Source organism: Lygodium microphyllum, chromosome 29 (assembly GCF_053477565.2).
Source record: "Lygodium microphyllum isolate KBCC chromosome 29, Lygodium_microphyllum_v1.1.10, whole genome shotgun sequence".
Taxonomy (NCBI): Eukaryota; Viridiplantae; Streptophyta; class Polypodiopsida; order Schizaeales; family Lygodiaceae; genus Lygodium; species Lygodium microphyllum.
Window position 1 is genome coordinate 15,187,475 of NC_141163.1, and position 72,089 is coordinate 15,259,563.

General features: G+C 40.9%; 1 protein-coding gene across 1 annotated transcript; it reads right to left on the bottom strand.

The window, feature by feature from the left end:
• Window positions 1-26,188: 26,188 nt before the first annotated feature.
• Window positions 26,189-46,817, bottom strand: LOC148010406 (vacuolar protein sorting-associated protein 55 homolog). Its single transcript, XM_087671499.1, has 4 exons — window positions 46,476-46,817; window positions 26,961-27,000; window positions 26,790-26,874; window positions 26,189-26,694 (listed from the first exon to the last, which is right to left on the bottom strand). The coding sequence occupies exons 1-4, from the start codon at window positions 46,605-46,607 to the stop codon at window positions 26,508-26,510; spliced, it is 444 nt and encodes a 147-aa protein (XP_087527625.1). The 5' UTR covers window positions 46,608-46,817; the 3' UTR covers window positions 26,189-26,507.
• Window positions 46,818-72,089: the final 25,272 nt, after the last annotated feature.

The window sequence follows — 72,089 nt, forward strand, 5'->3', positions numbered from 1 at the left end:
CAAGGAGGTTTGCAATATCTCAAGTGTATCTCCCCCTTTCACCAACTGCTTCTCTAACAACGAGGCTAGGGCACAATCATCATTGTACTATCCATTTTCTGAGCCTTCGAAGCTAACATTTTCCAACCCAGTGAAAGGCTGATAGCCTCAACATATTGTAATGGTTGTACTCAGGCAGGTCAAAAAAAAAAGAGGCAAAGAAAAGAAAAGAAAGAAAGAAAGAAAGACAGAAAAGAAATGAATGAAAAGATAACAAGCACCCACAATCACAGCACAGCACCTAGGGGTCCTCAAATTAGGTACATCCAATGACCTTGATCGACTGGCTCCGTCCCTAGTCCCCTAGCCCTTTAGCATCACTCACAATTGTTCAGGGCACATCAAGGGCAGGACATACCTAGGGAGCTTGTCTCGCCTATGGTTAGACCTGTCACCCTGACCCACTTGCACAATTCTCTCTTGCACTCTGCCTTAATACCATTGCAATCAATGGTGGTAAGCACTGCACGATTGGCCATGACATGTACACCGTCCTCATCAAGCAAGTCCAATAGCTTACAGCTACTGAAAGTGCGGTGTCCCTGTATTCAATTATGCTCCGTCGTGCAGTCACAATGCAAAGGATGTCTCATGTACCTTCACGTGAACTTCTCAACATGGACAACTTTGCTACATCAACACATTGTTATGAGAAACTAGCCCGCGGTCTTCTAACTATGTAATATCTAAATATGCATGAGCACTCACATAATATCTGCACCGAAGTATATACACGGTTTGGGTCCTCAAGTGCAGGATAATACTCTCAGCTTGCTTAGAGTTCGATCTGTCTCCCAAACTAATCAAAATATGTCTTGTACACAATAGAGAAGACTAGCACTACCCTTAGGGAGAGACCACATGGGAGGTTTTCAATTGCAGGTATTGAAGACTCCAACAAAAGTGTCATTCTCTCTTCATCAACACCCAACTCTGAATGCTTATCCCTTACCATCCGACAAGCCCGCACAGAATCGTCGTGTGCAAAATCCCCAACAAACCAACACTTGTGCTGGCCATCAATGCAATCCCCAACACAGAATAGCCCTACCACCAACTCCAACAACCTTCCACCAACCACCTTGGCCACCAACAGGCCCCTAGAACCTTCTGCCACACTACCACCAACACTCCTCCACGGAAACCATAGGTGTCCTTGTCACCCACGTCTTCGGTGCATGCTACAGCTTGCTACCTCTACGACGGTGAGTACCATGGGACTGGCACTCGTCTAGGAGGGGGTAATGTTAACTCTCAAACGAATGAAGGTGGAAAATCTGGAAAAGCTAAAGCAGAAGACAAAGAGAAACGGAAGACAAAGACGCACAAGGAGAAGAGTCCTAAATAAGGGAGAAAGGCGCACAAGGAAAAGCGCAAGTCAAAACTTTTGTAAAAGAGCGCAAACGCATCATGGTTTAATTCAAGGAGCGCCGGGCTCTCACCCGTGCAGTTTGTAAATGTAGACGGGCGGTGGAAAGGAAGCTAGGAATATAGAAGGACAATGGAAAAAAGGGCCTACGCTACGGCCGGTCATGTAAAAAAGGGGTAAAGGGGATGACCGCCCAAAAGGGATTTAGGGTTTTGTATATAAAGTTGAAAAGTGAATGAGAAGCTCATTCTTGTGTGTGGCCAAAAGTAGCTCTCATATTCTTCTTCTTCTTCTTGTTCTTGCTTGCTTGAGCTTGTGCTTGAGAGAGGGAGTGTGAGTGTGTGAGTGTGTGAGGGTGAGGGACCGAGGAGGAGAAGCTCTCCATCTTCTCCTCTCTTCTTCTCTTCTCTTCTCTTCTCTTGTCTTGCTCGCGGCAATGGAGCTTGGAGTGTGGAGCTTGAGGATGGAGCTTGCTTGAAGCTTGCACTTGGATTGTGGAGCTACCGGAGTGCGCAGGAGAGGAGGTAACTCGAGCGGCATCAAGGTAAGCTCACTACACCCGTAAGGTATGCATTGCGTGTCGGCTATGTGAGAGGTAGCCATTAGTGCTCGGCTTGGAATGCTTGAATCAATAAGCAGTCCATGGGTCTTGGCGGTCGAGCGAAAGCTCCCACAATATGGCTGATGCTAAGCCTCTTGGTGTGCCTTTACCGCCACATACAAAGCTTAGCAAAGTTGATTGCTCTAAGGATGATGCATTTGCTAGTGCCATGAAGGGTATGCCTTATGCATCAGATTGTGGATCTTTGATGTATGCCATGGTTGCAACTCACCTGGCATTACTCATGTAGTGGGAGTTGTTGGTAGATTCATGTCTAACCATGGCAAGCCACATTGGGAAGCAGTGAAATGTATCTTTAGATACTTGAAAGGTACACAAAAAAAGTGTATATGCTATGGAAAGGGTACACTAGAGCTTCATGGATTTTGTGATTCGGACATGGCAGCAGATCTTGACACTAGGAAATCTTCCAGTGGGTATGTTTTTACTTTGGCTGGTGGGGCTATCCTTGGTGTTCAAGATTGCAAAAAATTGTGGCACTGAGTACTACAGAAGCTGAATATATTTAAGCCACAAAAGCTTCTAAAGAAGCTATTTGGCTTGGCCGTATGGTCAAGGATTTTGGTCTTTATGCACGTACTCTAGTGCTTGGATGTGATAGCCAGAGTGCATTATGTCTGGCTAAGAATGCCATGTTCCATGCATATACCAAACACATAGATGTTCAATATCACTTTATTCAACACGTCTTGGATGATGGTCTTATCACACTGACTAAGGTCAAAACCCAAGATAACCCTGTAGATGTTCTCAGTAAGTGTCTTGCAAAGGCTCAACATGAGCATTGCATTCGTAATGGGAGATGGTTAACTTAAAGGTACCACTTTCGGCCTTTAAGTGGGAGGTTGTTGGGTGTAAAGTCCCTTTGTCTATGTGTAAATAGTCTTACGGGTGTGAACACACCCTTATTGTACCCTAACATATAAATACATTCTTTTATTCTTTGTGTACCATCACGATTTGGTACACCTCTCTCTGCATTCACTCTATATAGCTCTCAGCTTTGTAGCTCGCGCCTCTCTCTCGCACTCCATTGCGCACTCTCTCCCCTTCAAAAAGTAGTGCACACTGGGCACAAAAATAAAATTTATATTGCTACAAAGTCAAATGCTAGTGGATTCTTGGAATGGTATCTCATACATTTTGATGTCTTTTTTTGGACATATGTTATGCATCAAAAGGCTACAAACATTCTTATGTGGTGCTTTCTAGAATAAAGTTGAGTTGGCACAAGAGAAATGTAGCAAAGAAGACCTCTTCACTATTGGCAAAGACAAACCTGTCTTTTATGAGAACTTGGAGGATTTCTAGAATGCATTCCCTAAGCTTCTCTATAACTCCAAGTAAGCTTGGAGGATCTCTGCAACTCCAAGTAAGCTTCGAAACTTTTGAAGCTTCTCTGTATCCAATGCCTTCGTGAAGGTGTCAGCTATCTGATCCTGTGTGTTGACATACACCAAGTCAATCTCACCTACTAGTACCTTCTCTCTCACAAAGTGATAGTGTACCTCAATATGTTTTGTCCTGGCATGGAACACAGGGTTCCTAGCCAACTATATACTACTCATGTTGTCACAATAAATGACAACTGGACCATCCACCTGCACATCTAAATCAGCCAATAACTTTTGCAACCATACTACCTCACATGCTACAACAACAGCACCTCTATACTCAGCCTTTGTACTAGACAAAGCAACTGTAGATTGCTTTTTGCTGCTCCAAGTAACTGCTGCACTACCAAGAGAGAACATGTATCTGCTGGTAGATCTTCTATCAAACATACTACCAGCTGCATCTATGTATCCAAATATTTGTACATCTGTACCTGCCTCATAGAAAAGTCCATAATGTAATGTGGACTTCACATATCTCAATATGCGCCTGACTGCATCCAAATGTGGCTTTCTAGGTACTTGCATAAACTGACTCACAAGACCAACAACGTAGCTCAAGTCTGGCCTTGTAATGGTCATGTAGATCAAACTCCCCACTATCCTCCTGAACATAGTAGGGTCTTCTATCTCATCCCCAACATCAGCACTCAACTTTACATTCTGCTCCAACGGGACTGAAAGTGGTTTGCATGCTGTCATACCATACTTGGACAACATATCCAAGCCATATTGTCTTTGGGACAGCCATATACCATCATCACATTTGATCACCTCAATGCCAAGGAAGTACCTTAGCTCACCTAAATCCTTCATCTCAAACTTCTTATTCAAAAAGTCCTTGACTTCAGCAATCCCACTATCACTATCACCTGTAATAATCAAGTCATCCACATAGATGACTATGATGACCAAACCTGCATCTCCCTTTCTTACATAAAGTGAGTGATCAACATTAGAAACATAAAAGCCAATATTGACAAGATACTCTCTAATCTTGTCAGACCATGCTCTAGGTGCTTGCTTGAGCCCACACAGTGCCTTCTTCAACCTGCACACATACGTGGGATGCTCTAAATCTTCATAACCTGCTGGCTGATCCATATACACTTCTTCCTGCAAATCACCATGCAAGAAGGCATTCTTCACATCCATTTGCTACAACCTCCAACCTTTGGCTGCTGCCAAAGAAATCACACATCTGACAGTTGTCATCCTAGCAACTGGACTGAAGGTTTCTTCATAATCTATGCCATATGTCTGGGCATAGCCTTTTGCAACCAACCTAGCTTTGTACCTACTAATAGAACAATTTGCATTGTGCTTAATCTTATAAACCCACTTATATCCAATAGCTTTCTTGCCCTTCGGCAATGATACTAGATCCCAAGTCTTATTGGCCTCTAATGCAGCCATCTCCTCATCCATTGCTACATCCCAATGAGTATGACCAACAGCATCCTCAAAACAAGTGGGCTCAACATCCTCAACTAGTTTCACCATATAAGCATAATGGTGAGCTGCATAACCTTCAAAACCAAATCTTTTAACAGGGTATCTGACCCTGCTGGATCTGTGTACCACCAGATCACTCAATGGAGCCTTTCCATTACTATGAGCTCTCTGTACACCTAGTGTCCTGACAGAAGGAATACCAAGCTCATTATCCAAGCTCTCTAAACCACTGGAGTCTCCATCAAGAACTGCATCAATGCTGTCTGACACTTTATTCTTTGCTTTGTCTTTACCTATAGTGCTACTAGATGCACCTAAAGATGTAGAGCTACTCCTTAGTCTCCCAGACCAAGGACTACCAGATGATGCCTCTGGTCCACTAAGAGTCTGTGATTCTTGCTTTTCAGCCTGCACATGGGTGTCATGATCATCATCATCATCCTATGCATCACCACTAGATGCATACCAACTGCTCATTTCATCAAAGATGAAATCCTTGCTCACTCTGAACTTACATGTGACAGGGTTATAACAGCGATACCCTTTCTGCTCTAAAGAGTATCCAATAAAGACACATTTTTCTGCCTTTGGATCAAGCTTCTTCTGTAGCTCATCTGGCACATGAACATATGCAATACAGCCAAATACTTTCAAGTGTGAGACATCAAGCTTCTTACCTGTAAAACATTCTTCGAGGGTCATACCATGAACTGCAGCTGTGGGAGTTCTGTTCATAATATAAACAGCAGTATGAACAGCCTCAGACCAAAAATGCTTAGGCATATTCTTTTCAGCCATCAAGGCGCATGCAACTTCTACAATATGCTTGTTTTTCCTTTTTGCAACATCATTTTGCTGTGGGGTATACCTACATGTAAACTGTCTCTTTATCCCATGAGACCTCAGAAAATCACTGAACTCATTCGAGAGGCACTCTCCCCCTCCATCTGACCTCAAGCACTTTACTTTCAAGCATGTTTCTCTTTCAACTGCAGCCTTGAAAGTTCTAAAGTGCTCAAACGCTTCACTCTTTTCCTTCATAAAATATACCCATAGTTTTCTAGAACAATCATCAATGAATGTGACAAAGTATGAACTGCCTCCAAGAGATACATTTTGTGTAGGCCCCCAAATATCTGAATGCACAACATCAAGGATATTTCTGCTTACATCTCTATCATGTGAAAAGGGTTGTCTTGCCTGCTTACCAAACTGACATGCTTCGCATACCTTATGAAATTTTGCAACTCTAAATGTAGGCAAACCTGTAACCAACCCTTTGGACTGCATTAATTTCAGCCTTTGTACATTTGCATGTCCAATGCATTTGTGCCAAATTTTAATATCTGCAATAATACCTTTTTCTTTAGCATATATAGCAGCATTCATAGTAGGAACTCCAACATTCATAATAAACATACGTCCAACTCTACTTCCCTTTGCAACCAACCTGCACTTGTCATTGAAGTCTTCTACAAAGCAGCCCTTTGCAATAAATCTAACTTGCATCCCTTGCTCTACCATCTGATCGACTGACACCAAGTTCTTTGTAATAGATGGCATACGTAATACATCTGAAAGACTCTTTGTCTTACCATCATGCAAGGACAAGGGAACTTTTCCAATGTGTGAGATTGGGTGGCATGAATCATCACCCATCTGCACATAACCTGTATTTTGCAAATCATACATCTCTCCAAACCATTCTGCATGGTTGGTCATATGATTGGATGCACCTGAATCAACATACCAAACATCATCATGTGTTCCCTTTCCTGTAACAGCATTCAGCATATGCTGCATAACAAATAGACATTCATTTTTGTCTTCATTCTGTCGTGAAGACGATGCATAGTTTCCTTGCTGCAACTTACCACTGCAAATATCATCTTTCTTAGCATAACATTGGGCTGCAATATGACCTATTTTTCCATAGTAGTGACACACAATACCAAAGTTGTTAGAACATCTGTTCTACCATCCACCTCTTCCTCTAAAGATCACCTTGCCTCTAAAGTTACCAGGACCTCCTGAAACTTGCATATCGCCAAATTGCTGATTCAATATGTTTTGCTGGTTGTCACTACCACGTCCTGTACCACTGCTCCTTGAAGAGAACCTGCCACATCCCCTTCCTGAATTGGAGTAGAAATCTTGGACCTGTTCACCACTTTTTTCAAATGTCTCACTCTGCATGTTGATCTCTTCAGTGATCATAAGGGAGACCAACTCATTGAAATCTGGAAATGGCTTCCTGACATATACGAAAGTTACAAAAGACTTCCAAGCCTTTTCATTGTTAAGTCCACCCAAGGTAGACGACACCAAATCATCATCATCGGGCATTGCATCAATCATTGCCAAGGCATCTGCAATGCTCCTTACCTTCACTGCATACTCATTGATAGACATCTTCCCTTTCTTCAATGTATTCAACTCTTTCTTGAGTTGAATCTTTCGTGCCTTTGTATTTACGAAAAACATACTTTCAAGTATGGTCCAAGCTGCATATGAATTCTCTGCATTTCTAATATGTCCCAACATATTATTGTCAATTATTGTAGACAGCCAATACATGACCTTTTTGTCTTTTGCATTCCATTCCTTCCGTGTCTTTGTCTCTTCTGTAGTTGGAGGATCACTCACCTCCGTCTCCTTTTCTTCACCTCAAACAAACTCGTAGAGGCCTTTTCTAATAAGGAAGTTCGTAACATGGAACTTCCATGAAGGCTAGTTGTTCTTGTCGAACTTCTCAATGATGGGGTTTCCACTGTTCTCTGCCATTATCACAAAACTAATATCAAACACCAAGCAAATCTTCTGCAATCTTTCACAACACGTGCACAGCACTACATTAAGCAACCTTTTTCACTGATTGCTCAATAGCACATGTAATCTGCAACCTGTTTGCAGATAAAGCTTATGTTTGCTTCCTGCAAACACCTCAAAAATTACAGATTCACAATCTGTAACCTGCGCATCCACTTTCAGTCAATACAACCGAAATCATAGTGTACCCTGAAACTATTGTCCGCAACCTTATGGCTCTAAAACGGGGCCTGAAATGACCTCGAATGGCCAAAATAGCAACGGGAAAGCCTTAAAGGGCGAAATCTACAGAATACACAGTGCTCTTCGTGCACACCAAATCTCACTGCAATCTGAGATTTTTTGCTCTGCCCTGCTTTTGGTGCCTCCACAGGCACTGTCCAAGAGAAAGAGTGGAAGAATGGGAGAGCTTCTTACCCATGGCTTGCTTGCTCAAACCTTGCTTCTTCTCCTTCACTTCAGCATTCAAAATCAGCCTCTCTCAGTGGTGCGGCTCTGATACCATGTCAAGAATCGCGTGGTGGGAGGACTTGCTCAAGATGTTGCGCTGAACACACACAGAATGCACAAGGAGAAGCTCACTCAAGAGACAAGAAGAGAGATGGAGGCCAAAACGTTTTCTTGCTGGTTTCTTCTTCTTCTTCCACACACTTTACAATGTATACAAATTATAGATAAGATACAACATAAAGGAAAGTGGCCTACTAAGTCAAAAAATGCATAACCGACTACACTAGTCGACTGGCGCTGTAACTATGCCAGCTGTAAATAGGTGTAACAACCTGAATATAATAAGTAATGAGTCAGTGGCCATGTGAGAGTCATAATGACCACCGACGTGCTAAGTGTAGACGTGTGGACCCATCTAACTAGGCGGTCCATCATTAATGTCCGCATGTGTTGAGCTTGTCATCTCAACATTGGGCACCATGTTGCAAGTGAAGGAAATTGCACATCAAAAGTGAGAGGAGATGAAGGATTATCTTATCTCCACTATGGTAGATTGGTTATCTCAATGAATCAAACTTGTGGATCATTTGGGTATATAACCACTTGTCAATCATAGACTAAAAGTGATGAAGAGAGCACAAAGTCATAGTTAAGTGAGCTTTTCCATGGCTATACCTAGGAGCTTCAAGAAAAAAATTTAAGTCCTGTACTGAATTTACCAAAATATACAAGTGAGAACTTTATAAGCCTTGTATCTTTAATGAGTACATGTTTCTATCGATCCTCTCTCTCTCTCTCTCTCTCTCTCTCTCTCTCTCTCTCTCTCTCTCTCTCTCTCTCTCTCTCTCTCTCTCTCTCTCTCTCTCTCTCTCTCTCTCTCTCTCTCTCTCTCTCTCTCTCTCTCTCTCTCTCTCTCTCTCTCAAAACTTCAAACAAGATCTATGTCTTAATATCAAAAGATATGTGTTGGTTCCTTGAAAAAGGTTATTGTGAAATAAGCTTTATGTTTAGTATCAAAAGATTTATACAATTTGAGAAGGATAGTGTGTTCAGTGGCTACCAACTTACATGTGGTGCTTCTCGCAAATGTTAAGGTGGATGCTAGAATAGGGTTTTGAGTAGTGTGTGGAGCAATATTTAGTTGGTAGCTATGAGCTTAATTATTGTGGTAGGTACAAACTTATGGTTTTTAGTTTTCACAAATGGCATGCACTTTTTTTTGAGTATTATGTGGTAGTAGCATTCAATTTGGTAGATATCACCTTATGTAGGGTAACTACCACTTGAGTATTGTTGTGTTCTCACAAATAATATGTAGCATGTTTGTATTGTGTGGTAGTAGCATTCATTTGGTAGCTACCACCTTACGTAGGTAGTTACTACCTTACTTGTGATGGCAATTTACAATTTTTACTTTTCACACATAATGTCCTTTCTAATCCAAGTTTTTGCTAGCCTCATGTAGCTATTGGTAGCAACCATCTTGCACCTGCTAGCTACCAATGAAATAGGCACAAGAAGGCACCCATTTTGTTGTCTATTTTGAGTTGTGTTGATGCCAGGAGGCATATTCCATGGTAGATTCTGTGAGGTTTTACAGTGGATTCCGTAAAATTATATTTATTTATCGGGGCTCGTACACAATGTGGATTCCTTGTGTAAAAAGTCGATGGGGACGCCTATCATTTTCGAGTGTCTCGTTAAGTTTAATGTGCAAGTGAGTGATTCCGTAGCATGTGATTCCGCAAAATACATATTTAAATTAATGGACATTTATGAGTTTAGAGTGCGCACTCGTATTAAATTAAGGTTAAGATAGAGTTCTAACCTATTTATTTATTTTGTAGCTGAAGACTGCTAGGTATTCACATTTGTCGGTTTAATTTTATTATTTTCTAACAATTGTGAATGCTTCAATTGATGTGTAGAGCAGGCGATAGTGGCACTAGGAAGCAGTAGACGATAGCATGTATTCAAGTTATTTAGAAGAAATTATCATTTTTTATGGGCACGTATCTTAGGCGTGGCGCCAATATTTATTTTGATGCGCTTATTCATTAAAGCGCTTGATATATATTTATTATTTTGTATGTGCATGGACGCACGATTTAAATATTCATTATTGGTCATTGTATTTGGGCATAGCCTGACTCTTGGAGCACCCAACCGCTTTATTCTTTATTTGGAAAAAAGCAAACACAAAAGTTAAAGCATGCTAATTGTAAATTTGGGCTATTTTTGAGCTTGGAGATGAATAATATACTAAATACATGCTTTGTGGAGCACTCACACAAGGCATGGGGGGAGATTGTACCCAATTGGTCTTCTTGCTTCATGTCGTGCAAGTCTATTCTCTTGGATTTTGAGCAAAAAGTAGAGTTCTTTGTTCTTAGGGACCTTCCGATGCTCGCTACATATGCATACGGCATCCAATTTGCGCACTAGTGGTATCAGAGCGAAGCTGAGATCGAGGGCTTCCAATCACTTACCATCTCGTGCGAAGGCGAAGCTCATGGAATGAACGGGCTCTATAGTTAGTCTCATGACAATTCGTCAATACCAGCACATTCCTGGCGGTGAAGAACCCCCCGCTATGTAGTTAGAATGTGAGGGACTACTCTCTGGAGGCGGAGGACCACCTGGGAAGCTCCCTTATCAACATGTTTTTTTTTTTTGAGTTAGCAGACAGAAAGAAGATTTTTCAATAAGTTTAAAATTCATTAAGCTGAAAAAGCTTAAAAGAAAGCTTTGGCCACTAAAAATTCGTCGACTGCGACAGCATATTCTAATCACCGTTGAATCCGTCAAAGACATGCTCTTGTCCTGGTCGACAGCAATTGATTAGTTAAATCTTTTAAATCTTAACTCTTTTCTAATCTACTAAGGTTTCAAACCTTTAAGTTTCTATCTTCTCTTAAGCCGACGTTCACATTGGACAATCCCGAATTCGTTTCAACCCCTCAGCAAGTTCATGTTCACACCTGTGTTGTGATAGAGACAAATTCCAGCAAGCAAAGAATCACACGCAGATTATATAGAAGATGTATCCGTTTGGCCGACATCAATTTCTGTAACTATGAAAAAAAAAGATTGCTAAAAAGCCACTTTTTTTATAAAAAAAAGAAGTAAGCCTTGTAAACTCGACTTGAGCTACTCTCATCTCGCTAACAGGATTTCAAGTGTGTGAGGTTGTTTTGAAATTTTGCAAGATGACCGATCAAAATATGGAAGATTTTATGGCCAAGGGTGATCTGTAACTATGAAAAAAAAAGATTGCTAAAAAGCTACTTTTTTAAAAAGAAAGAAGTAAGCCTTGTAAACTCGACTTGAGCTACGCTCATCTCGCTAACAGGATTTCGAGTGTGTGAGGTTGTTTTGAAATTTTGCAGGATGACCGATCAAAATATGGAAGATTTTATGGCCAAGGGTGATCTATCGGAACCAACAATGGAACAAAAATTGGACCTAATTATGATGCAGCTTCAAGAGGAACAAAGAGCACATCAAACTTTGCAAGCTCAATTGGCCAGTCTTCAACAATCTACTGCCAATCAAGATGGACCGCAACGTGAAGCTATTATACGACGTACGATCGATGCGACACTTGAAGCACAATCTATTCGGAAAGAAACCAAGATAAGTAAAAGAAATTTCAAATTTTGTACTTTCAATGGGTTATGCGATGGAAAGACTATACTTGCTTTTATCAGTCAGTTTGATTATTATTTCCATGAAGAACAGTATGCCGAAAAAGACAAAATTAAGTGTGTCACTAATCATTTAGTGGATAGAGCATCCCTATGGTGGACTATTGTCTGCAAAAGCATTGATTGTCCTACTACTTGGGAGACTTTCCAAAAGAAATTTTTGCAGAATTTTCTTCCACCCCGATTCCACGAAAAAGCAATCAAACAGTGGGATCTTCTGCAACAAAGAGATCGCAAGCCTATTTCACAATATACCAAGCGTTTTTGGAATGCTCTATTGCAACTTCGAATGCTCGAAGATATACTTGAGGCAACCCATAAGCACAAGTTTATGTCTGGTTTGCTTAGTCGCTTCTATGCGGAAGTGAACATGTTCAAGCCAACGACTCTCGAAGATGCAATTTCCTTGGCCCATGATGCTGAAGACAAAATTCGAGGACGAGAGAAGTGACCACAATAATTCTCAAACAATGGTAACTTCGGTACAAACCAATTCAATTCTGATTTTTGAAGATTCAATCAAAACCGCTTTCTTCAATCTTCATTCCGTAAATCTTGGACACAACCCCTGCAATAATGTTTCTTAAACCAAATCCATAGTTTGTTATAAATGCCATCAACCTAGACATCTAGCAGCAAATTGTCAATCCAAAAAGCCAATTGTTCACATCAACTATTTGGGAGTGACTGAAGATGAAGACCATGAAGAAATGCCAGATTTCATAGAAGATGATGACGATAACGGCACTACTTTACCAAGTATACCAAATCCCCATTCTTTATTAACGATGAAATGTCTTGTGCATGGTAAAGAAAAGACCATTTTACATGATGATGGAAGTACACACAATTTTATTTCTGTAAAATTGGTCAAAGAATTGAGACTGTTTTGCTACTGACTTACCACCTGGTTTACAACCCACATGTCCTGAAGATCATAAAATAGACTTAATTCCAGGTTCTCAATCACCATGTAAAGCACCTTATCGACATAATCAAATTAAACAGAAAGAAATTCAAACTGAAGTTGAAGAATTATTAACCCAAGGACTCATTAGGCCCAATAGTTCTCCATTTGGTGCACATGTCCTATTAGTTAAAAATAAAAACGACACCTATAGGATGTGCATTGATTATCGTATCCTAAATAAAATCACTGTCAAAAATAGATATCCGATTCCTAGGGTAGATGATCTTATGGATAAACTACAAGGGGCTGCAATATTTAGCAAAATAGATCTTAAATCTGGATACCATCAACTACGACTTGACACATCTGACATTTTCAAAACTGCATTTAAAACTCAATTTGGACATTATGAATTCCTTGTTATGCCTTTTCGTTTAACTAATGCACCAACCACATTCAGTCGTATGATGAATCGCATATTTTTGAAGCATCAGTATTGTGTCATTGTTTTCTTTGATGACATATTGGTTTTCAGTAAGAATGAGAATGAGCTTTATGGACATTTATCTTTGATTTTCAAATTACTGAAAGAGAATCAATCATATGCTAATCCTGAAAAGAGTGAATTTTTCCAAAAACAAATTGAATACTTAGGATATATTGTTTCATCTAAAGGTATTAAAGTTGATCCTAAAAAGATAGAAGCAATTTTGAATTGGCCGATACCTAAAAATGTGATGAATTACATTATTTCTTAGGTCTTGCTAGCTTTTACAAAAAAAAATTGAGAATTTTTTCATTGCTTGAATTACCTTTGACAAAATTATTAAAGAAAGGTATTGTATATCATTGGTCTGAAAATCAATAAAAGTCTTTTGATTTACTGAAACATGCTTTAACCCATGCTCCTGTATTGCAACTCCCTGACTTTAAGACCATTTTTCTTAGTAATCACTGACGCTAGTGGATCTAGAATAGAAGCTATTCTTATGCAAGATTCCCATCCCATAGCCTACTCCAGTTGCAAGCTTAAACCCTCTGAACTCAAGCATTCTACCTACGATAAAGAATTGCTAGCTATAGTACAAGCTTTACATCAATGGAAACACTATTCAATGGGATATGAATTCATGATTAAAAATTGACCACTGACCAACAAAGTATCAAACATCTCCTTAGTTAGCCACAAATATCTGACCAACACATTAAATGGGCTGCTTCTATTCAAAGTTTTCATCCACTTATCCAATATCAACCCGAAAAAGAAAATGTTGTTGCAAATGCCTTGAGTAGAAGACCAATTATTTATAATATCTCTGTGATATCTTTTGATTCTCTTATCCCTGTGAAAGATACCTATGATCAAGACCCCAGTTTTCAAGCTGATTGGAATAAATTAATTGACAATAACTGGATTCCAATTGATTCATTGTCTTATGTTGATGGATTTATGTTTTATGAGAAAAGGTTATGTGTAATCGTTTCATTTAGATCATTTGTGTTGCACGAAATTCATTGTCCCCCATATCAAGGCCATAGAGGTATTATTTTCACTTTACGTACTTTGATTGAAGATTTTTATTGGCCACAGATGGAATCTGATGTTTCTAACTTTGTATCTGAGTGTTTAATTTGTCAAAGAGTTAAGCAACACCATGGTAAGCAGTATGGTTTGTTAATGCCTTTACCAATTCCTGAAAGACCATGGGAACATATTTCAATGGATTTTATTACTAGTTTACCTAACACTCAAGCTAATCACGATATGATTTGGACTATTATAGACCGGTTTAGCAAACAGGCATATTTCATTCCATACAAGAAACCATTACCTATATCTCAAGGTACTCAATTGTTTCTAAAAATTGTTTTCACTAACCATAGTTTACCAAAAGTTACTATTTTTTATCGTGATTCTAGATTCTGCAATAATTTTTTGACTACTTTGTTTGCTAATTTAGACACAAAGATTGATTTTTTATTTGTATTTCATCCTGAAACAAATGGGCAAACAGAAGCTATAAACAATACAATCTTGGATCTTTTACGTGCATATACAATTTCAAAACGACAAATATGGAGTACACACTTACATTTACTTTAGTTTGCATACAATAACACTCCACATACAGCTACATGAAAAGCAACTTTTAAAATCATTTATGGATATAGATTGCCTATACCTCTTACTTCATTGTCAAACAAAGTTAAAGTTGCTGATGATATTGCCAATATGCATGCTACTATTTTTTATGGAGTTAAAGATATGATTGTGAAAGCCCAGCAATCATATACTAAACAAGAAAACAAGAAAAGAAAATCTATGAATTTCACAGTTGATGATTATGTTTGGTTACTATTTGAAAAACAAAGACTACAAAGTGTTGAGAAACACCTTGTTGTAAAGCTAGCTCCTAGATTTTATGGACCTTTCAAAATCATTCACAAAATCAATGACAATGCCTTTAAATTAGAACTACCCCAACATTGGAAAATCCACAACACTTTTCATATCAGTTTGTTACGATCTTTCAAAGGCCAATTACTTGTCCATCTTGTCTATGAAAATCCTCCTTTGTTAGAAGAAGAAACTGAAATCCTTGAACCTGAGACTATTTTAGATACCGACTTTATGACCACTAGAACTGGCCATAGATATTCTAGATATTTGGTGAAATTTAAAAATCATCCTATTGAAGAAACCCAATGGATGCACGCTCATGACCTAAGTGCTTACCCCTCACTGCTCCCTCCACATTGAGCTAATAGCAATTGAGGACAATTGCTATCCCACCCCGGGGGTATGATTCCAAGAGGCATATTCCATGGTGGATTCCGTGAGGTTTTGCGGTGGATTCTATAAAATTATATTTATTTGTCGAGCTCGTGCACAAGGTGGATTCCTTGTGCAAAAAGTCAATGGGGATGCCTATCCTTTTCGAGCGTCTCCTTAATTTAATGTTCAAGTGGGTGATTCCATAGCGGGTGTTTGTGCAAAATACATATTTAAATTAATGGACGTTTATGAGTTTAGAGTACGCACACGTATTAAATTAAGGTTAGGACAGAGTTCCAACCTATTTATTTATTTTATAGCTAAAGACTGCCAGGTATTCACTTTTATTGGTTTAATTTTATTATTTTCTAGCAATTGTGAATGCTTCAGTTGATGTGTAGTGCACGCGACGGTGGCACTGGGAAGCACTGGGCGATAGTGTGTATTCAAGTTATTTAGAAGAAATTATCATTTTTTATGGATGCGCGTCTTAGACATGGTGCCAATATTTATTTTGATGTGCTTATTTATTAAAGTGCTTGATATATATTTATTATTTTTTATGCGCATGGGTGCACGATTTAAATATTCATTATTGGTCATTGTATTTGGGCACAGCCCGACTCTTGGGGTGCCCAACTGCTTTATTCTTTATTTGGACAAAAGCAAACAGGAAAGCTAAAGCATGCTAATTGTAAATTTGGGCTATTTTTTAGCTTGGAGATGAATAATATATTAAATACATGCTTTGTGGAGCGCTCACACAAGGTGTGGGGGGAGATTGTACCCAATTGGTCTTCTTGCTTCATGTCATGCAAGTCTATTCTCTTGGATTTTGAGCAAAAAGTAGAGTTCTTTGTTCTTGCGGACCTTCTGACGCTCGCTACATACGCATACAGCATCCGAATTTGGGCACCAAGTGTCTATCAGAATTCTATCAGTAGAGCTACCATGTATCTTGTGATAGTAGCCTAATAAAAGTGGGTCAACAATTAATAAACAACTAAGAGTGGGTGAGTATGTCAAATGAGGTTTGTGTGCTAACATAAAATGATATGTATCGATTCCTTTAAAAAATTTACCATGAAATAAGATTTATGTTTAATATCATAAGACATACATAGTTTGAGAAGGCTACTATGTTCGAAATAACATGAATTTGATAACTACCAACTTAATGATGGCACCTCTAACAAATGTTAAGTTTGATTCTGGAGCATAGTTTTCAATAGTTTGTAGTAGTAGCATTCATTTGGTAGCTACCATCTTACTAAGTGGTGTGTTATGTGTGGTAGCAACTTTCAATTGGTATCTACCGACTTCCTTATGGTAGCTACCATCTTGAATGGTGTGTTGTGTGTGGTAACATCTTTTAGTTGGTATCTACAAACTTCCTTGTGGTAGCTACCACCTTACTTGTGCTAACTACAAATTTATTATTTGTAGTTTTCATAAATAGTATGCATTTTGTTCTAAGTACTATGTATAGCAGGATTTAGTTGGTAGCTACCACCTTACATATAGTAGCTACTACCTTACTTATGGTAGCTACCAACTTATAGCTTCTTGTACTTTTCACAAATAATGTGCTATCAAATATAAGTTGTGTAGTAGCCTCATGCAACTATGGTAGCAACCATCTTATATGTGTTGGCTACCAACTGAGATAGACACTACAAGGCATGGGTTTTCTAGTGTTGTTTGTTCTTAGAAGTGTCTATTGTAATTTCATTGGTAGCTACCACCTATCTTGTGGTAGCAACCAAAGAAAAGTGGGTCAAGAGTCAGTAAACAACTAAAAGTAGGTGAGTATGTCAAATAAGATTTGTGTACTAACATCAAAAGATATGTACAATTTTCTATTGTGAAATAAGTTTTATATTTAAGATCATAAGATATATAGAGTTTGAGAAGGATAGTGAGTTCAAAATAGCACAAATTTGGTAGCTATCAACTTATGGTGGTACCTCTCACAAATATTAAGGTTGGTTCTAGAACATTGTTTTGAGTGGTGTGTAGTAGGAATATTCAATTGGCAGCTACCATCTTATTGAGTGGTGTGATGTGTGCAGTAGCAACTTTTAGTTGGTAGCAATCAACTTCCATGTGGTAGCTACTACAACCTTACTTGTGGTAGCTACAAAATTATTCTTTGTAGGTTTCATAAATAATGTGCAGTCTATTTTGAGGAGTGTGTAGTAGCAAGATTTAGTTGGTAACTACCACCTTACATACAATAGCTACTACCTTACTTGTGGTAGCTACCAGCTTATAGTTTGTACTTTTCACAAATAATGTGCTATCAAATTTGGGTTGTGGCTAGCCTCATGTAGCTATTGGTAGCAACCATCTTGTACGTGTTGGCTACCAACTATGATAGACACTAGAAGGTATGGGTTTTGAAGTGTGGTTTGTTCTGATTAGTGTCTACTAGAATTCCTTTGGTAGCTACCACATATCTTGTGGTGGGTTGTGTCAATGAACAACTAAAAGTGGGTGAGTATTTCAAATAAGATTTGTGTACTAACATCAAAAGATATGTACAATCCTTTTAAAAAGTCATTGTGATATAATTATGTTTAATATCATGAGATCCAGATATTTTGAGAAGGGTAGTGAGTTCAAAATAGCATGAATTTGGTAGCTACCAACTTATTGGTGGTACTTCTTACAAATGTTGAGGTTGATTCTCGAACATTGTTTTGAATAGTGTATAGTTGCAATAATTAGTTGGTAGCTACCACCTTATTAATTTTTGTGGTAGCACCAACTTATGTTTTGCACTTTTCAGAAATAATGCATTTTCTATTATGAGTAGTGTGTAGCAACAACATTTCATTGGTAGCTACTACCTTATTGAGTAGTGGTTACCAACTTATTATTTGTACTCTTCACAAATAATGTGTTATCTATTCTTTAAAGTGTAGTAGGAGCATTCAATTGGTAGCTACCAACATACAATTTATGTCATGTGTTCTAAGTAAGTGTCTAGCAAAATTCAATTGGTAGCTACCACCTTACTTGTGGTAGCTCCCATCCGACTTGTAGTATCTACCAACTTACTCATGGTAGCAACCAACTTGTGGCATGAGTTTTGGGTGATAGGTATTCCCTATTTCAAGCAATGTCTAGTGGCACAAAGTTGGTAGTTACCAAGTTACTGGTGGTAGTTCTCACAAATGATCAAGTAATGAGCAAGATTTACTATGAGAACTCTACAACAACATGGGTAAAAAAAATTTACATGTTAAAGGGAATGCTATTGTAAATGGCTTCATATACATCATGGGCCATTAAAAATGCCCTTAACTTTTCTCTTTCCATTTTGAACTTAATCACCCACACAAGATGGGATGCAAGGTATATTTTAAGACTAGAACTTATAAGATTTTACAAATAAGGACTTCCAACCATTTACTTGTACCAAAATCCCTTCACCATAAATGAACCCCAAGCAATGGCATTCCCACGTCCTCAACTAGAGAAACAATGCGAGTTTTTTCCTACACATATTTACAACATAGAAATCCACTAGTTCATCATTATCATGCTCTGCTACTAGGAGAGCAAAGTTATCCCCAGCATGGAGTGCATCACTTAAAGCATCCGATGTCCTTCATAAGTCAAGTCATATACATACTCACAAGAGGTCACATATACAGAGTTGGAGCACCTCCTCCATTGACCTTGAATACAAGCACCACAAAACATGATAATGTCTTGCACCTTAGAGTTTTTCCATTACTTATTTAGTAACTAGGCACACAATGTAGACTCATGCATTAGGCACAACTTTATAGTCCCATCTCTTGCTTCTATCCACTTCATCTACCTAGATTTCCCAAAACAATTGTGACATTGTTCTAGCCTTTGATGGATATGTAGCTTCAACCCCTGTAGACATGGTATCCCTGAAAAATGAGACCACATCATTTGTATATTGCACCTTTACCCCATTGGGCTTTAGATTCTCATGAATGAGATTCCTTTTAATGATAACCCCGGCCCCATCATGCTCACCTTTCCCATGACCTGAACATGAAAATGATGGGACATTGCAATGCCTATAAGTGAGCCATATCAAACAACAAAGCAAAAAAATTTCTTTGAACTCTAAAGCTACCTCATATGACCATACACAATGTTCCCCTAGTGGTACACCAAGCTCTTTCAACCATCCATGGTCTAGCATAAAACAATGTAGAACAAAAAGGGTATCACAAGTTTTGTCATCAAATATATAGAAGTGATAGTATTTTTTTCACCACCCCAACAAGTCCCACATAAGTACAGTGAACAAAGATTGTAACATGATCAAAGTACCAATGCATGGTTTGGATCTCATTCTACTCTTTGAATGTGTAGTTCTCAGTGAAATCCACTATAGATAGCACCATATCCTCAGGAAAACGAAGTATAGACTCTTGGAACTGTCTACTTGCCATATGTAAATGAAAGTATGTTGTATAAACTTCCTCAAGTGATCTTTAAAACATAATTAACAATTCGTTGTATTTCATCTCCTTGAATGAAAGAACTTTTTTCCTTATACTTTTCCCATTATTGGGGCTTCCAAATTTTTCATCCTCAAATATCTTTACTGTAATTAATTTTTTGGTAAATGATTTCTCCCTTTGGTATTGAGGCATTTTTGCAAGTCCACAAGAAGTGCATTCTCCCATCAAATACTTTAGTGAATAGTAGGAGGCATCAATATGCTTAGAACTTACAATTGATTCCCATAGCAAAGTTATGCTTAAGAAAGAGTGTGCACATGCATTGCAACTATCATTTGGGCCACAAATATTACACTTGCAACCACATCTTTCTATATGCAAACCAAAGCTCACAACACCCCTCAAGTATGACATTTGCACGTGTTATGTAGCAACATATGTATTTATCGTGAAGCTTGATGACAAAATAAGGCTTCAACTTCTCAAAGGCTTGTTAGATATGATCAATGCCCCACCCTCATTAGGTTTCACCAATGATCCATGGTGCTCAAAGTTGTAAGGCCCTCATTATGAGGAGAAGCCAAATGTGAGCCCGAACATTGGTTGAGTCTTGACTTGTATATCAAATGAGGTCTATGTGACCGGATGGCAAAAAGGTGACCGTTGTGGGTCTAATCTTTGGGTTAGATGGAGTGGTTAAGCTGGTAGCAACTCGAGGCGTCGATGGTAAAGGGAATATTCCTTGGAATATTCCCTGGCTGACTATAGTGGAGGCTCATATGGTAGGTCGGTATGGCCTTCACGGGCTATAAAAGCTAAACCCCTTCACAGCCATCCATCATTCATCTTTCACCCAGTTAGAGTTGTTGTTCCAGCTAGCCTTAAGCTCTTCACCTATCTTCTGTCTAGATCGCCATCTAAGCTTCACACATTGGAAGCGCACGGGTGGATAGAGCCATCTCTATATCAATTGTTTGGAGCTAAAGAATTTACTGATTCTCCTCTTATCTATTGTGTACTCTCTATCTCTTTCTCAGATTCTGTTCGCTGCGCCGTGTAATTTTTACAAGGCTCATTAGTGAATCTTCACATTTAAGTGACTGAAAGGAAGAAAGAGTTCCACTTGTATTCAACACAATATTAAACAAATAACATAGGTTGTTCACCTACATTTTAGCAATTTTGATTCACAAATTGATAGAATGGTAGCTCCCACAATGGTTGTAACCATCCAAGTTAATGAGAAAGTTAGTTACCAAGAGAGAGAGAGAGGGGTTGGGATCTCAAACTTAGAGAGAAAGTACCCAAGCTCAAAGAGAAACTAAGCAAGAGAAAGTCATTATTTTGAAGAACATGTTGTGATGGTTCCAAGAAAGCACAAAAAAAACCACCTTGTTTTGGCACTCCATCCCAATGAGCTACTAGGTTGCTACCAGTGTCAAGGACACATGTATTAAGTCCACCTTTTCATGCACATACCCCAATACCAAGTATGCATGCAATAACCCATTTATATTGTATTCCATACTAAATGTCATTTTTATCACATAGTTCATGGTGATATATGAACTACTTAACTCTAGAAATATATACATGCCCGCCACATGTTCTAGAACTCAAAGGAGAACCTATGTCTCTTCCATAGACTATGTTAGCTACAAAATGTATTTTGATCCCAAGGTGAAAGATAAGAAATAGAGTCAAGATTTGCTTCTTCAAAAGCATAGGTTCAAGAGGTAGTATCAAGACTACTTGAGCAAACTAGATATGTCCCCAACTTGGTCTCACTGCATTAATGCAAGTGTCATCAAACTTATTCATAAGCATGATGACAAATCCATGCTCAACGATTGGCCACCCTCTTGCTAAAAACATCTGGGCAGCATGGCTTAAGCATAAAAATAAAGCAAACTCTAAAATAACATAGCATCACTCTCCCTTGGTCAGCCTTTGACTCTCAGTCTAGTTTAGTTTTTGGTGTGGTCCTACTGCCCTTGACCTTATTAGGATAGCCTTCAAAGCCTATTAAAAAAGGGGTCCGTGTGTGGAAAAACCTATGAGATTGCACAAAATAAAAATGGCTTAACCCCCTCCAAACTAAGAAAAAGTTGAATCTTAAAAAACGATGAAATAACACTCGTACAACTTCAAATAAGCCAATGGAGGGCCACATCTTTCCAAGGCTATCCAAAAACACCAAAACTTGAGATACTTGTCATCATGCTTATGAATAAGTTTGATGACACTTGCATTAATGCAATGAGAGAGGGCAGGCACCAAATCTGTCCAAGCAATGGTTTGTTGGGATAATGACAAGCCACTCCTCCCTCTCCCAAACCTTGAGCCATCCAATCATAAACGTATTACTTAAACTAAACGAGAGGTAGCACATTAATTGGGATAAATATCAATGGAAATTTAGATTCTGGTCACCCATCATACCAACCAAAAAATCCATGCTAATGTGGTTAATCCTAGCTAAAGAGCTTTGGAAGAGGGAGAAAGCTCTATGAGTAGGCTTAGGAAATGGCATGTGTCCAAGATGCAAAGTTGAGATTGAATCCATTTCTCAAATTTTTCTTGAATTGCAGGTGCAACCGAGAAGCATTGCTCTTTCTACACACTACCATCAGGGACTTTCACCCACAATCGATCTCTTGGAATTCTCCTTGGGGACTCTAATGGATTGCCCACTTTTTTGGACTTTCTTCTGAGCCATCTATCTTTAGAACAACACGTGATTTCAGCATAATGATGCAATATTCAAAGGTAGTAGGGATTGATCATACGCTCAGAGGCCTAGTTTCAACAAAGGAATGAAAGGCCAAAAAGACAGAGTGTGACTGCTCAAGCCATGGCCAATGCTCAAAGTTAAGCCCAATAGCTTAATGGCATCCTTAACATAATCAAGGATGCAACGTGAAGATGTTAAAATCTCCTTTATAATCATACATGCCATCCTCTTTTTGTAATATCATAACGCTCCCATATCTTACTACCCACAGCATGATTACTACTATATTGTACCCCGCCCTATGGGGATTTTCAGGCCACTACACAATCACCGCAATCACCATAGCCCTCCCTCTAATTATGTACAAATATTCTCTCCTTCATATCTATGCAAATGTTAGATCTACTAACATCTAATTGGCTTATCCTTCAAGCCAACTGTTGGATACACTTGTAAATATTTCTTCTTCTTCTTTTAATACAATATCATCGCCCCCCAAAAAAAATAGTTTTTCATAGTAATACAATTCTTCCCTTGTTTATTAAAAAAAGATATATAAAGAGCATTGTGAATTATTAGGCAAAGCGTTTAAAATCTTAAAATTAATGGGAGGATTGTGAAGAATAATGACACAAAACAAACAAAGAAATTAAGGAGAATACAAGGCCTTGGTATTTGGGGTCCCCCTAATCACTAGTATAGCATGTCTTAAACGCATGTCAATAAGTAACAGATATTTTTGACTTTTTTGTAATGGGCCTTCTATTAGCATTGCTCGTTAATAGAGAAATGGTCCTTGCTTTTGAGAATTAAAGTACCTTTAGAATCTTAGTCTTAGGTTAAACAACAAATGGGACGCCACCCTTTGGATTTAATGTATCTTCACTTAATAATGCTAAGCTTGTGTGTGCCCTTATAGAGACATGGTGCAGAGCGAGAGATCAGTCTGTATCTCCTGACTTTATGCGGCCCAAGTGCAGGATGCCCACTGCCGAAACATGGCAGGTCTCAGGGCAAAAAGACGTCTTAACTCCAAAGCGCAATGCCAAGAAGGCTTGCTTGGAGCTTCTAGGGCTTGCCCTCATAATACTCACGTTATTGGATGCATCAGAAGTCCGATTGCGCCTTAACAACCAAGAGGAGCTTGTTGTACACGCCACCAAAGTCCAATTGAAAGCTAACTGGAAGATTATGGGCGATGCACCTGCGGCATTCTTGTTTAATGCTCGGAAGATTAAGCCACTCGCTATGTTGAACTGTTAGTAAAAATTCTCGCAAAAGGCTCTTACAATAAGAGCAATGTTTCTATTTGCCAAAATCATGCACCCCCATCAATATGGATTTTTACGTGCACTCGATTCTCTCCATGGACTATGCTCTCTACTTGCAAACTGACTTTGTACTGTCAACATGGGCTAGGTTAAGGCTTACCATAGAGTTGTTTGGTCATTTATCATGGGGACTCTTAAAGCATTGAGCAGCTTGGGGCTGTCTTTTTGAAGATAGTTGGAGCCTTACTTTGCAATGCTTTTGCTAGTGTCCACATTAATGGATTAACCTCCACTCCCTTTGCTTTGAGAAGGTCAATTGGGCAAGGATACTCCTTTGCTTTTTGACCTCATCACAAATCCTTTGCTCAGGAAAATTGACAAAAGGATCCAAGGAGTGACCAAAGGGTTACAACCGCGGAACCGTAGTGGTCAATCCTTTGGAACCCAATATTTTGCAAATGATAACGTTGCCTTGTGGCTGGTCATAAGAATTCTATGGATGCCTTACTAAAGGTTTATGAAGACTTTGCGGAGATCTCAGCTTCAAAAATCAATCCAAAATGGTGCTATTCTTGCTAAGTTGGCAAGACTGCAACAATGGGTATTGCAATATGGTTTTAGAGTGGTGAAACTTGGGGAGAGATTCAAGTATTTGGGATGCCCAGTTGGTGTTGGAATACCAATGAGTCAAAGGGTTCAAATGGTTTCTAGGCAAGGTGATAAACAAGATTGGCAATTCAGTCCACCCCACCCTGTCATCTGGTAAGTTGATGGATTTGAAAAATATGCTTACAACTGCAACAACAGTTATTAGTACAGTGCTTAGTTTCAGTAGAAGAGCTTGGCCATATTGTGGAGAAATATTTTAGGGACTTCCTATTGTCATTCAATGGAAGATAGAGGCTTCACCTAATAGGATGGGAGACGGTGGTAGTTGACAAGAAGGATGGTGGTCTTGGTATTGAGCACCTCAATGAGATGGCTAACAGACTTGGTCTTTCACTGTCTAAGTAACTTAATGAGTAGCTGTGGGTCCTTGGCAATGGTAGATTTCTGGTGAGAATTTTCGCAGTCTAAATTGGCCCAAGCATTGATCAAGTCTTGGGGTGGAACTCTCAAAGAGACTAGGATGTGAAAGGGGATCCATCTCTCCTCTTGAATATATGAGTTTCTTCTTATGCATATGACCCACCCAATACACCTATTGTGGAGGAAGCTCCAAGGGCCTCAAGAAATGGTTTGATGTTTGGGGTTCTCACACTATGGACCAAGGTGTTTCGTAGTTTGGAGTGAATTATTCCAAAATTTTGGCTCCCTCCAAGAGCTTATTGAAGTTTTTCAATGGCTAAAGGAGAATTGGCCTTCGGTGGTGGTGATTCAGGATAGCCACTCTGCTAAATACCTCACCATGGCGAAACAGATATAAGATAGATGTATGTGGACCAACTAACAAGATTTTCCTGCAAGCTTGGGTGAATCATAAGAGGAAGTTCCCCTCATGATTAACAGAATGTGGAAGGCTTGTGGAGGCGTGGGTAGATCAGGCCTGCTGTCTGCAACTGTGTTGAGAAATGGCTGAGAGAAGCTAATTTTAGTGACGACTTTGACTTCAAAACGGCGTCTTTTGGAGATAAAAGGGCATCTTCACGATGAAAGCTTGAAGGCTGATCAACCTACTTAGGGCCTTGGTCCCGAAATTGATATAGTCATTTAGGGACCTAGTGGATTTTATGGGTGGACAAAAGGTTCTGCTGGATGAAGTTTGGCAATTGTCAGGAATTTGAGCTTGAAGGCAGTCATCTTCAAGGTCTTCTATAGGAAGATGGTTAAGAGAAACGAAGCCTTCCTGTGGACCTGGGACTCCCGCATTTCTTTCATTTGCGCCCCTCAAGATGGTCTGGCACTTTAGCCCACCAGATTGGCTGTTCACACTATGGGCTTAGACTCACTCTACAGAGTTCATGTACTTACCTCAGGGGAACTTCTCCGAGGTGTTACTAATAGAAAATTTCTTTTCTTGAAAGGAAAGTCCAATATGTAGGTTGTATGCCTTGGTGCATTTTACAATGCTGTGTAATTAATTACCTTACTATTTTGGTTAATGTAAGACCAACGGCATTATTTTAAAAATACAGACAATAGATAGACAAGAGTTCACGATTTTCAAAATCCCTTTTCCTCGAATATATTCATAACCATCATTAGAATGTCTCCACAGTAGAGCTGATTGCAGTGTTGCATATTAACTCAACAGATTCTCAAAACCTCACTTATAAACAGTCATCCTCTTGATAAGCCCCATGTATCAGATCCTATAAAAATCCGTATATGAAGGCTACAATGAACTGCTCCAGAAATGGGGAGCAATTCAAATAATCAACTCTTGGTGAAATACATTCAGTACTCACGGTGTCATGTATAGAAGAACACCTGTTCTGTGCTCAAAGGGCATATGCTGGCAGAAAATAAGATAAAAGTTTGCCTTCCTATACATTTACCAGTCATCATCCCCTTTAAGCATTCTAGCAAAAAGAAGTACAGTCACCACAAGGACCACAAATGACCCAAAAGCCATGCACATAGCAGGAGCTCCAATGAGGTGAGCATGGCACAGAATTGAAGGAATGGCAAAGCTCCCAATGGCAGAAAAGCCAGTAAGAAACTTTGCTAAATCTGCCCAGCTGTACAAATTCAATAATAAAGCAACATTAGTTTAACCCCTGGCAAATCCAAAATACATCATGTAAGAGAATACCAAGTGTGGAAAATCACATACTCTCCAGAATCAGACGAGCTCAACATGTCAATTGAACCACCTCCAAAGAACATCAAAGGAATGGGAATCAGAATATACATGATCACTGCAAGAAAAATCATGCAAGAGGAAGAATATTCAGTAGGTTTTCCAGAAATGAACTTGAATGTTAATGTCTGTTCAGCTCCTTACCTGTTAGCATAGGCCACCAGTTATTATACAGCACACATGCCTGCAAACCATGTAACCCAATGCATTATTAACTATCCCAAAAGTTTGAGTATTTAAGCAAAAACTCTGGAAAGAAATGTTCATTTGAGAATTCTAAACCTAATGGTTAAGTCAAACAGACAGATCTGCTTATATAGAATCAAATTTGTCTTCATTTTTCATGGCATATATTCGTAGACAGTTAAGAGCTCAGATTCTTTGAGGACAAGATCTTGTCAGCCCAAGCAAGATGAATCCATAAGCATTGAGGGTGACAACTAAAAGGTGGATGCCATGTTGACAAAAGAGGATGAAGCTGTCTCCACGATTTGACTCCTAGCTTCGAAGCTGAGTTTTCCTTGTGGCAATATGGTCCATTTGCTTGTACGTGAAATACTTGTTTTCTTCTTGAAGCTCACAGGCAGCTGCCTTCTGGGATGCATCTCCCCCACTACTCATGAACTTTCCCTTCTCTTTGTCATTGTATTTACCCTTGGCCTTCGTAGTAGAGACTCATTGTATTTACTACCCTTCTCCCATGTCTTTGTCTTCTGGTTGCCAACCCTCTGACCTACTGCAAGGAAGCCAATAAATGGACCTCTACATCTGCTAAAATGATTCCTACCCCATTTAGGTATGGACTAACACTGTAGGGCTACATCGATTCTGACTGGGCTAGAGACCTAGATTCTCGACGTTTTTATGGTGCCTACATGTTTTCCCTTGCTTCAAGTCGGTTCTCCTGGACCAGCAAGAAGCAATAGATTATTTTTTCTTCCTTTGCTGATGCCAAGCATCATGCAGTCTGTGATGCTCTACTACAAAAACCGGTTTCTAACTGAGGTAAACTTTCCTATTTCTGTGATCCACACTGACAGTCAGACTGCCATTGCCCTTGCAGGCAGTCCTATATTCTCCGATCAAATGAAGCATGTTAGGGTCCACTACCACTTCTCCAAAGATTAGGTTGAATTGATGCTATTCGACTCTTCTAATGATAGAACATCATGCTGATCTCAACACCAAGCAGGTCAACCAGCCAATATTCAAGCGCCTCAACAAGAGCATTGGCCTTGCCCCTTTGCCATCAACACAATGAGAAGGGGTCACTCCCCTCCTTGTGCATACAGGCTGTATTTTTTTCAGTCTTCAGCATTGACTCCCTTCCCTTTTGTACTTGGAATTTTTACTCCTTGCAATCTAGTAAAGAGAGATATGAACCCATGGAAAACCCAATGGGAGTGCTGTTCTTGTGAAAACCCATTGCACAGCATATGCCATTTGCATTTCTCTTGCATTGCACTGTATTTTGTAGTTTGGACGCTTTGGCTGGTCAAAAAGCTAATTGGGCAACCTTCTAAGTGAAAACCCTTCCATGCATGTAAGCATTCTGCATCTTCATGGGTGGTATTATGTGTTGAGAAACCCTTCACCCGCAGTTTGCGTTTTTCGTGTTTCTACGTTTTACGTTTAGAGTTTGCAGCCCAAAAAAGGGGTGCCATCCTAGACTGACTGTGCCTATTTATAGGCCACTCTCTCACTCATTCTACATGGTTGATTCATTCAGTCCGTCACCTCTTCCCTCCAACCTCTCCACTACCCTCACACCCCTTCAAGAGGACATTGCGGTTTGTGATTTGTGCCTGTCTTCATCATCTTCCTTGTGCTACAGCACCCTTGTTCCCTTGTATTACATTCACTCCATGATTTTCATCATTCCATTCATCAGAGTTTTTTTTCTCTCTTCTCTTCTCTTCTCCATGTTTGCCGAGTTCACTCCGTGTTCCTCCCCATAAACCCTACTATCTCGCTGGTACGTCATCTTCTGACATGGTATCAGAGCTGGATCTGCTCACCTAGCAACAAAGATCCTCCACTCCAGTGTAGGCAAAGACCGGTGGCAGGTTCAGCATCCACTTCTCTTCTTCTTCCGCTGCATCAACACTTTTTTTGTAGCTGTTCTAAACGGTGTTTGCAGCCTGCAGCTCAGCCAAACCAGCCCAAGGCTCAGCCCAGCTTGCGTTTGCAGCTGGCTGACCTCCACCTTCTCTACCCAGCTCCTAGCAACTATTTTTCTGCCGTTGGCCGGCTCCACCCAGCTCTTGGCAGCTGTCTTCTGCTGCTGGCTTGCTCCGCCCTGCATCCTGGCAGCCGTTTCCTGTCAGACCCAGCGGTTCAGCTCCTGCTGCCGGCGGCTATACCTAATCTACCTGCGTTTTTCAGGCGGCTGCTACTACTGGCGGCACTGGCTGTAGACTGGCAATTCCACCCAGCCAACTGGCGGCGCTGGCTGCAGAGTGGCGGTTTTGCCCAGCCAGCTAGCGGTTCTTCCTTCTGCTGATCTGTGTTTACAGCTGGCGGTTCCTCCCTATCTCCTTGCATTTGCACAGCCTGCTGCTGGTGGCTCAGCCAGTTAGCTGGCGGAACAACCAGCACGGTTGTTTCTTAGCTGGCGGTTTTTTTTCCCACAACTGGCGCCTGCACCTTAACTACTGGTGGTTCTTCCTGACCACTAGTGGTTCAGCCCATTTCCAACCCTTCCCCTACCCTCCCACGCCTTGAGCAGCAGACATTACGGCTTGTGGTTTGTGGCTGACCTCTTCCTTCTTTAGCAAGGCACACTGGTATCTATGGCTTCTTTGCCAACAGATGACCAAACTACTGGGTGCTCCTACTGTGGCATCACCGGACACACCACCGATGCTTGCCTACTTCGACCTTTGCTCCCCATTGTGGGAGCTTTCACTCAACCGCCAAGACCCACGGACCGCTTATTGATTCAAGCGTTCCAAGCCGAGCACTAATGGCCACCTCTCACATAGCCGACGCGCCATCCATATCTACGGGTGTAGTGAGCTTACCTTGATGCCGTTCGAGTTACCTCCTCTCCCGCGCACTCCGGTAGCTCCACGATCCAAGTGCAAGCTTCAAGCAAGCTCCATCCTCAAGCTCCACGCTCCAAGCTCCATTGCCGCGAGCAAGACAAAAGAAGAGAAGAGAAGAGAAGAAGAGAGGAGACGATGGAAAGCTTCTCCTCCTCGGTCCCTCACCCTCACACACTCACTCCCTCACACTCTCACACTCCCTCTCTCAAGCACAAGCTCAAGCAAGCAAGAACAAGAAGAAGAAGAAGAAGAGGAGAGCTACTTTTGGCCACACACAAGAATGAGCTTCTCATTCACTTTTCAACTTTATATACAAAACCCTAAATCCCTTTTGGGCGGTCATCCCCTTTTTCCCTTTTTACATGGCCGGCCATAGTCTAGGCCCTTTTTCCCATTGTCCTTCTATCTTCCTAGCTTCCTTTCCACCGCCCATCTACATTTACAAATTGCACGGGTGAGAGCCCGGCGCTCTTTTACAAGATTTCAGGGTGCGCCTTTTTATTTTAAAATGTGCCTTTCCCCTTTTGCCTTTGCCTTGGACTTTTAAGGTTGCCCTTGCGCTTTTGGCCTTTTCTCCTTTTCTTTTTTTAGTTGGGCTACCTTTTTTCCGCCTTTGCCCTGTGTCTTTTCCACTTCTTTTTGCTTTCTTCGTGTTGGGGTTAACATTACCCCCCTCCTAAACGAGTGCCAGTCCCATGGCACTCACCGTCGTAGGTAGCAGACTGTAGCATGCACCGAAGACATGGGTGACAAGGACGCCTGTAGTTTTTGTGGAGGAGTGTTGGTGGTAGTATGGCAGAAGGTCCTAGGGGCCTGATGGTAGCCCAGGGGGCTGGTGGAAGGTTGTTAGAGTTGGTGGTAGGTCCATGCTATGTTGGGGATTGCATTGATGGCCAGCACAAGTGTTGGGTTGTTGGGGATTCTGCTCATGACGAGTCTTTGCGGGCTTGTCGGATGGTAAGGGACCAGCATTCAAAGTTGAGTGTTGATGAAGAGCGAACAACACCTTATACCTGCAATTGGAAAACCTCACATGTGGTCTCTCCCTAAGGGCAGTGCTAGTCTTCGCTATTGTGCACCAGAGATAGTGCAATTAGTTTGGTAGATAGGTCGAACTCTAAGCAAGCTGAGAGTATTGTCCTGCACTTGAGGACCCAAACTGTGTATATACTTCGGTGCAAATATTATGTGAGTGCCTGTGTATACTTAGATATTACTTAGTTAGAAGACCGTGGGCTAGTTTCTCATAACAATTTGTGGATGAAGCAAAGTTGTCCATGTGAAGAAGGAGTACGCGTGAAGGCATATGAGACATCCTTTGCATTGCGACGGCACGATATAGCATAATGGAATACAAGGACACCGCACTTTTAGTAGCTGGAAACTTTTGGACTTGCTTGATGAGTATGGTGTGCTTTTCATGGCCAATCGTGCGGTGCTTATCACCACTGATTGCAATGGTACAAAGGCAGAGTGCAAAAGAAATTTGTGCAAGTGGGTCAGGGTGACAGGTCTAACCCTAGGCGAGACAAGCTCCCCAGGTATGTCCTGCCCTTGATGTGCCCTGAGCAATTGTGGGTGAGTGTAAGGGGCTAGGGGACTAGGGACGAAGCCAGTCGACCAAGGTCACCAGACGTACCTAATTTGAGGACCCCTAGGTGCTGTGCTGTGATCGTGGGTGCTTTTTATTTTTCCATTCTTTTCTTTTTCTTTCCTTTTCTTTTTCTTCTCTCTCTTTTTTTTTTTTTTTTTTTTTGCCTGAGTACAACCATTACAATATGTTGAGGCTATCAGCCTTTCAATGGGTTGGAAAGTGTCAAGCTTCAAAGGCTCAGAAAATGAATAGTACAATGGTGATGGTGCCCTAGCCTCGTTGTTAGAGAAGCAGTTGACGAAAGGGGGAGATACACTTGAGATATTGCAACCCTCCCTGCGACACATGCGATGTGGGTACAATTGAGGTAACGACTGCCGTGAGCCAACTATAGAGCCTGACCCAGAAAGGGGACGTGGCAATGTGGGCGATTGGCGAGGGTGCTTTCGGCAGCGTGGCTTTGCCGCGGCTCGCTGTGGAGTTGTGGGTGTTGCGATGATTGGCATTGAGCATTTTCGCACAGGGACCTGTATTATCCTGCATTCACTTGTCGCTTCATGAGAGCATATGCATTGTGTATGCCGCAACTATAATAAACCAGTGCAATGTAAGGAGACATCACTTATTTGAATTCTATGGTGTTGACTAGATATTTCTCACTGAGCTTGATTAGCTTTTTCTTTTGCTAAAGGCGTAGCATATATTAAACGCAGATATGATAAGTTCATACAAATCAGGAACATGTCAACACTTAACAAGTCAGGAACACTCAACCATTTAAAACAAAAAGTCCTGGCCAGTTATCATTTGATAAGCCCCTTATCCATTATGGACTACTCGATTTGTACGAGGCGGGGCGAGTCTGGATGGCCGGGTGATTGGGGCTCTGCTGGTGTGGGACTCCCGTGGGGGTGAGCAAGGAACATGTCGGCCGGGACATGAATAGTGTAATCCCGGCTCGCTACTGTCTCTAGAATTTCTTTAAATAATTCATTAAATTATGCCCTATCCCTGGCCGCTTTGTCACTTCTGAGCACCTGATGCCCGTGCATGCGTTGGGGGTCTGTGCAACTGGCGTTGCCACATTTTGTGTGCCTCCCTGAGCGTCCGCTCCCCTGGCCCGCAGATTCTTCGGCCTTCGTCCAGGGCGGTGTCGCTTGGGGCCGCGTTTCTTGGCATACCTTTTAAGAGTGGGCACATAGTGCACTGGCGGAGGGGTGTGTGCTGCATGTTTCCGTCGGATGCGGAGAGCGTCCTTGCAAGCTAGCTGCCCTTGGTTCTCCATGCTTTCCTCGCAAGGGGACCTGTAAGATGCGAATCAAGGATTAGGATTTGTTACATGATAAGACCATTCATATGTAAAGGATTATAGAGCAGATTATCAAGCGCATAGGATGAGGAGGGGAGGGGTAGGGCATGCAATGCTTGTTGTAGGGGGATGGCCCCCGTGATGTATATTTAGCCTCCTGCCATTAGCAGATCTTTTTTCACGCCAAGTTACCTCGGCTGGCGGTCATGGATTTAGGCAGGGCTACTCCTCGGAAGGATAGACCGGAAAGGGAAGAAGGTGTATAGAAAGGGACTATACCCTGCCTACACCATCAGAGTTGTTGGTCAAGGCTTCCTATGGAGGTAATGTGGGTTGCATGCCCTTCACTTGGAGGTGGGGATGGTCACACAGCTTAGCTTAGCCTGTCAAACCCAACTTTTCTCCCTGCGCTTGACTATCATTGCTTGTGTGTGTTGATAGTATCTATGCAGGGTAATACAAAAATCATTGTTTATATATACATCTATACACATACGAATCCATGTCACCTCACGAGGATAGAAACCAATTGTAGAACTCAGGATTGTACTGGAGCGTGGCACACGCATCTAGTATTCGTGGCAACTTACTCAATACAGATAGATATTTTGCCACATCGAGTAGCATGGAACCTTGTCCGAGTCTACTCGCTATATGTAACTCCTCCTCAGTGAGAACCTTATCAAACAGAGCGTTCTCTTGGCTAGTTCCAACTAAGTCCATACCCCGAATAGCAGTTAGCACTCGTAGGGAAGTTGGTGCCACATAGGTTGGGTCCCTTTGGGATCGCCATTTGACCAATCGCTCCTCAGAGACTGTCATGATCTGAGCCCCTAGTTCGGCCATTACAACGCGGTTTTCGCACCAACGCTGCTCAAATTGACTCTGGCCTGCTGACAGTCGCTTTAGTTGCTCTATGTCTACGAGATTCGGTCGGCAGAGCATTTCATTGAACGTGACGGTTAAGCGCAGTTCGTCAACCTCCTCGTCAGGGATGAGTCGCATGCATTCATACAGGAACCTATCGTAGTGCCTGTCAAGATGTTCTTGTTCTTTCCATGTTAGAGGAAAGGTCAAGTAATCTCCGAGCTGCTCTTTGGGGATTGTGCCCATGTCCGCAAGGACGTAGACTCGTGCGACCACTTTGAGCTTAGCCTCCAACTCAGTTAAGCATTCTGTGACACTTCTATGTTCAACGAGGGCTTGCTCGGTTGCTATCTCATGCAAAGTTCTAAGAGTTTCCTTAGGCTTCAGCATGGCTGGGGGCTCAGGCCTAGATGAGCAAGATTGGTCAACGCTAGAATTCCTTGTGCTCTTGGGGTTCTCACGTTTCTCCTGAGGTTTTGTTGTTATTTCGTCATGGTTCTTCTCGGATGTGACTGGTATAGATTTGTCACCCTGTTGTGACAGCGTTGTATCCACTCTTAATTGATCAATGTGAGTTCTATTGTCAGTGGATAGAGTGTTGCAAGCAACTGTTGATGGCAACGGTTGCTTTGGTTTCTCAGAACACACGAATGTGTCTAGGGTTTCACCGCTATTCGGAGAGGCATCAATGAGTTCATTGGTGGATGGACTTGAGGCTTTATTCATTGGCTCTTCGGCGCTCTTCGACTCAATGTTCTTGGGGTCCACAACCACCTGCAACTGTTGCTGTTTTCTTTGCTTTCTCCTCTTTTTCTTGGTCAATGAAGGTGCCTCTCTCAACAACTCAGGACCCTGGGCTATATTGACCGTTGATGTGCTTGGTTGGGCCTCAGCATTTTCCTTCTCTAGTGTGTCCTTATGGGACATAGCCGTGGTTTGCTGAATAGCCTTGCCCGGTTGTGAGGGCACAACTGCCGCTCTTTTCGGAGAGTCTAGCTTTTCAACCAACTCCCTTGCGTTTAACTCCTCCGTCCTAGGCTTTAGGCACTTTGAAAGTGCTAGAGTTGCCGAGGGATTTGGTTGCGACACCTCCTCCACAGGTGAACTTCTAAGGACACGTTCCACATAGGGTATTGTCACGGCTGAGGGCTGTGACTGCTGTGATCCCTGATTGGAAGTAGTAGCAGCTAGTTTAGTGGGCTGGCTACCCTTGGTGGATTGCGGTGTCAAGTCCCTAGGGCGATCAGAAGTGGTCATGTCTTTTGTTGGCCTTTGAGCACTCATCTGTGTAGATCAAGCATGAGTTGATTTAGTCACATTAGGTTACTCATGCATATCCTTGAGTCGAGAGCTACAGATGGCGTCATGTCCCACCTCTTGGACATTTGGAAACTTAGATGGAGATAGAGATTGGAATTGAGCCGTTTCCCTTGACAACCGCTGTTGTGCTTCCTGTGTCCTTTTGGAAAAAGAGGATGTAGGAGATCTAGGACTCTTAGGTGGACTAGGCACTGGCTGAATGATTTGCTCGAGGCTTTTAGACGATTGTGCCATTTGCTTTGTTGAGCGAGTAGCCTTGCCATGAGCAATGTTGTGCCTATGATGTTTGTTCTCCCCTTGGGAAATCAAAGGCTCATTGGGCGCTAATGGCTTTTGTGCACACTCAATGGTTACATATGACATCTTCTTATTAAGCATGCTAGGTTGAGGCTCTTTCTTTCGAACACTCATGTCTGGTTTCTTACCTCGAGACCTAGGGTTTCTCTTAGATCTCCTCCTGTGCTTCGTAGCTTTTGATGCACTCTGGCCTTCAGTCGACCAAGGAGGTTTAGCAAGGGGTTTTGGCACCCAAATCCATCGGTTGCCTGCATAATACCCTTGAGCCCGGAGCAACGCCTTGGATATCCATCGTGGCGTTGTGCTGGCTCTCCATCGATGCCTCCGTCTATAAGGCTTGGGCTTCTTTTGGGGTCTTCTACGATATTTGTAAGTCCAAAGCCCGTCCTTGGCATTGTCTCTTGACCTTTTTGTTTCAAGCCTAGCTTCACTCACTGGTTCTTGTTGTTCGACCTGTGCTTGTATCAACTCTTCCAACAAGTCCTTGCCCTCGTTTGTAGGCTTGACTGTTATGTCATCACCTCCCTTGCCTTTCCCTTGAGGTTCAATGAGGTCACCCTTACTAAAGGTGGTGACTATCCTCACACCCGGTAGTGTCAAGTGTATCCTCTATGCTACATAGTCCGCCTCACATTTGGTCGCCCTTTTGAAGGGTCTTCCTAGGAGGGTTTCTTTCCTGCAGCTAGCACTTTTTGGAGGAACATGAAATAGGATAGGCAAGCTTTCCGTTTCAATTGTCGCAAGGATTTTGCACTTCCCTATGAGTGCTTGTGGGTGTCCCCCATAAGGGCTAAGAGTTGCACTAGTCGGTGTGAGCTCTGGTTGGTCTAGTAGGGTCCATGATTCATAGGTCAAGATGTTAAAATCTGCTCCTTCATCAATCAGAGCATCGATAGTATGCTCTCTTTTCGCGGTGAGTTTGACCCTAAGATAAGCAGGTGGTACTATATCTTCATCTTCCGGATCCTGGCTTGTAAATTTAAGCCTTCTGACAGATGCCCTTGAATTCTCGACTGCACGACCAGATGTGGATTCTCCACTGCTGTCTTGGATCGTCAGTGCAGCGCTATTCAAGGTACATCTCTCGTCAAGAGTGTCATGTCTAGTCATCTTCGCATTTGTAGCTTGCTGAAGTTGCATTTTGCTTTGACTAGACACGGGTTGAACACAATGTACATGTGTTCTTGTGGTGTGGCCTTTTTGCCCTTGATGGCTAGATTGGCCCATTGATGTTCTAGGGTCTCTGTTTCTCTCTGTTCAGGTATGGGCTTTTGGTTGCTCTATTGCAAGTGAGACTCCATGCTGGTATAGAGCCATTACTTCACTAGGGTCCAATTTGGAAGGCCTGTCGCGGCGCGCGTTCTCTCTCCAACCTACTCGGGGGAAGTGCGGAGGGAGCAGAGCCTCCTCTACGGGGGTCCGGGGGAGGCAGTCCCCCCCGGCCCGCAGGGCCGTTACGGTAGACGCCATATGCAATTTGGAGGACCGGTTATAGTCAAATTTTGAACTACATGCTCTAAATTTTAGCCCGGTTATGGATCTGTGATGTGCCTTCAGCTCTACGTAGCCTTAGAGGTCAATCTCGGGGTTTAGATGATCAGAATTTGTGTTCTAGGCACGTGTCCGATTTTGACAGTTTTTTTGTCCGATTCTCAGATGTCTGATTTTCAGGAGTCCAATTATTAGAATCGGACGTCCGATTTTGGGCGGGTCCGATTTTACTCACGTCCGATTCTAGGAGTCGGATCGAAAAGTGGTCCGATTTTCAAGTGGTCCGATTCTGGGAATCAGATCGGACAGGGTGGTCCGAATCTGAGCTGGTCCGATTCTGGGACTCGGACGGCCTGGTCCGATTCTAAGTGGTCCAATTATGGACTGGTCCGAGTGTCCGAGTGTCCAAGTCGGACGGGTTGGTCCGAGTGTCCGATTCTCAAAATCGGACGAGTTGGTCCGAGTGCCACGTGGCACGTCCGATCGGACCTGTCCGATTCTGGAACTGGTCCGATTCTGAACTGGTCCAATTCTGGGACTCGGACAGCCTGGTCCGATTCTGGGACTCGGATAGCCTGGTTTGACGACGCGGCCGACGGCCTGCGAGTTGCACGCGATGCCTCTAGACTGACGTCTACTATAGTGAATCGGCCAACGCCTTCCAGGTAGGTACAAAACACTACCAGCAAGTGCCAGACATGCCTGAAATAACTATGGTGCTCGAATCGAATGGCACTCCAAGGATCTGTGCCCCTATTTCCCTGTTTTAGCCTGTTATACAGCAACAGAGGACCCTACTGTTTGTTTCTTTTTTCTTCTTTTTCTTTGTTTTTTTCCTACCCTATATGCATCCAAATCACAAAATAAATACCTATACTACTCCATTCCACAACATAAATCGCAGAAAGCAAAAAACGTACTTGCCAAGGAGATCAAATACCATCTTCAACCCCCTCCCTTCCTACCTATCTCAAGCACCAGTTCAGGAAAACCCTTACTTTGATGCTCGATTCGAAGCGCGCAAGCGCTCAAGGCTTGAATCCGTAGGTCCCGGCAACGGAACCAAAATGTGGGAGCTTTCACTCAACCGCCAAGACCCACGGACCGCTTATTGATTCAAGCGTTCCAAGCCGAGCATTAATGGCCACCTCTCACATAGCCGACGCGCCATCCATATCTACGGGTGTAGTGAGCTTACCTTGATGCCGTTCGAGTTACCTCCTCTCCCGCGCACTCCGGTAGCTCCACGATCCAAGTGCAAGCTTCAAGCAAGCTCCATCCTCAAGCTCCACGCTCCAAGCTCCATTGCCGCGAGCAAGACAAGACAAGAGAAGAGAAGAGAAGAAGAGAGGAGACGATGGAGAGCTTCTCCTCCTCGGTCCCTCACCCTCACAGACTCACTCCCTCACACTCTCACACTCCCTCTCTCAAGCACAAGCTCAAGCAAGCAAGAACAAGAAGAAGAAGAAGAAGAAGAGAGCTACTTTTGGCCACACACAAGAATGAGCTTCTCATTCACTTTTCAACTTTATATACAAAACCCTAAATCCCTTTTGGGCGGTTATCCCCTTTTTCCCTTTTTACATGGCCGGCCATAGTCTAGGCCCTTTTTCCCATTGTCATTCTATCTTCCTAGCTTCCTTTCCACCGCCCGTCTACATTTACAAATTGCACGGGTGAGAGCCCGGCGCTCTTTTATAAGATTTCAGGGTGCGCCTTTTTATTTTAAAATGCGCCTTTCCCCATTTGCCTTTACCTTGGACTTTTAAGGTTGCCCTTGCGCTTTTGGCCTTTTCTCCTTTTCTTTCTTTAGTTGGGCTACCTTTTTTCCGCCTTTGCCCTATGTCTTTTCCACTTCTTTTTGCTTTCTTCGTGTTGGGGTTAACACCCACCCCCCCGGAGTATATGCATCTTCCACTAGGCACTCCTTGTGCCACCTCTCCTTTCTGGGCCACAGAGATCGTTCTACATCGGCTATCAAAGTACTATGCTCAAGGCAATAAGACACATCCGATGCGCACTAAGTCCTTTCTAGCACATGGAGGATCAATTGGCGCTACGACCTCCCGGAGATCGTCACAATCCTAGCGGCAGTCTTCTCCCACTTATTTTCAAGTACAGTGGCTTCCACGACCTACGGATCTGCAATCCGCATCGAGAGAGTGATTATTTGATGCCGTCTCCTTAGTCCGCTCCTTCGAGAGACAGTGGCTGCTCGACTCCTTCCTCTTCTTCGGCTACCCAGTCCGCTCCACTGAGAGACAGCGACTGTTGCCCACCTCTTGCTCATTCTGAGCCCTACCCTTCCCCACCCTCGACTACTCAGGTTCGAGAGGCTACCTCTGGGAGCTCTTCGGCACCCTAGATACCTTCTTCAGCACGACTGGCGGCACTTCCTTCGTCATCAAACATTTCGGAGTCCGTGATCCATGAGTTTTTGGATTCCTATCTACTTCAGAGGGGGATGTTATTTCTTTGCCCTCAGAGGGGACATCTACTTCTTCTTCAACTTCAGCGGGGGCCCCTTCAGCTCCCACATCAAAGGGGAAACCTACTCCACATGAAGTTCTTCACCCATCCTCTACTTTCTTAGGGTGGTTGTCTTCGACCAATCATCTCTTCTACTGATACCCAGGATCTTTAGGTACCACCTAGATCGGGACCTCAAAGGTTCAGCCGCGACTTGGTGACGAGGCCTTCGTATTTCTTCCAGCATGGATGCACGGAGCTAGTGGCTTCTCTCCCAAGGTTGAGTTTCGGGTTCTCCAGTTCACTCTGTCTACTATTCTTTACTGTAGGTTCCCTTTCCGCTGGAAATCTTGGATCTTAGGTATCCTCTACATCTTCTTCCTCCTCTTCTCTTCTTGCCTTGGTTACTTAGTCAGCATGAAGCCACCTCCCGAGATCGAGTGCGGGCATATCCTTATGATTCTTGGCACCACACAAAGTCTGACATTCCTCCTATGCATTGCATGTTTTCATCATCTTTGTACTAGGGCGATTGGGCAAGTGAACAATTTCCCCACGAGGGACACTGTCCAAGTGGCACCTGCTGTATGAGCATTCTTCACCATGTAGCATTGCATCTCCACCTCACTCTTCTCTTGTTCTCCTTTTTGGGCCTGAGAGGGGGTGTTGAGAAACCCTTCATCCGTAGTTTGCATTTTTACATTTTTGCGTTTTGCGTTTAGGGTTTGCAGCCCCAAAAAGGGGCGCCATCCTAGACTAACTATGCCTATTTATAGGCCACTCTCTCACTCATTCTATACGGTTGATTCATTCAGTCTGTCGCCTCTTTTCTCTAGCCTCTCCACTACCCTCACACCCCTTCAAGAGGACATTGCAATTCGTGGTTCGTGGCTGTCTTCATCATCTTCCTTGTGCTACGGCACCCTTGTTCCCTTGTATCACATACACTCCATGATTCAGAACTTCATCATTCCATTCATTAGAGTTTTTTTTCTCTCTTCTCTTCTCTTCTCCATGTTTGCCGAGTTCACTCCGTGTTCCTCCCTGCAAACCCTACTATCTCGCTGATATGTCATCTTTTGACATTATGGGCCTCCTCATCCATCTCTTTGACCGATGATCCCAAGCAGCTTTCTCACTTGTGGTAGCATTCCCTCATTATTGAGACCCTTTGAGGATGGGTGCCTACTCATTTGATTCCTTGCACTTCTCTTTCTTTCCCACAACTATTCTGGGCGCCCCTCACAGCATTCTTCTCCATTTTGTGGCATTCCCTCATTATTGAGACCCTTTGAGGATGGGTGCCTACTCATTTGATTCCTTGAACTTCTCTTTCTTTCCCACAACTGTTTCGAGCGCCCCTCACAGCATTCTTCTCCATTTTGTGAGTATTATATATGATTATTTTAGTTGAATTTTTTTATGGATTGTGATTATTGCCATATGCTTCCATCTTGCAGACTCCATTCATTGTCTTGTGTTCTCATTTGTTTGTCTTGAGATTTACAAAATTTACAATGAGATTTCATAAGCAATTTCTGCATCAGTATTTCACCTCATCCTCAATAATATAAGCATCCAAAGTAGCAGCCCATTTTGGCGTCACTTGAACCTTATCAAATCTAGAATATATCGACAAGAAGCAAGAAAATATGTTAAGGAATTTATAGAGAGCCTAAAAGAGACCTATAATAGTCTACACACTTATTCAAAACCCTCAATAGCATTCTCTCTTAAGGGGTCTGCAACCATGTAAGTATTTTTCTAGCATGTTTGAATATAGTCCTGGAAAGAAATCATGCGGTTGATAGTTGTTGCCTTTTAGTGCATCCACTCTGGCAACACTTTGTATTTTCCATATTGTTGGTCTTGTAAAGTTACAAACCTATAGGTCAACCCAAAAGAGCAAATGTTCAAAGTCTTTAGAAGAATCCCAACTTGCTGCAAATTTAAAGAATTAACTAATAGAGATTGTTAATGCTGCAATTCAGCCCTACATGGTGCACCCCATATTCTAGGATAGCTTATGAGCATTGTTACAAAAGATAGCCCATGCCTACTATTAGCAATCTAGACAATTCATATGTGAGTCTATCGGGCATTGGCTAGGCATTTTAGGTATTTTATTGTGGCATTTATGATGCTTATTTGGGCAGTTTATGCTAGACAACCAAAATTAAATGCTGGCTGACCTGCTGCTATTTTGGCATTGTTTTCTCCTATTTGAACCACGCTCCCTCCTCATTCAATCACACCATCACCTACAAGTTTTGTGGGGAGAGGAAACCAATGACAATGCCTACGAGCCAGTGACTCATTGTTGTATGTGTCATTCTCATGTTTGGTATATGGATTCCATTTCCCAAGCATTTTTTTTATTTCTCTTCTTTGCAGGGTTCTTCTATGTTTTTTTCTTCTATCCTTGTGTTCAGCAATTTATTGCAGCATCTGTTTATGCTTCCATTGCTGCATCCACTTCTGACATGGTATTAGATTTCAGGTTCTATGCACCTTCTACTGTTTTCTGCTGATTACAAATCTTTGAACTGTTGGTGCTGCTCACATGATCTCTACTGCTAACAATCGTGTTGTTTCCAGCCCTGCCTCATCTATGTTTACTACATTTATTGCATCACCAGCCAGCGTTTTATCCTTCTTCACCTGTGTTTTCAGTCTGTTGTCCTTGTGTTGCCCCAGGCAGCTCCTGAACTACTTTTGGTGACTGATCAGCCTACCTGTGTTTTCAGTCTTTACTGATTGGAACAGTTCTAGGCAACATCTTCTGGTTGTTTCTCTGCAGATTTTTGTGATTTCAGCATTGTGTTTTTGCAATCAGTTGGTATACACTACATGTGAATTCTGTTTTGTGTAGTCTGTGCTATGGATTGGTTGTACTCTCTCTCTCCTCTTCTTTTCTTTATTTTATCTTCCTATGACAATGCCTATGAGCCATTGACTCACTTTTGTACGCATCATTCTCGTGTTTGGTATATGGATTCCATTTCCCAAGCATTCTTCTAAGTTCTCTTCTTTGCAGTGTTCTTTTGTATTTTTCTGTTATGTCCTTGTGTTCAACAATTTATTATAGCATCAGGTTATGCTTCCATTGTTGCATCCACTTTTGACACCTACATGCAATCAAAAAGCACTCGATGACCAAATGAACCAACCAATTGTTCCACACACTCCAACAATTGATTATGGAACAAGAAATACTGATTAGATGTAAAGGCAAGAGGCACCAATTGGCTAACGCAACAATTCCAACACCACTAGAAAATTATCAAAAAGCACATGCAGCCTTTCCAACCACATATTCAGCATTGATGGCAAAAAAAGTCATTTGACATATATAAATTCAATCCGAATGCGACAAAGAATGAAATGCAGATCCCAACTTAAAAGCATGAAGCTAGGACATGTTGAAAAACCCTTCACCCGCGGTTTGCGTTTTTGCGTTTCTATGTTTTGTGTTTAGGGTTTGCGTTTAGGGTTTGTAGCCCCAAAAAGGGGCGCCATCCTAGACTAACTGTGCCTATTTATAGGCCACTCTCTCATTCATTCCTTACAGCTGATTCATTTAGTCCATCAACTCTCCTCTCCAACCTCTCCACTGCCCTCACATCCCTTCAGGAGGACATTGTGGTTCGTGGTTCGTGGCTATCTTCATCATCTTTCTTGTGTTACAGCACCCTTGTTCCCTTGTATCACATTCACTCCATGATTCAGAACTTCATCATTCCATTCATCAGAGTTTCATCTCTCCTCTTCTCTTCTCCATGTTTACCGAGTTCACTTCGTGTTCCTCCCCGCAAACCCTACTGTCTCGCTGGTACGTCATCTTTTGGCATGGTATCAGAGCTGGATCTGCTCAAATAGAGGCAAAGATCCTCCACTCCAATGAAGGCAAAGATCGATGGTGGGTTCGGCATCCACTTCTCTTCTTCTTCCGTTACATCAACATCCTAACTGGCAATTGCTTCCTCCTGGGTTTGTTGTTTTCCAGCCTGCACTCAAGGCTGTTGCTACCACCGCCACCTCCCTACTGTTGGCGGCTCAACCAGACTGCTCACAGCTCCTCCCTACTACTGGCGGTTGTTCTCTGCAACTGCTGTTTTTCTCTCTTGACTATTGTCACAGCAGATTTTCTCTCTCCTCCTTGCTGTCACTGTTGTTTTTCTCTCTCCTCAACCTGTCACAAAGCAAATTTTCTCTCCTTAGCCTGTCATAGCAGATTTTCTCTCTCCATTGCCTGCATTTGCTATTTTCTCTCTCCTGTAACCTATGTTTTAGTCTTTCTCTCTCCTCACCTGCGTTTTTAGTATTTCTCTCTCCTCACCTGCGTTTTTCTATTGGTTGCAACCTCTTACTCCTGGTAGCATCCTCCTCCCATTGGCAACTCACTTCCAGCCCTTCCACTGCCCTCCTAGCCCTTAAGATAGATATTGCAGTTCATGGTTCATGGCTAACCTCTTCCTTCTTTAGCAAGGCACATTGGTACCCATGGCTTCTTTACCAACAGATGACCAGACTACTAGGTGCTTGTACTATGGTATCACCAGACACACCACCAATGCTTGCCGACTTCGACCTTTGCTCCCCACCCCCCAGGAGTGTATGCGTCTTCCACCAGGCACTCCTTGTGCCACATCTCCTTTCTGTGCCACAGATCGTTCTACACCGGCTATCAAAGTACTATACTCAAGGCAATAAGACACATCCGATGCGCACTAAGTCCTTTCGAGCACATGGATGATCGATTGGCGCTACGACCTCCTGGAGATCATCGCAATGCCAGCGGCAATCTTCTCCTAACTATTTTCAGGTACAATGGCTACCATGGCCCACAGTTCTACAGTCCGCTCTATCGAGAAACAGTGATTGTTTGATACCGTCTCCTCATTAGTCCGCTCCTTCGAGAGATACTACTCAAGTTCGAGAGGCACCTCTAGGAGTTCTTCACCACCGTAAATACCTTCTTCGGCACGACCGGCGGCACTTCCTTCATCCTCAGACATTTTGGAGTCCATGATTCATGAGTTTTTGGATTCCCTATCTACCTCAAAGGGGGATGAGCTTTCTTTGCCCTCCGAGGGGGCATCTACATCTACTGCGACTTCAAAGGGGCTATATCATCAAATTTCCTATATTTGATTGTTTTGCATCATCACCAGCTGCCACATCATCAACCTTTGCTGTGTTCTGCTATTCTAGCCTCTTCTTACCCATTTATCACTGATCCGGTCATCACAAAGCTACATTTGCTACTGCCAGACATCTTGAGAGATTGCCTGTTGCATTTTAAGATCCATCAAAGTACTATACACTCTTCTACTCATACTCTATGTCTGGTCCTAGAGACGGAGATTTTGAGGGTCAACATTTCACCTAGCATAGTGTATTTGCTGCATTGAGCATTGTATTTATTATTCAAATTTCTTTCATCTTCTCTACTCATTGTCTTTAGGTTAACCCAAACCCTAACTGTGTTTCTTTATTAGTCTATGCATTTTTCCTACGATTGTGTTTGTATTCTATAGTCGAGCATTTCTTTACAACCCCATCCAAGGGAAGATGAAGAATGAAAAGGCTTTTCACCAAGTTGTGTGAAGGATTGCATGATGAGTAGTGATCCCCTCTCAAATTGGAGAAAGAAAACGCCTCTCTAAAGACGGAGAAATAGAATCCCCCTCTAAATTCCCCCTAAATCCCCTTTTGACAAAGATAGGGAATTGAAAACTCATGGACCATGGCCTCCAAAGTGTTTGATGACGAAGAAAGGGGCCACCCTGGTGCTACAAAAGGTATCTGAGGTTGTAAGGGAATTGAGGCCAAACAACTCCCAAAGGTGGCCTCTCAAAATTAAGTACAAGAGGGATGGGAGGTAGAGCTATCACAAATAATCTCCTTGATACCTTCATTAGATTTCGTGTTTGTAGAACCATACAGGGGAGGAGTGGAAACATGCAGTTTCTATGGAGCCACAAGTAGCAAAAGCCTATGTCTCTCAGTGGACGGGACTGTAGAGCCCAAGGAGTCAAATAGCCTCTGTCTCTCAACAAAGCAGACTACCGAAAAAGGTAGGTATCCATCAACAGTCTCTATCTCTTGGTTTAGTGAACTGTAAAGCCATGGGCTATAGAAGCCACCAGAGCCGAAAGCAAGTGGGAAACACCTTCGTAGCACATTGTGGTGGTCTCTAGGAAAGCTTATCGCCTCGCACTGTCTTTAAGCCTCCTTTTTCTCACAACGGCTTAGTGCGTGTCATATTGTCTTATTGCCTTGAGCATAAAACTCTAATAGTCAATGAGAACAATCTCTATTGGCCAGAATGGCAAGGTGGCACAAGGAGTGTCGAGAGGTAGATGCATATACTCGAGTGGGGTAGGAAACGAAGGTTAACGATAACAATCTACGGTGGAATGATCATTCTTGCCACAACAGGAGTAGCCAGCAGTTCGTGCTTCCACCTTCGATTATAGATCCATACCTTCTAAGGACTGCTATGCCAAACCTATTAGCTAGAGCCAGTGACAAAGGAGTGCTACATCTATTGTTATATTTGGCCTTTTATAATCCAAGGGTGCTTTCATTCTCTTCAGAGACATGTCTAGACTATTATCGGGAATCATAGATTATGGAAATCAACAATATCTAGGTCTCTTGCTCCTTGAGATACGATAGCCTAAGGGAAACTCTCCTCAAGAGTAGAAAACTAGTACATCAAGGGCCTATACAGAAGCAACTGACAAATTTCTTCACAGACAACTTCAAAGCGGACTTGGAGGAGTATTAAGAAGGGCCACATGCACAAACAAGGATATAGGAGATCGTTGCTCAAGCTAAAGCCAGCTCCCCCCAAATTCTTCTCCGCATGGGATCGGATTGAGGCTATGCAGACGCTATGCCCCTTTGTAAATTACTACCATGTTTCGGTATCACAAATACCCATGTCATGTTTTGTCCCCTAACCGCTGGACATCCCAATACGTTCATCACCTATGGTAGTATCAATTAGAGTTTTCTCTTAGCTTTTAGTCGGAGATTTTAATTTCTAGCTTTTACTTACTCTTTCTCTTCCAGACAGTTGTATTACTCTACATATGGTTGTGACTCAAGGACTTGTAAGTCATCCTGGCCTCTTCTGATGTCAATAAATCATCTCTCTCTCTCTCTCTCTCTCTCTCTCTCTCTCTCTCTGTGTTAGAAATATTTGTGCCTTCTGTGAATTCGAGAAACTATTTCTTCGTAACCAAAGGACTAACCAGTATTTGCAAAACGACGGAAGCTGCTAGCAGAAGGGCTAATCCAGCGAGTTGGCAGGACCCAAAACAGCCTCTAACATAAGGAGGGCAGTCCTCCAGGTAATCGTCCACGCAGCAGCAAATCGAGCCCATTAGGAGGCAGATCAACCTGCTCCGGCACCAATCATCTCATAAAAGCCGGATCAAATTGCGAGTCGTTTCCCCTTTCTTCTTCCTTCTTCCCGAATATGCAAGCTTCCTGACGAATGTATGCCGAATGGCTATGGAGATGTATACGATCGATGGCAAGCAATCGGGGCAACAAAAGCAACCAGCCAGTTTTGTCGTATGTTTTTTTTTTTTTGGGCCCGTAAATAACATTCAAAAGCGTGCAGTGTGTGCTGTTTATAAGGAAGGAATCACAAGCTGCCATGTGTCAGAAGACAATAAAGTAACCTTACCATGGTTCTTTTTGCATGGATGGCATCATCAAAGAAGGGTCGGCCATGCATTGTTCACGAAAAGCAGAGAGTTTAACGTAAAATAAATTTGCAAATTTTTTTAAACTGCCTTCAAAATTTAAAGATGAAGGTTTTAAATTTTTGATTTTGTAAAAGTTTCAGTTATAAAACTAACAAATATATGTAATTTGATTTAAAAATCTCTCCAAAATTTTGAGTTAAAGATTTTTGTATCTATTACCAAAAATGTTTTTCGTGTGAATAGTGGACTGAAGCCCATGGGATCGTAGCTTAGTGATTTGTATATCAGGTGCATAAGTTCAAACATTGCACTGCTTTCAGACCTCAACTAAATGGCATCAATGTCTCGTGTGATAGTTAAAGAAGAAATGTAAGCTAGTTGCACAAGGAGGAAAAATTGGAAGTTTAGTCAATATGCATTTGTATCTCATCATGAAAATTAATCCATTGAGGCCGTCTCTATCTCAATGATGTTATGGTATAGAAGATTGGCATAGGTCTACAACAAAAGCGGCATGCATTTGAAGAGGGAGAAGCTACTTTAAAGGTTGTTCAATGAAGGCAGCCAATGGGCAATGTGAACATGTTCCTCATACAACTTTAGGAGGCAACAAAGGAAAGGTTCAAGAAGAGTACATATAGGGCAAAGAAAAGACTAGAAATTATCCACAAAATCATACGAGGAAAAACCCAAATGATATCATTAAGAGGATGCAATACTTCATAGGTTTTGTGAATGACATAAGAAGAATGTATGGATTTACCCCATCAACCAAAAAAATAGCATTCTCCAAGTTTCAAGAATTTGACGTAATGACATAGTCTAATGAACATAATCTATACATCAAAGTTTCATGATTAGATGGAGGGGGGATTTCATCTCAAATGCAATGTGGTGCACTCATGACTATACCCTTTAAGCTAAAGGGGATTGTAGAGAAGATGAACAAAGTATTCATCAAGCGTTCTAGGACTATATTAAATTATGATAACCTTAAAAATAATTATATGCGAGTATGTTATATATATCTCATGAATAGAATCTCCGTAGAAATATTCTCTAATTTTATCTAAAAGAAGCATAAACCATGAGAAAATTGAATACGTCTCATCTTAAATGTATTGTTGCATCCATGGATAACCATGCTACTATGTAGCTTTCATGTCAAAGTTTCATATAATTATAGATCATCCAAAGAATCATGCACTGAAGAAGAATGTGGTTCAACTATGGATGAAGTATAAAAAAACTCTTGTAATAAAGATAAAAACTCTTATAAACAAAAATACTTGGAAACTTTTGATCTACTAGAAGGTAAGAAGGCCATTGGATTTAAGTCCAATTTTTGGAACCTTTGATTAAAAAATGATTTTGCTAGAATAACTGGAGTTATTAACTTTAATAATTTGACAAATTTGTTGGCTTTTACCATATGTGCCTCAAAGGATGATTTGTCTCATCCTCTTCTATCAAACCTATCATAGTGATCTTTATAGCATCTCTTGGCTGAAAATTTTTAATCGTTTCCTTATTTCCCTTTGGTAAGGAGAAAATATTCGATATGCTCAATGCTCCACCCTTGTAAGATGTCATCAATGATCCATGATGCTCAAATTTATAAGGCCCCCATTATGAGAAGAAGCCATATCTAAGAGTTGGGTCTTGACTTGTATGTTAGATGAGGTCTATACAATTGGATGGTAAAAAGGTAACATATGTGAGTCTAGCCTAATAATTCAATGGAGCAATTAAGCTAGTAGCAACTCAAGGCACAATGCATCAAGTTGCAAAGTGTGGGAGTTATCAGGGGGCTACAAGGTTTGTGGATAGTGCCCTTAACCCAATAGTAAGAGGCATATTCCTTGGAATTTCCCTTGGACATCTAGCAAAGGTTAATTAGATCATGTCGACCTAACCACCTTCGCGAGCTATACAAAGGAGAGACCTCCTCAAAACCATGATTATCTATCATTTCACCCAGTTAGTATTCATTCATCTAATGCTTTAAGCTCTTCACCTAGAATCTATCTAATTTGTCGTCTAAGCTTCATAATGGAGCCACGCTAGTGAACAAAGCCATCATTGTATCAATTGGTTTGGAATTAAAGATATCTCAATTATTCACTATTATGATGTGTAATCTCGATTCTTTGCTCAAATTTTGTTCACTGCACTAAGGAATTTTTACATGTATCAAAGCCCATGGACCTAAAAGGATTGAAGAGTACAAAAGGGCAAGGGCTTCAACAACAAAAAGAAGTGAGGTCTACATTTGATAAGAGTTTTTTGGCTTTGGGTGCATCAAGGAGTGATAGTAATGTATTGATGATTCAAAGACAAAGCAATGCCCCATGGAGGTAGAAGGCCCACGGATTGTAAACTCCTATTCTCAAGGAAGAACCAATGATAATATCTGAAGAATAAGCATTGGCTAGCTTTGCACTAGTAGCACTCAAGATGAGTCCACCAACCTTTCACCAAGAGTAAGTTAGATGCCGCAAACTACACTCTGTGGAAGTTTAACGTTGCAACTCTCCTTGATTCTTATGAGCTTTTGGATATGTTGCTAGGGATTGACCCAAAACCACAACCTACCTTCAACCCATTAAAGCTGAGTGTAATAGTTTCTCCAAATGTTGATTTTCTATGGGCTTGAAAATGAAGGAAAACAAATGTTTTGTTTGCATTAGTTACAAGCACTTCTAATAGTATTTTGACCTTAATTCATCATACAACCAAGGCATCAAAGTCTTGGAACATTCTAAAGAGTTATTAGAAAACGTAAAACCAAACATAGATCCATAACCGAGAGAATCAACTAGTAGTAGCGATGTTTGCAAAAGAAGAGACAACAAAAGCATTCAACATTCACATCAAGAATGTGCAACACTAGATGGTCGGTGTTGGGATACAAAAGACTAATGAGAGCTAAATTAGAGGTGTCTTTGTATTTATCCACCAAAGTTTGATGTTCTAATTTTGTGCGTTACTAATGGAGGACAAGTTACAATTTAAAGCTTGAGAAGGAAGTAGCTAGAGATGTTGCATTCTTTACCAATGCAAAAGGAGTGCAAAAGCAAAGGTCATTTCTCCACAAAAAGTGATTGTGCCAAAAAGAAGAGGAGTGGTAAGAAAAAGTTTTAAGGAGAGTGATTCTATTATAAGAAGAAGAGACATGTAATTGCACATTGCCATGTTAAGGAGGAAAATAAAAAGAATGGTAACTAGAAAAGTAAAGGGAAGGAGAAAGCCAATACAATTGAAGTTGAGCTAGAGTCATTTGTGGCTGCAATTGAGGAAGTATATTCCACTTGATGCAAGAATTATCTATCACTGACTCATGGTTGTTGGATAGTGGTACCTCCTATCATATAAGTGACAAGAAGGTCTATATAGTTCTATGTTGCCTCTATAAGGACCCATTAGTGTGATGATTTCCAACAATGTGAAATGCCTTGTTGCGAGCACATGTACTATCTCCTTGTTACTACAAATGGTGTAGTAAAAAAGCTTTCAAATATGTTGTATGTTCCAAATATTAATAAAATTTTGCTATTAATTGCTTCCATAATTGATCTAGTCCATGAAATGAGATTCACAAAGATGTATGTAGAAATTCTTGATAGTGCTACCTATGTTATCTACAAAGGAGAAAGTAGGAACAACCTACATGAGGTAAGTTGTCTTATAGCCACTTCTAGAGTTGAAATAAGCAAACTTTGGCATTAATGATTATTTTTCAACATCTATTGTGTAAAATGCAGATGGACTAAGGAGATCTAAGAGAATAAAGAAGCAAAGAAAGGCCTTTTCCCACAAAATAAATGTGGCATTGATGACTGAGGTATAAGAGAAGTGAAGGAGTCAATTGACTTGGAAGAAGCGCTTGCATATCAAACATGGAGATCAGCTACACAAGTTGAGTATGACATTATAATAAAGAATGACACTTGGGAGTTAGTGGATTGGCCAGCCAATAGGATGACTATTGGCACCGAGTGGGTCTAGAAGGTAAAGTACAAAGCCAATGGAGCCTTAGAATAAAACCAAGGCAAATGAGATGCACATGGATTTTCATAGGTTAAAGGGTTTGCTTTTCAAGAATCATTCACTCCAACTACAAAGACAACCACTATTCACATAGACTTACATTGATAACTCACAAGAAGTAGCTAGTTTACCAAATGGATATCAAATTGATGTTCTTGAGTGGAGAGGTGTACATGGCTCAACCACCAAGGTTTGAGGCCCCACATTCTAAGAACAAACTTTATAAGTTAAAAGGCATTCATGGACTAAAAGAAACTCCTAGTGCATGGTACCAATAGATAGATAAGTTCTTTTTAAGCTTAAACTTCAAAAGATGTGCCTCGAATTCTAGCTTGTATGTTTATGGGATGGTGGAGGCTTTAATGATTGTGCTACACTTAGACAACCTTCTTGTAGGTGACTATGAAGATATGATCCATCAAACTCAAAGGGCTTTGAGTTTTCAATTTGAAATGATAGACTTGGGCTTGATGCACTATGGTTTAGGGATTGAAGTCTAGCAAAAGGTAAGAAAGATCTTCATTTCTTAGAAGAAGTATGCATGATTAGCATGGTGAATCCAATGAGATAGCTACACTTATGGAGGGTAATGTGAAAGTTATCCATTAAGGATACATCAACACTAGTAGACATTGGGAGGTATAGGATTTTGGTCACTAGTCTCATCTATTCGTGCAACACCAAGAAATATATTAATGTTTTGTTGGTTTCTTGAGCATGTTCTCAAACAAACCCTATCAAAGTCATTGGAAAGCTAAAACCCTATCAAAGCCATTGGAAAGCTAGAATGTAGGTGCTATAATACTTAAAGGAAACCCTTGACTATGGTATCACATACAAAATTATTGAACTACTTTAATCAATAAATGTGATTTAGATTGAGTATATTGAATATTAGCTTTTGATTACTATTTTTCTTTGGGTTTAGAAAATTTTCTCTGGGACTTGTGAAGAACAACCAATAATTTGATTCTCTTATATTGAAGTAAAGTATAAGGCAACTTATTTTGCTACATTTAAGGAGGATCCTTTGGCGCATATATATTTTTAATGAACATCCAACTATGCTAAGATGTAAAAACAAAGGCTGCATTGTCATTACCCAAAATCCAATCTTTCATGTGCTCACCAAACATATAAAGATTCAATATCACTATGTATGATTTAAGAAAGGATGGGATAGTAGAGGAGAATGGAGCAAATATCTTCACCAAGGCAAAGGATATGCTTTTTCATCTTCAAAGACTTGATGTCGGGCCAAGGATGTTGTTCACCTACTAGTGGACATTGAGGGGGGGTTTAGATACACTTAATGTCCCTCAAAAGTTCTAAAAGAGCCATAGTTCTAGAGTCCAGAAAGGAGGTAAGCATGGCTAATGCTTTTCTAGACCAAAGATGGGAGTATGAATTAATGGATGCTTTATAGCCAATGTGCTATTCGATAGAGGCTCTTGATGAAGGATCTAGGATTGAAGGTATGCAAGTAGCACTATGGCTTATCAAATTGGCAACTCAAAGAAGGGTCAACCATTGGGTGCCCTACCTTATGTGAAAACCACCTTGGCTAGAAAGAATTATTGGCACATCTGCCTAGTGCTTAACCCAATTCACATGATACCTCTTACCCATCATCATCAGGTAGATCTTGGTTTTTTAAAGTAATGGAACAAACTAATCAGTTCAAACAAATTCTAACCCTAGGAGTTAAAGTGGTAAAAAGCTATATGGATCTCAAAAAGATAATGGTTTTTACCACCTTGGAGATATCTTTTGACTTATTCAAATAAGAGATACAAGATGGAAACATAGTAGAAGAAGATATAGTAGTAGGTCTTTCCAAAGAAGATAGAAGGATACTCCCTTATAGTCAGAACATTAAAACTCTTATAACAACCAAAAGAAAAATCAATAGCCATGGGCGAGTATTCCCTTACTAATTCCTCAATCACCTCAGGAAATCAATCCTAATACTAAAATGGAAGCATGGATGCAATGCTCTCCTTGTTGCATGGCTATCCTAAAGCTAGAGACTAATGAATATTTAGAAATATGAAATCTATTGAAAGATGACATGACATCAGAAGATGACAAAGCAAAAAATGATAAAGAAGAATTGATGGAAATAGAATATGATTTTGATGTTGATGAAGCTATCCCTCCCAATTAAGCAAACAATGCATGCCCCACAACAACACTACATAGTGTACTAGTACATGGACTAGTGCACAGTGCAAAGTGCATTGTGCATGGTGCACATGTGCACATACCCATCAGACACTTCCATTTTCACCCATCACCCTCACCTAGTATATACATTGTGCACCATCACCCATTTTCACCCATTGCCCCCACCTAGTATACACATTATACACATTGTGCAACAGACCCCACGTTGCAAATTTTTAACACCCCACACCTAACCTTGCACCCCATCTAGGGCATGCACACATACATAGTGCATGGTGCACATTTACTAGCACATAATCACATAGGCAACCCATTAATTCATCTACATTGCATCTAGGATAATACACACCACCCTTAAGATATCTTGCTTACACACCATCATAGTGCTCTACACATTGCACTAGTGCACATACCAATGCACAAGACACAGTGCATAATGCATGGTGCATAGCACATGGGTGCACATATACACCTCACACCCAATCCACCTAGTTCAAATCCACATTTTGCCACCCATCCACACACATTGCATCCTAGTGCACTACCCCATCACCTCAATGTATAGTGCACAATGCACATGCAGATAGGGACTAGCACATAGTGCACGATGCATGGTGCATAGTGCACACACATAACATACCACACCAATATTTGCATACTTAATACACCCCATCTTAGACTGACCTAGGGGACTCTTAGGTGATAGTCACACATAGGCCATTCCACCAAATCACTTAGCTTCATCTAGCACACATGCATATTACATGTGCACATGTATGCCAATAGTCCACATTTTTCTTTTCACATCATCTTGCATGCACTCCATGAGTGCATTTAGAGCATACAAGTGTTCTTAATCATCACATAAATAAATTGTAATTTGCTGCACATAGTTAAATTACAACACTTTTCTACTCACCACGCATGTAGTCTATTACAACTTGATTAATGCACATAGCCCATCCACACACATCAACTCATTCCATAATAGGCATGCACTTCACAAAAAGGCTGCACATCACCACACCATGTGCATGCATACATATTCAACCAAGAAATCAAATGAATCAACTAATTAGACAACACGAACCAAAGAAAACCTCAATGAAACAAGAGGCAACTAGAAAAGCGCAAGACAACACAAAACAAGGGAACACATTAGAAAAATAATTAAAACTATAAAACTCTAAATTAATCAAAGTAATGTTATGGGTTAAGAGCACCATCAGAAAAAAATTGGAAAGCCTATTTGTGCATAGTACACCAAGAATTCATAAAAGTTAAGAAGTTCTTGCTTTCTAAATAGTTGAAACATCATTCAAACAAGTTATTGAAAGTGGGTAAGATAGCAAGACAACACAAATTTAAAAAACTAAGCCAATAGTAGGAATCCTAGGACTCGCAACCATGGCATAGGTGCTTGTGTCTACTACGAAGTAGACATGATCTCCTAACTCCCACAACCAATCAAGACCCTAGTCCTAGCTGCTCTCTTGGTATAGAAAACAAACCTATCATTCTAAACAGCCTAGACAATGCATATAGCCACTTAGATACTATTCAATAAAAAACTCTTGAATTCCCTCATAATTTCTTTTCACTATTGAGACTCACCTATGGTATCAGGCTTTCAACAATATAAATCTATTCTGAATTTGACTTTGTCCAAGCAAGCCTTTTGGGAAGAAAGGCTCCTGGATCCAAGCCAAATCACTTAATTACTAGGAAGACTTTAGTTTAGTCCTATAATTTCAAATATTACAACAATGATATCTCTATTTTGAACCCTTTGTTTAGCTCTATTAATGCTTGCTTAATAGAGACAAGGATAATCCAATGTATCACCTGCTTTCTCTCCTTCAAAACACTAAGTTTTCCCTTCCAAATTGAAGTGGGTGCTACCTCCCTTTTGTTTCTTATTTTTCCTCAAGATCTGATGCAATAAAAATGCAGCAGCATGACACTCTCAACAATCATGAACAACCCATGTTTTTAGTGCAACCTCTTATTTTCTTCTCACAACTTCCCCCAACCTTAATCTTGGGCACTCCTAAAATATCATGAACCCCTTTCCCACTTGATTCACCACTTTAAACATGAAAACTAGATTAAGAATCTCTTGAAATACTCTAACTTACTCTTTATAAGTCTTGGCATATCTGTCAAGACATGCAAATATGTGTAGAAACTATTGGGACAATTATTCTCCATTATTTTAGTCTTCTGGAATTCCCTATACACTTGCATTCTCTCTTGGGCCTATAAACTAGCTCTAATTTACTTGATATACCCTAGATAGGATATAAACAACTCTCCTTATCACTGAAAAACACATCTCATGACATATAGATGAAATTCTTGGCATTTGATTCAAACCCATAAGTTTTTACTAAGTGGACATGTAGTGTCATGGTATCCATCTCTTCTTCATCAATATGCTATCTTGGCTCTTCAAGCTCTAGGTCTTCATACTCCTCTAATATCCTACTTTGCCTCTTCAAGCTTTGGGTATTCATACTCCTCTAATTCTCTCCTCATGAATATCCTTTTACGTCGTGTAATTGGGATCCTCAACTCTATATCATCCAATTCATTGAGGGGGAGTAGGCAGCATTATCATGCATAATTCAGGGTCAATACCCATCCACAATGAGTAGGTATCCCTTGCTCTTAAAAATCTATCAACTAGGATAGCCTTGTCTTAAACTACTCATAACTTTTGACTAGTAACTTAGATCACTAAGATTTCTTTTGCATAATTGTAGCCCCACTTCCAATCTATAACCTTTGTGGAGACACCATGACCAAATTATGAAAGATTTAGCCCCAAAAAATTTATGTGTAGCCTACAACTCTCTTTTCCTACATGTAGTCTTAGTCAAACATCAACCTTCCAAAGCCTATAACTCTTGCATACTAACTCAATGACAACCAAACTTTGTAGGTATCTTCCTAGGTATAAAATAACATCTTGGAAGTGTTGGCCACAATTAGAAACTCTCCTATTAACACCAAATTTTAAAATACCTAAGATTCTTGAATAGTCAACTACTCATAATCACCTAGTAAGTCATATATACAAACCACATGTTTTCTCTTGATCCATACAACCTATATATCACACATGGCAACATAGGGAGACCATCAGGATCAAAATTCTGCTCCATCTTCTTGCATAAGTCGACCTCATGAAAGCATTGAATACCTAGGTCATAAACCTAAATATTTGTATCCTACATAATCAATATTTCAATCCATCTATGATCAGACAAAAATCCTATGTGCTTGTTTACTTTTACCATCGTTCTCTATTTACGTTGTATAGAAGAAAATACCATTGACCACCCTTGCTTTGCCACATGCATCCTCAAAATGTTTAGATACTATATATCCTACATCATTTGCATCTTTAACTTCTTGCAAGCATTTTGACTCCTTCCTATCAGAAATCATCAAAGTATCCATCTCATTTATATCTCGAGACACTATATCCTATGTTTCTACTGGTAAAGCATTGAACAAGGTATGAGTATCATGCACACCCTTTCCCAATACATTATCTGCATATACTAGCATTGTATCATTTGTATCCACAATCTCTATAGTGTATACACTTCCAATCACAACATCCTCCGTCTACATATCCTATTAAATAAAGTATAACATATATATCATATTCTACATCAGTATCTAAAATACCCTCTATCAAAGAATCATGCCTTAGTCCCCTGTGTGTAGTACAACAAATAACTAAACTTTCATCCAATACATTAACCTTTATGAATGGAGGAAGCCCTGAGTGGAAGCCATGAGTGAAAGCAAGAGCTATGATGGGAGAAGCAAGAGACATAGGATGTGGAAACTCCAATAGTCACCATGTATGACTAGCCTTCCCTTATTCAAATGTCATTAAAAGAATAAAGAATAAAGTGATACTGATGGGTGTCTGCCACTTGCAGTGTATAACTGTGTGGATATTGTGAGTGTAATAAATACATGGGTGGTTAAGTACATGTGCCTTTACCCCCAATAACCTCCCACTTAAAGTCAAATGCACCCCTAGTGCGGAGAGAATAAGAAAAAAGTGACAAAGTACAAATGTACATCAAGTACAATAGGATGAGGAAATATGTCATCTCATCTAGTGTCCTTCAACTTCCTAAGGAAGGCAAAATGCTTTGCTAAGAAACTTTTAGTGAGCAAATTTGCAAGATTTTGGTTAGTTGAGATCTTGACAAGCTCAATGGACTTGCCCTCAACAACCTCGGCCTTATAGGTTGTGGCTTCAGATGTCCATGGATACTTTTCAACTTGTATACCCACTTGTATGGCAAAGCACACTTTTCACTAGGCAAAGGAACCAAATCCCATGTATGGTTTTTCACCAATGAGCCATACTCTAGTTGCATGGCTCTCTCCCAAGAGTGACTATCACTTTTGCACATGGCCTCATCATAGGTAAGAGGCTCACCAATATTTGTCACCATAACATTTTCCATAGAGACCCCAAATTGATCAGGCTAACGTCTATCTCTAGTAGACTATTGCAAAGGAGGCTGTGGGGCCTCTACCTCTGGTCTAACATCATGGCTTTGGGCCATTTGAGCATTAGCTACTACCGGTTGTCTAGCTAGTTATATAGTGATAGGAGGCTCCTTCTAAAACATCACTCTGCATACCTCAACAACATGCTTAGGCTACTTATGCATTTTCTTCTTATGGAAAACAACATTGTGACTGCAAATGACCTTCCGAGCATGTAGAACCTGTAGGCGATAGCCCATCTCGCCTACATCCCCATAAATGAGAAAGATGCATTTCACAGACTTAGGATCCAATTTATTGCACTTGTCCTTAGGAACATGGTAGAAATCCTCACAACCAAAGACACGCAAATGAGCATATGATGGTGGTCTTCCAAACCATACCTCCTCTGCAATGTGATAGTCAAGAGTAGTACACGGGAATTTATTAATCAAATGTAGAGCAATAGTAATTGCCTCAGCCCAAAAGTGCTAGGGTAAGCTTGCCTTGTTAGAACTCACTTTTGAATCATCCTATTCATATGCTCAGCCATACCATTCTAGGGTGGGGTCTATGGGGCAGTCACAACTAATGCTTAATACTTCTCTCATCATAAAACTACTCAAAGGTTTTGGATACGTACTCATCCCCATTGTCAATTTATAGGTATTTCAGCCTAGACCCAAATTGGTTCTCAACAAAAGCAAGCCAACACTGAAAGGTAGCAAAGACTTCCAATTTCTACTTTATGGGATATGCCCAGATCTTATGTGAGTAATCATCAATGAAAGTAACGAAATACTTCGTACCACCTAAGGACTTGGAGAGCATAGGTCCACAAACATCAGAATAAATAAGAGCCAAAGGCTCACCCATGTGTGTAAGGCTAGACTTCTTATGTGAATTATGAGTTTGCCTGCCATAAAGATAATGATCATAAGAATCAAAACACTTATACTCAAGGGATGAAAGATACTGCAAATAGGTAAGCATTTTCATTCCCTTTAATAACATATGCCCAAGGTGCTAATGCCATAATGATACATATGGTACTACAGCCACTCCCAAAACATGGTTGATAGACCCAAATGCAAGTAAGGGAGAAATATTGCCAGAGACTTAAAACCTCATGCCAAGTCAAGATTCCCATAAATAAGCTTCTATGAGAAATAACTAGAAGATACATGCTTTTGGTGAAAGCTAGAACATGGTGTACATCAAGCAAACTAAACATACTGCCTGAAGGAAATTGCAATTAAACATCTCCAATACCAACAATATTCAATGCCAAGTCATTACCCAATCTAAAAGATCCTATCATGCTCTAATAGGAGTGGAAACACTCTCGATGAGGAGTGACATGAAATGAAGCCCCTTAGCTAACACTAAGCATACGTGGATGAGGTATCAGGCAACTATGAGACATCAAGAGAAGAAGCTATAAGCATGTAGTCATCATTAAAATTAGTTTGCACAACACTAATCTCTTCAATCTTCATGCTTGCCTTGTTAGAGACAATGTTGCAGTCATCATTTGTTCCTGCACTTTATCCTTTTTCTTTTCTTTGCACTTGTCATCATGCATTTTATGGCACTATGGCCGAATATGGCCCTACTTTCCAAAAAAGTGATAAGTCAATGCAGACTTATGGCCACAAGACTTACTACGAGGTTGTCTAGGTTATTGAGAATGAGACCTCTGAGAGTCTCTCCCATAGCAGTCATTATTGCTCCTACCATTATTAACTTTGACTGCCAGAGCATGAGAGGTGTGGGAAGCATCTATATTCTTTCGGTTAACCTCTTCATTCAAGAGAGCACCATCTACATCCTACAATTTTAGCCCATCAATGGGCATGTTTGCACACATAGCACTATGGAATGTATCCCATGACTTAGGTAATATAACCAACAAGAACAAGGGATGAAGATTGTCCTTAAATTCAAATCCTTATGAAGACAACTAGCTGCAAATAGAATGAAACTCATTCATGTGGGTGCACATAGAAGTCGCCTCCATATGAAGATCCATGAGTTGTTTCAGCCAATACATCTGAGAGGTAGGGCTCTGCTTATCATAGGCATTGTGAATCTTATCCCATAACTCATATGTAGTTCACTTGTTAGAGAAAACATTATAGTAGACTTGCTTAGAGAGTGACAAAATGATTGTAGATTTGCATAATGCATCCAACTTAGCCGAACAAACCTTTGCACAAAGTAATTGGGCTTACACCCTTATGTCTCAATGGCTTAATCTACAATTTTTGTAGAACTTGCTAGGTTTATGCCTTCCAATAGCTATAACTAGTGTTGCCCAACTTCTCAATATTAAAGATAACATTGTCATGTGACCCACCATCTATAATGCAAAAAATGAAAGCATAGTCCAAGACACAAAGCTGCTATGAATGACATAAAAAATAGTCCAAAATCAAAGCCAATACAATATCTAATAGAGGAGAAATAGCAAATAGTAGGACTCTCCACTAACTACTAGCAGATGATAGTCAAGTCAAAGAATCTTCCCTCATAAAGGATGCATAAACATGCAATTAGAGCAAGATGAAAACAATGACAACAATAAAACCCAAAGCTAGATGTGAGCAATCAATTGATAAAATCCAATATGCAAACTCAAGATATATCCTACAACAAGTGGGATATGTACAAACCACTAACAGTCACATTGAGCATGCAACTTGTATCGAGAACTATCAAAATCAATGTATTAGATAGAGATATATCTAAGAGGCACAATTGACATGCATATAATAGGACTCAAAGATAGCAAAAGAGAACTGATATATACACAAATGGCTAAGCAAGTTTAAAGAAGTTCAATACATAGCCAAGCATCATGAATACATCATTGACAACACATTAGCAAAGATGGGTGCCAGCTCAAAGCGTAAATCAAATGAGCCCACTAGACAATAATTGCATCCAATTAGCATTCGAAGAGCATAGACATAACTTGACCGAGTCCCATGGTCTTATCAAAGTAAGCTCAACTGCATAAACTTGAAGCTCTACTCAAATGCAAAATATCCAAATAGTGCAAGGAACTCCTACCAGAATAAATTCGAATGTTGAATGGGCAATGCAAGATCAAAACATCAAGTACATGACATCCGAGCATCCAAGATACATGAAGCATAAGCCAAGAGCATTAAACCCAATACATTCTTGAAGCCCATAATTGCACAAGCCACTTGAAGTAACCAAGGCATATAACCACAACTAAGATCAACATAATGGAATCCAAATCTCAGTTGCTCAAAAGTATACCATAGCATATCAAAGAGTATATATAACAATCAAAGTAGCAGTACATCCATTTAGTATCCCATAAAGCATCAATGAGAATTAGGCATAAGCCTTTCATTGATAAATTTTTGCAACCTTGCTATTAGAAAACTTAAATGATAGTAAATTTTGAGCTATTTCAAGCTCAAATCAGTCCCAAAAGTATGCTAGGACATCAATATAATATCCTCCAATGATTTGGCATCAATATGCAAGCATACAAGCATCAATAGAGTAATAGAGGAGCCACAAACTTTGAGAAGACACTATTCCAGATATGTTACAATAGGTTTGCTATTCATTATAGCAATAATAACAGAGGTTGGGAGCTCCAAATGATGTCTAAGATACACAATGCCAATGTTGAGAAAGGAGGCAAGCAATGCCCAATGATTACTAAAGTGTCTGCCTAAAAGGGATTAGGGCTTGTATAAAAAGTAAAAATTGAACGAAGAAGCTTATTCTTGTGCGTGGCCAAAGCTAGCTCTCTTCTTCTTCTTGCTTGTTTGAGCTTGTGCTTGAGAGAGGGAGTGAGTGTGTGAGGGTGAGGGACCATGGTGGAGAAGTTCTCCATCTTCTCCTCTCTTCTTCTTCTCTTCTCTTCTCTTCTCTTGTCTCATGCATGGCAAGGGAATATAGATCTTGGAGCTTGAGGATCGAGCTTGTACCTTGGATTGTGGAGCTATCGGAGAGCTTGTGGGAGAGGAGGAAACTCGATCGAGCATGACGGTACGCTCATACACTTATAGGTGTGAGAGCATGTACAGCTATGTGAGAGGTAGCCATTGCACTTGGCTTGAAATGCTTGAAACAATAAGTGGTTAGTGGGTCTTGGTGGTCGAGCAAGAAGTTCTTACATTTTGGTTCCATTGCCAAGACTGATGGATTCAAGCTTTGAGTGCTTGCATGCTTTCAAAAGTGAGCATTGAAGTAAGGTTTGCCCCAAACCGATGCTTGAGATAGGTAGGAAGCAAGGGAGTTGAAGAGATATTTGATCTCCTTTGCAAGTAGGTTTTTCTCATTTTTTAGACTTAGGTAAATAGATTGGATTAGTGTAAGTGGTTATTTGTGATTTGAATGCATTTAGGTGAGGCAAAAACAAGGAAAATAAAGAAACACATAGTAGTGTTTCTACTATAATAGTAGGTGTTGGGGTAAAAGGCCCTTGGCCGTGCCCATGTATAGTGACTACCCATATTCTTTATTCATATATATGAGATAGTGTAATAAGGCTATCATATCATTCTGGACATCACCTACATTGTGTGTGCTCTTCTCTTGCGCATCTTCCTCTTCTCCTTCTCCACTGCCATTGCATCCCCTTCAACTGGTATCAAAAGCTTTGGATTAGAGCTTGATCGTGGAGCTTGGCCTAGCATTACTTTAGCTGGGATTTGAAGACCTAGAGCTTGGAGCTTCAATGCCAGCCATGGCTTCTTCCCCCCGAGGTAAGATTTCATCTCCCACCTCTCCTCGGTCCTCATAGGCTCTTTGTAGGTGTTCCTTGACTTCGTTGGGCACCTTGTATGATCCCATTTGCCCCATTATCCTTAGGATAACCAGTAGGTCCTACAGTAGCAGCTCACGTTTTTTTGCGCCTATTTCAAAATTTGGCTCAAAAATCCCATTTTTTCTCATATCTCAAGCATCTGGAACCCAATTTAGGTAAGATAAGAGTCTAACTTGAGGTTTTGGCACACTCTAGACGCAATGGCAATGTCAGATTTGCCAAATTCTAATCATAGAATGTTTTGCAATAGATCTAAGTTGATTTATTGCAAAGAAAATGTCATGCTCTTAGCTTATGTGATGCTCCTGAGGCTTGGTATTTGATGCCCAGATGCTTTGGGATGTTTGTCCAATGTTTTGAGATGCTTTGGGACTTGGTTTAAGCTTCCATAGCTCAATTTATGCAGGGATTTACTCCTGTACATTGTTTGGGTAGCAAGGTTTTATCAGGGATGGCTTATGCATAATGCTCTTTGTTGACATTCGGGTGTCCTGTTGGATGTATTGATACTTGGTCATCATGGTTTATGCTTGGATACCCTATTTGAGAGCTATCGAGCCTTGATTTGGATGCAAACACTTTATTCTTGGTTGGGATTTATGCTACCTTGTTTAACAGGTTATTTTACCTCCAGTTTGGTTATGCCTATGGTCTACGAGTGCTCCCGACTACTCGAGATGATATACTGATGTATTTGGATGATGCCACTTTGATGTTTATGCTCTCGGATGCTTCTTCAGTAAAGATTAGAGCTCAATTCTTGGTTCACTATCATTTTCTTTGCAGCTAGCATTTCACTTGACAAGGTTTATGCCTCGTGCTACCCATTATGGGACTGATGTCGGATGTGGATGCTTTTGGGTTCGGCTGCAGTATGGCAGATGTTTGGGCTTGAATAAACTTGCATTTGAGAATTTTGTGGAGCAGTTTACATTTGGTTGGCTTATCACTTATGTAGCTTGGATGCTATTTGGCCCTTAATGCCCCGATTATGGATCTTGCATTTACTTGGATGCAGATACATGTTTGAGCAATGCTTGATCCATTGTCTTGGTAGTTGGTTATTGAGCTTCATTGCTCATTGATGCTTGGTTCTTTGCAAGTTACTCCTTGATCAATGGACTTCTTAACAATGCTTGGGTTTAGCAGTTATGGCTTTGTTGCTTTTGTGTTGCCTAGCTTCTATGCTAGTTGGGTTGCTTTTGCCCATATAGGTCAGAGAGCAGTTGCTCTCGATGCTTACCTGGCTATGCACTTTGTCTACTGCCATGTACTTTACAGAGCCACTTATTTGGATATTGCTGTACAGATACTTGGGCTTTTCCTGGAGCTTGACTCTTGGAGGATTTTTTGCCTCTTGCCGGTCTTGGCTTGACTTGGTTTTTCCTAGATGGCATTATGTACTGCAGAGATATGCTTATGCGTATGATTATGGGCTGATTTCATGGCTTAATACCGTACGCTCTTATGATAGATGTCTTATGCTTTACCGTATTGTGGTTGGTTATGTCATGCAGTTGGCTACGACTCTTCTTCATGTGGGAGCTTTTGCATCCTTAGTTGATGCCTTTATGTCCTCTTGTCTGTTGAGGTTTCATGAGCCTTTGCATCATGCTTCTACCACTTATGTACTTGCAAATGATTGTCTTTATGAGCAGGTTCCCTTTGTTGGGATAGCCCACGACTCCTTGAGCTTTGTGGATGCTATGGATAGCCCTATTCATGATGACTTGGATTCCTTGTCGTCTTCTATAGATTCTTCTTCTACAGATGTATGCTTCCATTGTGGGAAGCTTGGCATGTTAAAAGAAAATGTTTTAGATGGATTAGAGAGCAGTAGAGACAGAGCTGGACTCGACGTGAGCAGAGAGTCAGAGATATAGGAGATGCAACGGGTGTTACCACTGTTACTAGTGGTGAGGTACTTGTTGTTACCCATGATGATGCAGTTGAGCATGTATCCTATTATTTAGTTTCCCTATAGCTTACTTGCTCAATGATCACGCCTATGTCTTTGATTGACTATTGGATTCTTCAGCCTCTTGTCATGTTACCCCTCATACAACATGGTTCTCTTCTTACAAGGAGGTTGACAGATGTATTGATTTGGGCCTTGAGCAGTTATGCTATTGTTGGTACATGGGACATACACCTAGCTTTGCCTGATGGGACTTCTCTTGTGCTCCATGATATATTACATGTTCCTATGCTTAGTAAGAACTTGATGTTTATCTATCAGTTGCATGATGTAGGTTACTCGGTCTCTCTTCAGGATAGGTCATGGAAGATATGCCGTGGTTGCTTGATTTTGGCTAGAGGTTCTAGAGTTGGTTCTCATTACCCAGTGCATGTCTCTCATGTGGGAGACTCTATGGTTGTAGTTACCCGGATACCACATGCATTGTTATGGCATTATCGCCTAGGCCATATGCACCACAGAGAGATGGAGATCTTGTCTTGTTCAGACTCCATGTTGCCTCCTTTGTCACATGCAGATCTTGATGCTTGCCCTGATTGTACTTATGGTCATTGCTGAGCCCCTTTGGCTCATGGCGATTGTGAGAGGCATGATCCTCTAGATCTTGTCCATTGTGCAATATATGAGCCTATGCCTTCCTAGTTATTTGTTGGAGCATCGTACTTTATGACCTTCGTGGATCATGCTACCCACCGTGTTTGGGCTTTTCCCTTGGTCCGGGTTGAGGATGTTGCAGTTATGCTTGGCAAGTTTATGGATTTTGTTGGTTGCAGGCCTAGGTGCTTGCAAATGGATTATGAGAGTCATGCTATCTCTCCTAGGTTTCAGTCCTATTGTCAGTAGTCTAGAATTGATTTCCTATGCCCATGGTATTACGGGATTGCTCATAGCATGTGTCTGGCTCTATATGCAAAGGTTGCTTCTATGCTTACCATAGCTGGGTTACCTTAATGGATTTTGTGTTGAGGCCCTTATGACGGCAGTCTACTTGCTTAATAGAATGCTATGTTTGACTTTGGATGGTATTACACCACACAAGGCATGGAGTGGCATGAGACCCTCCTATGATTACTTGAGGATGTTTGGTTGCCAGGCATTTGTATGTATGCCAAATATGCCTATGTCACGTAGATGTATCCTCCTTGGTTATGGAGATGGTGACTTTCAGGCTTACAGGTTATGGAATTTGGATGCCCAACAGGTTATATGCAGCCATCATGCTGACTTTTATGAGACACAGACATCTCTCAAGCCTCTTGATGCACATTTAGTGTGCTTTATGGTTGATGCTACATCCGTATGTTAGTCTTCCACTTCATTGAGGCCACATACTCTCTTGAGACCCCATCGTCTGACATGTGTTTGGGATGCTGGCCCTTCTATGATTGACTTTGGAGAGTCTATGTGCTCTCAACTGTCTCCTATGCGCCACGTTGATGCTACACGCTACTCTGATACTTATGCATGACAGCCTTGCACTCATGAGTTGTGCTTGCTTCATGAGAAGAATTCTTGGATTGCTCCGCTGTATGGAGCTGCTGGATCACTTGTCTCCTGGATGTCATGGACTTGGGGATGCTTGACTCTTCTTTCGCAGAGGTTCTCGCTTATTGCACAACTCGCTTTTCGATTGGGCGTTGGGTGAGATGTCATGATTTCTCACCTTGTCTCTTTTTCTTTTTTCTTTGTTTTTTCAATCCTTGGGCCATTGGCCTTTTAGTGGGAGGTTGTTGGGGTAAAAGGCCCTTGGGCCTACCCGTGTAGAGTGACTACCCATATTCTTTATTCATATATATGAGATAGTGCAATAAGGTTGCCATATCATTATGGACACCACCTACATCGTGTGTGCTCTTCTCTCCTACATCTTCCTCTTCTCCTTCTCCATTGCCATTGCATCCCCTTCAGTAGGCCCAAAACAAAGGAAAACACGGGAAAGAGAACTTCAGGGCATTAAGACAGCAAAGAGAGAGAAGGGGGAAGTAACAAGGCAATAGAGAAGATTTTAAGAGGTCAGGGAGAGGGGAAAAGAGCTCATTTGTGCGCATTTAGCCGAGAGAGAGAGAGAGAGAGAGAGAGAGAGAGAGAGAGAGAGAGAGAGAGAGAGAGAGAGAGAGAGAGAGAGAGAGAGAGAGAGAGAGAGAGAGAGAGGGAGAGAGGGAGGGAGGGAGGGAGGGAGGGAGGGAGGGAGAGAGAGAGAGAGAGAGCGAGAGAGAGAGAGAGAGAGAGAGAGAGAGAGAGAGAGAGAGAGAGAGAGAGAGAGAGAGAGAGAGAGAGAGAGAGCTATAGGGTTGGAAACCATTCCATGCTTGGAAATCTTCACCACCACCCCTTCGAGCCCCGCAAGTTCTGAGTGTGCCCTTGTGTTAGATGATTGCTTTTAGGATTGTAGATGGAAGATTGATCAAGAGGTGCATGAGATTCCGCAGGATTTTGATCATCTTAGAACTTGTGGTGTTGCGCTCGGACGAATCCACAGTCATCTGAGTCCCACCACATCTCAGAAAGTCTGAGTCCCTAGTCCGCTCAGATAAAACATACCAGTCCAAATCCTAGACTTAGACTCAAACAATGTTATCTTGGATGGCCAAATTTGGACATCCCAAAATCATCCACTCGAACACTTACATATTTGGCCTCGGACGACTAAGTGCCCATTCATTTGGACGGCTCGCAGTCTAAGTCAAGCACTTGGACACTATCATTCGGACAGACTACACAAAAGCTAGATTCTGGCAAATTGGACCCACCCAAGGTTGGCAAAGACTAAACCCAAGCTAGATAGCACTGCCATAGATTATGCATAGAATGGCTCATAGAGCCACCAAACTCACAAATCATGATCTAACAGCCAAGAGAACACGACTGTAGCCTCACTGACCCTCCACTACATGTCTTGATGGAGACCCGAATTAATTGTCCAAACCTACTACCCCTCAAGCCACACGTCTAGGATGCTATAGAAACCAAAACAAACCGCTTAGAGGGATCATTAAATGCACCAAAGGATTAGGAAAGTGTACACTGCATTGTATTATTTTCATTGGATCCGCACATCGCATCAATTGAACATTAGACATACACCATAAAAGCTGAAAGCTTGAATTCGCATAGTGCACCTTGAGGAGCATACCACTAGCATTTGAGTGCCCATAACATTGAGGATTGATTTAAATAACAAGGAATTCATGCAAAATAAGATAAGCTAAACAAACGCACTAGTAGGAGGAGACCCCAAATATAAAACATGGCCAAGGACACCAATCATTGAACACTAAGAGACTTGAATCCTCAAGTTGCTTTAGGAGAAACAAGAACATGCATGATTAAGGATGCAGCTCTACTTAACTTGATCAATTTGATCGATACCCTAGTTGCTCAAGAAATCGGCAACATGTCAGGAGCCAACACCAACCCTGATAATGACGAGCTTGTTCCCCTAGTAGTCGATATCTAGAAAATGATAACTCGATATAAACTGCAAACTAAAATGGAGCATCATGATAGACCAGCCAAAGACATCATAGGCGATCTCGAGGAAGAGCAAAAGTTGGCAAGGAGAGCATTGTAAGGCATACAATCAAGAGCAACGAGCTCAAAAGATGAGGCAAGACATAGAAATGCATGAGGTCCAATGTGTCTTAGTGTTTGCTGTTGCTACCCTATCTATGCAAAATACATAATAGGATAGACAGGGTCTCATACAGAAAATACCTAATATATCAGGAACTCATAGAAACTCAAAGGTAATCACATAGAGACATAATAACATAGACTTCAACACTCATAATCAGAGAATGAGAAGTAGAGCACAAAGAACATGTTGAGAGTAATACAAGAACACAATAAATGTTGAGATGGCAAGCTCAACACATACAGACATTGATAATGGACCGCCTGGCTAGATGTGTTTGCACGTCTACACTTAGCACGCCAATGGTCATTATGATCCTCACATGGCCACTAACTTATCACTTATTATATTTAGTTTGTTACACTTGCCTATAGCTAGCGTAGATATAGCATGTGTTAATTAGTGTAGTCGGTTATGTATTGTTTGACTTTGTAAACCACTTTCCTTTATGTTATATATTATCTATACTTTGAGTACATTGTATTTTGTGTGGAAGAAAAATAAAAAACCAACAAGAAAACATTTTGGCTTCCATCTTTATTCTTGTGTTCTTGAGTGAGCTTTCTCTTTTGTATATAGTGTATGGTTGGCGCAGTAGCTCAAGCAAGTCCCCCCACCACACAATTCTTAATATGGTATTAGAGTGGTGCCACTAAGAGAGGCTAGTTTTGAATATTGAAGTGAAGGAGAAGAAGCAAGGTTTGAGCAAGCAAGCAACAGGTAAGAAGCCATTCTTCCACTCCGACATTGGAAGTAGGGTAGAGTAAAAATCTCAAATTGCTCTGTGAGATTTGGTGCGTGAGAAAAAGCACTGTATATTTTGTACAACTGCCCTTTAGGCATTTTTTGCAGTTTTTTTGGGCATCTAAGACCGTTTCAGGCCCTGTTTTAGAGCCGCAAGGTTACAGACAACAGATTCAGGGTATACTATGATTTTGGCTGTATTGACCGAAAGTGGGTGCATAGGTTATAGATTTCAAATTTGTAATTTTTGAGGTATTTGCCTAGAAGCAAACATTAGGTTTATCTGCAAACATGTTCCAGATTACATATACTATTGAGCAATCAGTGAAAAAGATTGCTTGGTGTATTTTTGTGCACTTGTTGTGAAAGGTTGCAGAAGACAAGCTTGCTATTTTGTATCATTTTTGTGATAATGGCATAGAACAATGGAAATCCCATCATTGAGAAGCTTGACAAGAATAACTACCCTTCATGGAAGTTCCGTGTGATGAACTTTCTAATTGGGAAAGGCCTTTATGAGTTTGTTTCAAGTGAAGAAAAGAAGCTAGAGAGCTGAGTATCCTCTGACCACATATGAATTAAAGGTGTGGAAGGAATGGAATGCAAAAGACAAAAGGTGATATATTGGCTATTTGCAGTCATTGATAATACTATGCTGGGACATATTAGGAATGTAGAAACTTCACATGCATCTTGGATAATTTTTGAGAATATGTTTTTAGCAAATACAAAGGCACGAAAGATTCAACTCAAGCAAGATTTGAATACCTTCAAGAAAGGAAATATGTATGTTAATGAGTATGTTTTGAAGGTGAGGAGCATTGCAGATGCTTTAGCAACAATTGATACAATGCATGATGATGATGATTTGGTTTCATCCACTTTGAGTGGCCTTAATAATGAGAAGGCTTGGAAATTATTTAGAATTATTCGTCACTTCAGTATATGTACGACAGCTATTTCTAGATTTTGATGAGCTGGTCTCTCTCATGATTACCAAAGAGATACATATGTAGGGTGACTCATCTGAAAGAAATGGTGAACAGGTCCATGCATTTTACTCAAGTTTGGGAAGGGGACATGGTAGATCCTCTTTGAGAGGTCATGGTATGAGACATGTTGGTGATAACCAATAAAAGAGGTTAAATCAATAATTTGATGAAATACGAGTTTCAGGAGATCGAGAAAACTTTAGAGGCAAGGGGAGCTCTAGAGGAAGAGGTAGATGGCAAAATAGAGGTTCTGGAAATTCTGCTATTGTTTGTCATTATTGTGGCAAAATAGGTCATATTTCAATCCATTGTTATGCTAAGAAGGATGATATTCGTAGTGATAAATTGCAACAAGGAAACTATGCATCGTCTTCATGATAGAATGAAGATAAAAATGAGCATCTATTTGTTATGCAACATATGATGAATGCAGTTACAGGAAAGGGGACACGTGATGATGTATGGTATGTCGATCCAGGTGTATCTAATCATATGGCCAATCATGTGGAATGGTTTGAAGAGATACATGACTTACAAAATCCATGTTATGTGCACACGACTGATGATTCATGCCACCCAATTTCACACATTGGAAAGGTCTCTTTGTCCTTGCATGATGGCTAGACAAAGAGTCTGATAGCTGTATTACATGCGCCATTAATCACAAATAATTTAATGTATCTTGGCCAAATGTTAGAGCAAGGGTTGCAAGTTCGATTCAATGCAAAAGATTGTTTTATAGAAGACTTTAATGATAAGTGTAGGTTGGTCACAAAAGGAAGTAGAGTTGGCCACATGTTCACTTTAGATGTTAGAGTTCCTACAATGGATGTTGCTATGTATGCTAAAGAAAAAGTAGTGGTTGCAAACATTGAAATATGGCATAAACGTATTGGACATGCAGATGTGCAAAGGCTGAAATTAATGCAATCCAAAGGATTGGTTACATAGTTGCCTTCTTTTAGAGTTGCAGAATTTCATAAAGTGTATGAAGTATATCGGTTTGGTAAGTAAGCAAGACAACCCTTTTTGCATGACAGATACATGAGCGGAAACATACTTGATGTTGTGTATACATATGTTTGGGGGCCTACACAAAATGTATCTCTTAGTGGTAGCAAATACTTTGTCACATTTATTAATGACTATTCAAGGAAGCCATATGTATATTTCATGAAGGAAAAGAGTGATGTATTTGAGTATCTCAAATCTTTCAAGGCAATTGTTGAAATAGAAACAAGCTTGAAAGTTAAGTTCTTGAGATCAAATGGAGGGGGAGAGTACCTCTCTAATGAGTTTAGTGGCTTCTTGAGGTCTCATGTAATAAAGAGGCAATTTACTTATAGGTATACTCCATAGCAAAATGGGTTGCAGAAAGAAAGAATAGACATATTGCTGAAGTTGCACAGGCATTGATGGCTGAAAAGAATATGCCAATGGTCTGAAGCTCTTCATACTGCTATCTATATTATGAACAGAACTCCCACAGCTGCAGTTCATGGGATGACCCCTGAAGAATGGTTTACAGGCAAGAAGCTTGATGTATTACACTTGAAAGTATTTGGTTTTATTGCATATGATCCAAAGGTAGAAAAATGAGTTTTTATTAGATACTCTTTAGAGTAGAAAGGGTATCATTGTTATAACCCTGTCAAGTGAGTTTAGAGTGAGCAGGGATGTTATTTTTGATGAGATGAGTAGTTGGTATACACTTGCTAGTGATGTATTAAATGATGATAATGATCATGATAGCTATATTCAAAAAGAAAAGCAAGAATCATAGAGTCTTAGTGGATCAGAAACATCATCTGGTACTACACCTACAATTAGCCATTGGTTTGGGAGACTAATGAGTAGCCCCACATCTTCAGCTGGATCTACAAGTATTGCAAGCAAAGACAAAGGAAAGAAGAAAGTGTTGGATGATAATGATACATCTACTAGTCATTTGGGATTTGATGGAGATTCTAGTGGTTTAGAGAGTTTGGATGATGAGCTTGGTATTCCTTCAGTTAGGACACTAGGTGTACAGAGAGCACATAGTAATGTAAAGGCTCCATTGAGTGATCTAGTGGTATACAAGTCTAGTAGGGTCAAATACCCTATTAAAATATTTGGTTTTGAAGGTTATGCATCTCACCATTATGTTTATATAGTGAAGGTAGTCGAGAATATTGAGCCCACTTGTTTTGAGGATTCTATTGGTAATGCTCATTGGGATGCA

What these genes read in the sequence shown, in the direction of transcription:
- LOC148010406 (XM_087671499.1), bottom strand. Translation starts at nt 46,607, where the DNA reads ATGGGCTCGATTTGCTGCTGCGTGGACGATTACCTGGAGGACTGCCCT. An exon ending in CCGTCGTTTTGCAAATACTG is followed by an intron (nt 27,001 to 46,475) that starts GTTAGTCCTTTG and finishes CATGGTTTGCAG; the next exon opens with GCATGTGTGCTGTATAATAA. An exon ending in AGCTCGTCTGATTCTGGAGA is followed by an intron (nt 26,695 to 26,789) that starts GTATGTGATTTT and finishes GAATTTGTACAG; the next exon opens with CTGGGCAGATTTAGCAAAGT.